Raw genomic sequence first — 72089 nt, 5'->3', positions numbered from 1 at the left:
TTGCTAAGTAATAAGACTCAAAGTTTATTAAGAATTTTCAAAGCAGCTGACAAGGTAACTAGATTTAAGTTACAAGTTCAACAATATTTTCTTTAAAAGCAAATTAATTTCAAAATCAAATGCGTGCAATATAAGCTATCAACATTTACTAAAAATACTTATAAATACCTCAAATAGTATTGTTATTTATTATTGAAATTAATCTTTTATTAAACACAAAGAAATCCTAGGATCTAATACATGCTCTGAATATGTAACTAACTAAAAAGATTGAGTCATTCTTTATGAATTAACCATTTGACTGTTTAAAAATGCATCACAAAAATATATTTCATATTATTTATATTCGATATTATGAAAAGTTTGAACTATTTTATATAAATTAATCACTTATTTGATTATTTAAGACTGCACCATAAAAATATATAATATAATATTATATTTTATTTATATTTCTTTCATCAAGCTAAATCAAATACTCAGTTCAAGCGCAACAATTGCCCAAGAGAACAAGCCAAAGAAAAGATTATGTGCGTCAATCGAAAATCTCAACATCTGAGCAGCTGCAGAGGCTCAAAGGACAGCTGATTGAAGTGGCATAACTCGCTAACAATTCAAGATTTTGCATAGCCAAGAACAAACAATGATGAAGTATTTATTGAGGAGGTAGCAAAGTCTAAAGATTTGACCCTGAAGTCTGACTAAATCATAAGATGCAAATTTCCTTAAAAAATAAAGAAGTAAAACTGAAATGCACAGAAGCCCGCAGCCCACATAAATATTTTTTAATGGCAGCGTCTGAAAATGAGACACAGACTGATAATGATAATGAGGCAGCAACAGCCGAAGCCGAAGCCGAAGTTGAAGCAACAGCGGTTGAGCAGATGAGATGAAGCAGCTCAAGTGACAACTGATTGAAGCAATTCATTGCCCCATCATGTGAGACAGACAGATTTATTGTTTGCTCATTCAACAGCAGTCCTTTGTCAGCTTGGCAGCCTTTGCAATGAATAACAAGCGAAAAATCCCAAACAATATGAATATAAATATGTATGCGAGTACTCGCTATTATAAAATGCAAAAAGAAGAAAAAGAAAAAAAAAGAAAACTGCAAGCTCATATTGTAATTTAGATCATGGTTGATAAATTTTATGACACGAGCGCGCCCTATAAATTTATTTCGTTGCCGCCGTGGAAACAAAACTTACAAAAAAAAAAGAAAACACAGCAAAAAGTTCGTGTCTTAAGTCTTTCGTTTGCGAAACCCATGAGAAACTTCGCTGTGTATGTGTTTGTGTGTATGTGTGCTAGTGTCTCTCTGTGTCGCATTGTCGTTGGCAGCTCGTTAAACAACTCGACTCTTGACTCTAGCTGGAGGCTTCACAACTACTTCGTGGCATCCGCGGCTTTGCTCTGGACTCTTGGGAGCTTCGGCAGCTTCGGCAGCTTGTGAGCTTGGCAGCAATAAAGCACCGCGCATCTTCAATAAATTGAATGCAGCTGCCGACAGACAGATAAAGCTGTAGAAATTATACAACAAAATCAATTGCATTTTGTTGCTGCCGCCGTTTTTTTTTTTATTCGGCTTTCGCTGAAGATGCCGACGGACTGACAGACAGACAGAAAGACAGAAAGACGGACAGGCAATCGAATGGATGAAAACTTGTCTTATATAATAATTGACATGAGTAATCAACGTGCTCATCATCATCGTTGTCATCATCATCATCATCGTTCATTACAATTATTATGATCGTCATTAGCGATTGCAAACAATGAACATTAACACTTTGTCGTCGCCTTTGAAGAATGTCTTTTTCTTTGTCTTTTTTTTGCAACATACGCCCAATGTCGAGTCGAACGTAGCTAAACAACTAAAAGAGACACAATTACCATATACTAAATTAGCAAATGTTTGCAGACCTTTACTGCCCGATGCACTTTATTTATTTATAGACTAAGTGAGTGAGATCGAACGTGGGAGGTTTTGAATTGAATACGTTCGTAAATGCAGTTGAATTGGCAATTATTTTATTGCTCATTAATGCGGACATTTATGGCAGAAAATTGTTATTTGCATAAATTAGCCAAATAATTCAATTACTGTAATTAATTGTACTTCTATTGGAAGTATTATTGTTATTAAATGCTTCATTACTATGTAAATATTTCAAGCGGGTAAGTGAATTGTATTACAAATTATGAAATTGTAATTATACGTTATTAAAGAAACAAACGTAGCCTTACAAATTGTTATATTACATATATTAAAATATATATTTACATATATAAAAATATTGAATTTATATGTATGTTAATCATATGGGTAATTCCATAACGGAATTTGTCCCGTGCGAGACTTTTTACATTCAAAATAACATAAACTGAAACAATTTTGAAAATAAGAAAATTTTATATTTATAGCTCTAGATAAGTACTTTAATTAGAGCTAAGAATGGTTTTGGAATTTTCTTTCTGTTTTGTTTACTGTTGTGATATATATTAATGTTTTCTTGTTCTACTTTTGGGAAATTTAAGTTTATAGTTCAATATCATTCACCAATAATGTAATTAAGATTTTTTAAGTACTTTTTGGACTAAAATTATGTATTACTTATGTGTTAATTATTTGTTTAAAGCTATATTGAAAGCAATTTAATGAAATTTTTCAAATTGTTCAAATAAAATGTATTATAAAATATAATAGAAAAGAGTTGTATATCGTAAATAAATTAATAAATTGAATTTCTTGTTCTTTAATTTAATCGAATGCGAGACTATATTTGGCGTAATTATATTGAACCTCATTCAAAATATACCATATAGTGCAAAATATACCAGATTGTCAGCCAAAGAAATTAAGTTCCGTAGTAAATAGGTTTTTTTTCTTTCTTATTCTTACTTTTACAATTTTTATCCGATTACAACGAAATTTTCAGGTATCATAGAGTCTATAGTTATTATTGTTTCTATATAAAATCGAACTTAAATATTACGTTTTTGGTTGGATATGGCTGTATTGTCTCGGCTGTTAATAAATAATTTATATATATGTTATACGGTCGAAGTTGCCTTCTTTTCTTTGTTACATAGGCACAAAGTTATAATACCCTTTTACCCAATAGTTAGAGGGTAAAGATAGGGTAGCTGCTAGTCAAGTCTTTTGAAGTCTCTTTGATTAAGCTCCCTCGAGTGCTGTACAAACATATTGACAGATTGAAAGGATGCGCAGCAATTGGAGAGTGCAGCAGGCAACATTTGTATTCTGGCATGCCACACACACAAAAGCACACACACTCAATCAATGGAAGAGCTGTGAAACTGCAGCCATTGAACTGTTGTTGGTCAGGTGTCAGCGATGCGGGCGGTAAAAGAGCGCAAATGATTCGCACTTGAATTCACAGTCACAGTCAGAGTCACAATCACAAATCGCAATCGCAAATCGCAATCGCAATTCACATTCGCATTCACATTGATATTGATTTGATGGGCACAAGTTCCTGTGCGGCATGATGGGGCAGAAAAGCGAGCGATGAAGCGATGCGTGTGGCACACATGTGGCACTCAACGGAGTCGAGTCGCACTTTTCCATTTTATGCAGTTGCATAATTAACAGAGCGGCAGAAGCCGAAAAAGAAACAAAGATCGCTAAGCACTTTCAATCAAAAACAAAAAAAAGAAACGAAAGACTTAGGCAACGAACTTGTGGCAGGCGACGCGTGCGCAACTTGAACTGCAGCTGATGACTCTGACTGACTGACTGATTGATCGAGTGAATGACTGACAGTTTATCAATACTAGGCCTGAATGCCACTCGCTGATCGCTGATCGCTGCTCTCTTCTTGCCGCTTCCCTTTGCGCTAATTGCACGACAGCAACCAAAGCGAACATCTGCTGCTGTTGCTGTTGCTGCTGTTGCTGTTGCATCTGCAATCGACAGGCCATCAAATTTACAATTCCAATCGCAACTAAAGCAAACAACAAGCGAGCGACAACAACAAAAGGCGGCCATTGCCTTTGTAAAAATAACAAAAGAATGTGTTGCAATTGAAAATAATTGTTTATGCTTGGCATTAAAATCATTATACACAAAAAGCAAAACAACGACGACAGCAAGAGCAGCAGCAGCAGCAACAACATTAACTCTGCCAATAGCATCGACAACAGCAACAACAACAACAACAGCGACTGTGTTTAAAATTTTCAAGTTTCCAGCTTAACATTGACAGTTGCAAAAGAGGAAACATGCAAAAGTTAAACGAGAACGGCAGCAACAACAACACCAAATAACAACAGCAACAGCAACAGCTTACGGTAGCACAACAGCAACAGCAGCAAATAGACAACATCAGACAACAACTTCAACAACAGCAACAACAACAACAACTTTTAACAGCTTTTAATACCCTAAAGCGTGCTTTCAATTGAGTTACACTCGATGCGACGAACTTTTAAGCAAACACTTGCAACAAAATACACTGCAATAATTCTATGCACTCTTGATGAACTAACAAAGGTATCCTCACATTTCTTAAAAGCATAGATGATCAACAAACCAAATAAAGTCAGTAAAGTTAGGCACAATGATCGCCAAAATATCTTTTTATAAAGACGTCGAAGAGAGTTGCAAAATTTTTCTTTGTTTGGCGATTTTGTAAATTTCCTTTTCTGTTATTAAGCGCTTTAAACAAATATTCCACACATTTTTCAATTACAGATTATTACATTTATTACAAAAAAATTAAAAAAACTTAGAGAACTTTTCACACTTACACTGACATTATCTAAAGTTCTGTCATTACAGCAAGCAATTCAATCTCATTTTATAGCCGATGGCAACTCTGTAAAAACTTAAGCACTTATACATATTTTAACAAACTCCACAAGCACACCTCAATAAAAGCACATAAACCACATTGAGCTTTCCTCTATCATAAATATGTAAAATGCAATTTCAAAATTGAACACTAAGTATACCATATATAAGAAAAAAATCTTCAAAGAAAAACAAAAATCAAAATACTCAATTTTAAAATAAAAGCTAACATAATTTATAATAAGAATTGATAGATCCGAGTACTTACTTTTCTGTCAAATTAAATGTAGTATTTAAAACTAGATGTAATATACTAAATAAATAATAAAGGAAATTACTTGAATATATCAATCAATCATAGTCAAATGAATATAATACCGATTCAAATATCATTTTCTACCAGAATGCACATTTACAAACTTTTTCTTTTATTTTTTAGCTCTCTTACTTCATCTTCCACAAAATGAAGCTGCTTTGCAATCGATGTTTATTGCAGGGTATTGAAGCGTTTGCCAATTGTTTGTGCAAGCTGTGATGTCGCTATTGTTGTTGGGCAATAATGTCACAGCAATCATTTGTTAAGAGTTGTTCAAACGCATCGCACAAATCTCGATGAATCGAATCGCTGAGGATGACAATTGGGGATTGCGGATTGGGGATTGCGGATTGGGGATTGCAGATTGGGGATTGACGATGTTCGATTTACCCATTTGCCGACTCTCGACTCTCGATTGTCGATTGTCGATCGTCGACTGTTGATGACTAAGACGCAAAGCAAGCAAAGACAATGACTAGAAAACATCGGCAAACTAGACAGAATTTACGATATCGACTTTGAGTCAGCTGCGGATGCTGTGATGATGAGCGTGCTGATGACAATTCGGTTGCATGTTGCTCGGTTGCTCTGTTGCAAGTGACTGTACACAATTTATTTGCATTAGTTGGCAACATTAGACGTGTTCGCTGCCAGGGTAGCCATCACGATCCGTCTCTTGTCTGCCGTCTCACTGTGAAAGGCATGTAAAAAACCAAACAGAAAACAGAAAAAAAAAACAAAAATGAAATGTTTTGGAAGCGCCTAAACAAACAGAAGCCGATGCCAACAAAGTCGCCTTGAGCTTCGCACATTCAGACATTTCAATATTTACTCGCAAGTCGCAGCAACACGCTTTGGCGCTTCTATTTGCATTTCAGCTTGTTGCTATCAGCTTGTAACTTTGACTGCCGCCAGCTGAATCACAACAAATGCAATCAGTTGACTCTGGCGGCTCTTTAGATAAGTTTTCTATCGCGTTAGCTTAAAGATCAGTTAAATAGAAGTATACCTTTTAAAAAGAAAGAGTCAATTGCATTTGCAAAAAGATTATTTATATTCATTATTGGTCATTAATTATTCTATACAAAATTAATGTTTCATTTTGCTAATTAAAGAAGCTGCACTAATTTCATATTCAAATTCCCAAGTTTTAACTCTAACTTTATTTTTAAACTTATATTTTGTGTATTTTAAATTTTTCAACTTTATTTGCAATTTACATTTCTATATTTTAAATGAAATTAACTTGATTGTAATTCCTATATGTAATGAAACATTTACTTCAAGCTAATACAATTGCAATTTGTTATATATTCGAGGCACAAAGTTAACGCTTAAAGCACAAATATTTATAGTCAGTATTTCAAATAGAAATAAAATGATAATATTACATCACATTACAATTATACAATATACAAAGTTACTTTTAACTTATAATCTTTTTAAATTACTGCAACTAAATTTGCCTTTTGAATGTTTTATATTTTAAGCTTTTCCTTAGTAATTCTAAATGAAATTGAAATAAGAATATTATGTAATACTATATTTTAAGATGCTGTTATATTTTCATTTATAAATTTCTTTAACTTAATTCTTCTCTTTTATAAAAATACAAATACAAATACATATTTCTATAGTTTATATAATTTTTCTCTAACTACTTAACTATAATTTGCCACACTTAGTTAGCGCCCAAAACACTTCGACTAGTTGCGCTTTCTCTTTCTCTCTCTGTTCATAAATTAGTAATTCTAATTCGAATATTATTCATAAATTATCATTTATAAATTTCTTTAACTTAATTCTTCTCTTTAACACAAATAACATACAACTACAAATAAATATTTCTTTATTTTATATAATTTACCTCAAGCTACTTCAACTATAATTTGACACACTTTGTTAGCACTAAGTTAGCGCCTAAAACACATCGACTAGTTGCACTAATTAGGCAGTTCTTGCAAATAAAAAACAAAATATTACAAACAACAAAATGACTCTTAATGCAGTTGCGACTGTCGACGAATTTAGTAAGTTCTTTAGGCGCATAAAAAGTGGATTTATGCGATATTATTGCAGAGTACGATGTGATATTTGTCCAGTTAGATATCCACCCACAGATTCTGTCACTCACTTCTGTCCAGGCCTGTCGCCTTAATGAGCTTAAATGCCAAATTAATGCCAAAGCGTTTTTCTTTCTTGTTTATTTTTTTTTTCTTTTTTTTTTTTGCGAAGCCCTTGGCCGAAGACCGTGACTCGTGAATGCCGAACCGTTTACTCTCAACTTCTGCTCCAATGGTAACACTCTCGTTTCACTCTTATTTTTTATTTGAGTGCAAAGTCTGCTGCTGTTGCATTCGCAGTTTAAATCACTGTCGCATTCAGCGTGATTTCGCTTTGCTTTTATTCTGCTTCGTGTGGGCGACAAAATCTGCACTATTAGCGCTTTTTATACCCTCGCCGAAGGTGTTTTTGCATATTGTAAGCCAGCAGAATGCCATTGAAAAAGGTATTTTGAGTACGTTTAAGAAAAATGATCCACATTAAAAATAGCCTCACTGCTGGTACTCGTTAATTAGTTGCTCGTTTTTATATGTGTTATATATTAAACATAATTTCATAAATTAAATAAGCCAAAAACAAATTAGAGTTGACTTAGCTGTGACATTCATTTTATCTACCAACTGATTGATTCATTCTATACATTTATCTACTATAATTGCAACTAAGCTTTAAATTGCATTATAAAGAATTTACATATTTAAATCGATGCTTTTTGTAACTTGATTGGAATACGTTGAAAATAAATAACATTTTATACCATTAAAAATTACATAACTTTTATTGAAGTAATATTTACTACCAGATTTTGATATTTGAAACTACAAATTTAATAAGAGTTAATTGAAAAAGTGTCATATGAAAAGAATAACATTTTATACCAAGAACTGCAAATAATAATTAGTTAACATAAAAATAATCAATCCCCAAAACAGAATAAATTTATTAACCTTTATAGATAATTCAGAAATTCATTAACGCTAAAAAATTATATTCAAATACTTTATTTCATTTAAATGAATAATATTTAATATGTTACTTTTTTGTATAAAAATCTAAAAAAAAAATATTACCCTTGTCTTTTATTTGATTCTTACGGATTCTTTACGTAATAAAAAAGAAACAAAAAATTATTACATTATTAAAATGAACGATATTTGTATTTGTGATTTTTTATATTATTTTATGATGCAAAAATTAAACAAAAAGATTATAAATGAATACATAATTTTTTTTTATTATGTTATGGTAATGTATTTTGAATTATTTCTATGAATTCTTCACATACTAAAATAAAAGCAAGAAGCTCAAGCAATAAATATATAATTATTATATATTACTATTATTATATATTACATATTTAAGTATAGTTTATATTTAATTATTTTTATGAATTCTTCACTTATTAAAAATCAAAAAGATTAAAAAATTTCTATTAAAACTTCACTTTTTATAATTAAAAATGAAGATAGATGAATAATTAACTATTATACTTTACTTTTTATTATTCAGATTTACAATAAATTAAAATATTGGTTTTTATTTAATTTTACTTTGAATTATTTGTACTAACTTGTTACTTAATAAGAAATTAAAAAAAGATTCACTATTATACTCGAAATTTTTCTGATTTTTCTTCTGTGATGTAATACAATTAAAATTTACAAACAAAAATCTTGAACAAGTAAAACAAAAACGAAATTTCAGCAATTGAATAAAATTTGAAGCAGCTTCGCTAGAACTGTAATTAAATTCGTTGGCCACTCAAAGGGTAACTTGACTTCGTGCACTCTCAGTTAAATCAATTTGTTCTTTGTTTGTTTTTGTTTGCTTTGCTTTGTCCGTTTGTTGTTGTTGTTGCTGTTGCTTTGTCGGGGTCATTGGAATTGAAATTGGAATTGAATTTGAAATTGGAATTGAAATCCAAATCCAAATCGAAACCGAAACTGAAACCGAAATCGAAATTGAAATTGAATTTGTAACTGTTTTTGGATTTGTGTTTTCTTTGGGCCGAACTTGGTTCTTGGTTCGTGTCAAGTGGCCATAGTTCGCTTGCCATAATTTTGTTTTCATTAACAATAAATTTCAATTAAGCGCACGATTTGGATATTAATAAAGTTTTCAGCAGCACGAAAGGCAAATAACCGGGTACTGAATGTGTGTGAGTGTGAGTGTTGTGTGAATGTGAGTGTGAGTATATTTCAGCTTGAAGTGTGTAAAACCTTTTTTGGTGTTGTTCCTCTAAATGCTGCTCATTTGTTTCTGTTTCTGTAATCGCAACTAGGCCTGATTATACCTATGCTAAGGCCACTTTAGTAGTCAGCTGAGTGTGTTTGTGTGTGTGTGTGTGTGTGTGTGTGTATGTCTTGTAGTGTGTGTGTTTGTGTTTGGCCAAAAAATTGAGAGTTTTTGTTCTGTCGCAAGTTTATTAGCAAAACTCCAAGCTGCAAGTTGAATGTTGTGTGGGTGTTCGGGTTTCTTATTTCTAATTGGGTTTACTCTGATTCTGAGTAACAAACTGCATAGTAAAAACAGCAACAACAACAACAGTAAACATAGCAACAACTGTTGCCAGACAATTTAAAGCCACAAAGTATTTGGCTTTTATTTTTGCAGGGCGCGTTGACAAATGCTTGCCAGAAGGCAACATGTAAAATGCTTTTCAAGAGCTGCCAAAATAACAACCGCACACTAAGTATGTCACAGAGGTGTGCCAGACACACACACTCACACACACACACACACATACAGAGAGGGGAAAACGAATAATTAAGTGCTTCGATTGCAACTGCAAAGATCGGCGACAAAGAGAACTCAAGACATTTCAAATTTATAGTCAAGTTTGTTGAACTGCGACGCAAACAGCAAGGAAAAATACTTCAAGAGGTGATTTTTTCTCTTTTATTTTGTAATTGAAGAAGCGCTTAAAATATGATTCTCGATTAATGTATAAATTTAAGCTTTATACATCATAATAATAAGAAACGCTTGAGATTGGACTTTAGACTAGAATATAAATAGAGTCTAGAATATAACAGAGTTTTGTGAACTTTTGTCTAGAGCACAAATTTACTCTAACTAAAACAACTTGAGCCACAATAATAAAACAAAAATTAGCCTTTAAAGAGAGTTTTTGGCTTGGAATATAAATTGAGTCTAGCTACAACAAATTATGACACAAAAATATAATAATAAAAGGCGCTTAAAGTAAACTTTTCACTTGAGTATAAATCGAGTATAAATTAAAATAAATTATTTTATTTAAAATTAATTAAAATTTATAAATTAGTTAATGTTAATTATTTTATATTAATATTTTAAATAAAATTTATTTTAATATTTATAAAAATTTAATATTATTACAATTATATAATATTAAGAAGCGCTTGAAATTAACGTTTGATTAGAGTATAAATCGAGTCTAACAACATTCCATGGCACAAAAACATAATAAAAGGGGCTTACAATTAACTTCTCTCAAGAGTACAAATTGAGTTTATTTTACAAAACTTCTGCTACAGTAATATAATTAAAATAAGCTTATAAAGTAAACTTGAGCTTAAAAAGTATAAATCAATTCAAGCTACAGCAATTTGTTACACATTAATATAATAAAATAAAGTACTTAAAATGGACTTGAAACTAGCTAATAAATTGAGACTAGCTGCAACACTTTATGGCCCATAAATACTATATAATAATAAAAGGCGTTTAAAATTAACCTTTCTCTAAAGTACAAATCAAGTCTAGTTACAACACTGTGTGGCACAATAATATAATAAAATACGCTTAGAATGCTTGGAACTTCTCTTTAGAATACAAATCGAGTCTAACTACAACACTTTGTGGCACAATAAACATTGCTTGAAGCAACAGAACTATATTTTTTAAATAGTTTATTCAAATGCTATAAACAATTATTACACCATTAGATTTGATGGCAAAGCGAATCACTAAATGCTAAATATAGTGATTGACTATTGTTAATTCTCGTTAATGCGATAATAATAAATGCCAAGTGAGGACACTAAAAACGCGGCAAATTTATTGCATTTTAATTGGGAATTAATCCCAAGCCAAATACTTCCGCAACTTGTCTAATTTGCCATCGATTTGTTTACAATTCCAACTGCTAATGAGTGTTGCACGTTCGATCGATAGCTGCGGCCATGTTTACAATCAGCTGCCACAAATTGTGGCGAATAGTATTGTACACAATACAATAAAAAAAAGTGGCCCGCCAATCACTTAAATGGCAGCAATCAAAATGTCATTAAAAAACACACACAAAACAAGCGCAATTAAAAACGAAAACGAAAACGAAAATAAAAACAAAACACAAAACACAAAACGGAAGCGTTCTCTGAATTGTTTGTCAATCGCATTGAATTGTACATTGATAACTGGCCTAATTGCTGGCTAAATCACACATCGAAATTCATTTGGCGTTGCCCGCGCTGCGTATACGCGATAAATGGATTAGCATGTTAAGTATACGCACGGTCAGCCAGCAAAATGAACTGGGTTTGGTTAAATATTTTGTTTTTTGGGTTAGCTGCTCTCATTTTCCATTTGTGTGGAACAAGTTTTATGTTTTCCCACGCCCACGATGGGCGTGTCATGGTTGGGGAGGGGAGGAAGGGGAGCATAGCGAGTACTCGTAATTGAATTTCTGTACGACTGCAAAGACTTTTAATTAGTTTCTAACTGGCAGTTGGTTAATTAAACTTACGGTGTGAGTGTGTGTGTGAATGTGTGTGTGTGTAATCTCAGCACAAAAGCTCACACACGCAGCGCCCCCTCCCCTTCTTTTGTCTTGCATATTGTTAGTACTTTGCAGTGCAGTGGAAAATAAGGTGAGGCCGTAAATTAAGTGCCAGCCTCCAAATGTCAAAACATATGCCAAAGTCGGACACACGAGTCGGGAATTCAGCTACGAAAACGGCAAAACCAGAAAGAACCGCACCGAATTGCGCCCAAGGGGCAAGCGACAACTCAATAAGCTCAAACAGTAGCTCGCTTGTCGCTTGTTCAATGGAAATCTATAAACAAGTATTTAAATATTTCAAATAGTTAACTTTGCTTTGCTTTTTTCCACACTACGTTTACCAATCACTTGTCTCTGCTAAGCTACCCTTAGTAAGGGTATTTGCCACGCAGCCCACATGACATACAAAAATAGTAAAATAAAAATAGTAAAGAAAAAAACAATAAAAAAAGAAAAACAACCGCTAGCGGACAATGACCATGACTGCGAGAGAGCTGCAATCACAGTTCCAGTTTCTTGTTTCTTGTTTCAGTTTGAGTTTGAGTTCCAGTTGCAATTGCATTTCGACAAGTCGTTGTTGATAGCAAAAAGAAACCGTTAATACTGAACTCTCTGATTGATCGATTGACGAATCTGGCAATCGAGCACAGTGCTCACATATTCACATAGAACTAACCATAAAACAACTAAAAACAAAAACTAAATCAAACTATGAACAATTGAAACGTTGTCATTACAAATTGTTTTCTTCAACCGGTTTACTAAATATTATTTCCGCGCTAGCTTCGAGTCATAAATCAACAATTAGTTGAACTTCGCGTAAGCTGCACAAATTTAATAGCATTTTAAATAAAACATTATTAATTGCAGAATTTACATACACGTATTTGTCGACATCAAATTTGAACATAAATATGGAGTTATTCTTAAATTAAAATATAATGTAAAGGTTTGGAACTTCTAATAATTTACATCTTTGAATATTGTAATTATATTTTCAAAATATAAAAAAAGGAACTTATTATTTTAATTTTTTAATAATATTAAAAGTGTATCGGACAACTTTAAAATTGTATTTACATTGCTACGCTAAATCAACACTAACACATAATTTAATTACTTTAATTTTGACAAGGAATGGACTAGAATAAAAAAAAAATATATATATATAAATACATTTCTTAGTACTCTAGAATCTTTTTTTTTATTACGTGTTTGTGTGGAATTCTCTAGAGAAAATGTTTTGAAATTAATTCATTTCAAATATTTTATGATTTTTTAGACCTAGAGAACTATCCGTATTAAAATGAACATTCCCCTACTGACTATATAACTGAAATATACAATTTTCGAAGCAAGCCCATCTCAACCATAAATAATAATTGAAAATCAAATTTAAATATTTTAAATGAAGATCATAAAAAGATTGAGTTGAAGGCTTAATGCATTGCTAGCACTGCAAATAGTCCTAAAAATAAAATAAATACAAATTTATTGCCAATATTTTCAAGTCCTAATTGATAGTAAAAATAATTATTAATAATAATAAAATATTTTAGATTTTATACTCGCCATTACCTTTAAGTTAATAAATATAAAAATGAACTTAAAATTAGTATGTTACTTATTTTTAATGATACATAACTTATTCAGCAAAGTGCTAAAACTTCCCTTTGGTTTATTCAAATTTCTTAGAAACCTAGAGAAAAGTTAATAAAATTCAAATTTGTTTTTCACTTGCATTTTTTTGTAAAATTTTATCTGAATAACTTGTTCAACAAAGTGTCAAACTTACTTTGAATATGATTTCATAATTTATCACACTTAATAAATTTCAATAGACTTGTCACACTGTGCCAAACAGGTGCCGCATTAACCTGGCCTGGCTTGTGTTGTGTTGCCTGTGCTGCGTTTTACTGCGTTGTGTGCTGTGTGTTGTGTGTTGTGTTGTAGGTGTGGACTTGGATTCAGGCCCCGGGGCGTATAATTAAGTCATTTTCAAGTTTCAGAGTTAGCCAAGTTTTCCAGTTTTCAAACATTTTATTAGTGCGCCTAATGAAGACAAAAACAAATTAAGTTTGCTATTAATAAGGCCAATTAACAATTTAGTGCAGCACACTTACACACACGTGTGTGTGTGTTTTTTGTCACCAACAAAACAATACGACGCAGTCCTCAGCCACCAGTTTCTTTCAACATGTCTAAGCTTCTGGATGCCTTGCTCATTGACCTGAGGTCACAACGCTTCACCTTTCGCCTGATGGGTTTGGAACTGAAACCTTCGAAGCCTGGCGAACGACGTCAAGTGCTGCGATCGCCGCTCACGTTTGCAATCATGGTGATCGCCACCAGCTTTGAGTTCTGCACCGTTTGCGCCTTCATCGTGCAACACTCCAGCGAAATTGTCCTCTGCTCCGAGGCTTTGATGCACGGCGTTCAGATGATCTCCTCGCTGCTCAAAATGTGGATTTTCCTTTGGAAGTGCGAAGAACTCGTCGCTCTCATTGCCGCCATTCAACAGCCATTCGAACAGACAAACATCGATCCAGCTGAGTTGCTGATCTTTCAGCAGCAAAGTCGCATTGGCCAATCTCTGTCTAGCATTTATACGCTGATGTGCACCGGCACCTCGATCTCCTTTCTCCTCATGCCGCTCGCTCTCACGCTGCTCCGATTCAATTCAACAGGCCTCTTTGCCCCCGTCAGCTCCTTTCGAGTCGTGTGAGTAGCAGCAGCAGCAAATAAATTAACTTTATTTTCAACTTATTTTATTTGGTTTACATCTTTTTTGCTGCTCTTTTTCTCAATTACTATTAATGTTCTTTACTTAATATCTTTTTAATTTTAAATCGTTAGGCTTTTCACTTTTTTTGTACATATTCTTTATCTATTTTTTTCGTATTTATTTATTATTTTTATTTTTATGTATCTAATAAAAATTAACCATTTAATACCTCATCGTATAATTCGAATTATCTGAAAAATAGTTGGCAATAATCATTAAAAAAAAACAATATATTTATGGTCAACTGAAAATATATATAATGAATGAATAATTATATTTATACAATGAAAACCCTTTCGTTTTTTAGAATGCCTCAAAGAAACTCTAAAAACTCCCACGATTAGAGGTTTTAAACACTTTGTAAATGCTGAATTTTCTTTTATTTTTCTTCGAGTTTTATCCATGCTTTACATTTATGTTGAAGAGGACAAATTTGTTTAACATTTTCTTCGCAGTTTCATCTTTAATTCTTTTCGTGTTCTTCTATCCACTCCATCTATCTATTATTTAAATGTATTTTGCTACATTTTCCTAATTTGGTCTTACTCTACATTTTTCTATTTATTTTACAATATGTGCACCTTTTAAAATCACTTCAATTTATCCTTTATTACCTTGTTTCTGCAAAGAAAATTTATATTTACATATCTTTTTACGTTTTTTTTATAATTTACATAAACATTTAATATTTTTACCTTAACATTTGTAATTTCTTTTCTCTTCATTATTTCCTCTGAATTTTACTCTTTTGTTTTATTTTATATGTTATCATTATATTGATTCTCTTTATTATTCAAACATTTCTATTTCTACATTTAACTTATTTTCTAGTTGTCTGAATTTTTAAATTACTTGTTTCGCTTAACAGAGTTAAAATTATGCTTTGCTTTCACTATTTATTACTATTATTCTTTACTTTTTGCAGTATTGCTTTTCTTAAATTTAGTTTTCTTTACTTTTATTTACAATCTATCTATAATAACAACAAGTAAATTCAACAATTACTATTAAAATTCACAGAAATAGCAGTTATCCAATGAGTTCTTCTATTATATGTCACAAATTTTCTGTTGCTTGAACTTATCTCTCGGGGAGATCTTGTATGTGGAATCTTTTCAGACTTCTTAGTATTAAATTATTGTCTACTAGACTTATTCTTAAATTAACTTAAATTTGTTTTAATGTACCTTTACCTCCCATTGAATTCTACACTTTATTTAATAATATATTCTTTTCTTTTTAATATATATCTCTTCTTTCCCCGGTGACAGTCTGCCCTACGATGTAACCCAACCGGAGATTTATTTCCTGGACTGCTGTCTCATGGTCTTCGTGTTGACCTTCTTCTGCTGCTCAACGAGTGGCGTGGACACGCTCTACGGCTGGTTCGTCTTCGGACTGACGGCACACTATCGCTGCCTCGTACTGCGGCTGCAACGCATCAGCTGCAACAAAGGCTTGAGCGAGTGGCAACTGGAGCAGCAACTGGATCAACTGTTCGGGGAGCATGCGAAGCTGCTGAGGCTGGTGGATCGCTTTGAGTTGGCGTTCAGAGAGATCGCCTGCGTTGAGGTGCTGTTGATCTGTGTGCTCTATTGCTCAGTGATCTGTCAGTACATCATGCCACACACCAATCAGAACTTTGCCTTCCTCGGCTTCTTCTCGATGGTCGTCAGCACACAGCTGTGCATCTATGCCGTTGGCGCCGAGCGAGTGCGACACGAGGGTCAAGAGTTCGCCCAGCAGCTGTACATGCAACTGCCGTGGCATCAACTATCCGCCCGCCTGCGGCGTCTCCTGTTGCTGCCCCTGCAACGTGCCACGAAGGAGACGCACTTGGGCGCCTACTTCTTTGTTCTCGGCCATCCTCTGCTCGTCTGGGTGAGTTTATCCAGCTAACATTAGTGGCAAAGACAGCTGCACTTTAAGCAGAAATTGTATTCTAACGTGGCACAGAGAACTGCAAGTTTAGCACGTCAAAAAATATGTAGAAATATATAGAATATGACTTAATGAATTTCTAATTTTAGATTCTAATAATGCAAAGACAGCTGCAACTTCAGCAAAGTAAAGAATTTTGCCGAAATCTAGTTATTTATTTACCAATCCAAATATATTTCAGTGTGACAAAGTTAGCAGACTTTAAACCTAGAAATGCATTTGATAAATTCCCATTGTCGCAAAGGTAGCAACAATTTATGTCATTAAAAATATATAGAAATGTAGAAAATGATTTCTTAAATTCAAAAGAAACTAATTTTCTGGACTGACAAACAGAACAGCAATGCGCTAGCACATTAAAAAATATATAGCAATCTGGAAAATGATTTACTTAAATTCAAACAAATTTATATTCTAGCGCGGCAAATTGTTGACTGAAATATTATAATAGCATCTTCAATTCGATTATTTTCCAAATACTATAAAATGACTTTCCAGAAATGGTTACCAAAAATGAAATCTAAATAAACAAACGTAGTAGCAAGTTCAGGGCACATGAAGAATGTTTAATATATCCAGAAATTCATTTGCTGCTCAATTACAAAAAAAATTATATACTAATCTGACAAAAAGAACAGCATTTAAAAATATATAAGATATATATTTTAGTGTGGCAAAGTGTTGACTGCAATATACGAATACCAAAACACAGCAGCAAGTTTACCAGAATGAAAAAAACCGCAACCATCTAGAAATTCATATTCCAAATTACAAAACAAAAAAGTCCAAGCTGTAACTTCGATTTACTTTTTTCCAAACTACAAATAAACTTTTGTTAAACAAACAATACATTTTTCAAACTGAAGATTCAATTAAAAAATTTTGTTCACCAAACTCTAGCTTATTCATCTTTCCAGGTAATACAAATATTATTCAAAAGTATAACATTTTACTCCAAAGAAAAGATTAATTATATAGTTTGACAATATTAATCAAAACAACAATATTAAACAAATCATTAATGACAACAAAAATCAATATATAGAAGCAAAATTAAAGATAACAACAGCATTTTTTGTTAAATATATAGTTTAGTTAGCCCTTTTCAATTTGGATCTTAAATTTTGTTTTTGCGTACATTTTTTAAAAGTTGGAAGCAGCTTTGCAATAAATCTGATAAAGATAACAACAGCATTTTTTGTTAAATATATAGTTTAGTTAGCCCTTTTCAATTTGGATCTTAAATTTTGTTTTTGCGTACATTTTTTAAAAGTTGGAAGCAGCTTTGCAATAAATCTGATAAAATTGAACTTATAATATCAACGTTTGGTGAATATAATATAGAAGTCAATTTTAATACAATTAAATTATATCATATTTGCAGTGCTGTAATATTTCTCCTTTACATCCCGATCTCCAATTGATTGAAGCTGACTGATGTCTATTAAGTAATGCTCAAAGTTAGCTTCGAAATAAAAAGCCACTCTAAATAATAAGCACAATGTTTATATGATTAATTATTTCCCCTTTCTGAATTTATTGCAGACCTTTCGCACTGCGGGTTCGTTCACCACGCTGTTAAATGCGCTGCGAGCCAAATACGAGCACTAGAGAATTGTTACTAACTGCAAAAAGAGGTAAAAAGAAAAAAAAGAGAGTTGAATGAACCCAAGTGAACAAGTGAGAGAGAGACGGATGTGGTTGATTATTGTTTATTTACGTTTATTATTAAAATTACAATTACGAGCTGTTTCTCATTTTATGTACACACACAATACAAAATTATGTTTGATTTCTTTCCTGTTTTTTTTGCTTTTTCATTTTCATTTTTTGTTTGTGGAATTAAAACAACAAAATACACGAAATATGTGGAAATTAAAATAATAAAATACAAATAGTACAAATAAAACTAAAAGCTACAATTACACACAAAAGAGACACGAGAAATAAAACAAAGAAATAAAACAAAAAAAAATATTACATTACATTAATAATAATAATCATAATAATAATAATAATAATTAGTACACACAACTAACGGAACTATTGCAAAAGAGAAGGGTGGAGGGGGAGTGGAAGAGGGTTGTCTTGGAATAAATACGAAACGAAGTAACCAAAAAAAGGTGTGAAAAGTTCTGTGTTTTGAAAGTGGGGTGGGGGGGGGGGAGGAATGTAACGAGGGGAAGGGGAAGGTGAAGTGATAGATAGATGGACAGTTGCTTCATCGCTTAGCTTAGCTTAGCTTAGCTTAGGGCCAACAGCGGCTCCACATCGAGCGACTCCTTGGCGATCGCCTTCTTCTTGTACTTCTTTTGCAGCTTCGTCTTGGAGAGCTTCGATTTGGATTTGCTTGGCTGCTGCTTCTTCAGCGCCGCCTCCTCGAGCGCCTTCTCCCGATCGAGCAGCTCCAGCTGCTCAAAGATGTTCTTCGGATGCGGATGACTTGTGTGCGGCTTTGTCGCATTCTTCGCAGCATAGACGACGACAAACTGCGAGAATGCCGAATCCGTTGGCGTATTGATGTCCGCAAAGTCACGGAAATTAGCGAATTGCTCCTCAGGATACGTATACTTCTGAACGAATCCCTCGCTTGGCCTGCCATGCCCGTTGTTCGCATCGCCGTAGATGTAATCGCTGTTGTCATCCGGATGATAGGGCATCTCCTCTTCGGGATAGAAAGTTCCGCCTCGCAACACTCCAAAATCACCGCTACCCAAAATCGAGGCATCAAATCCGCGTTGCTGTTGCTGCTGCTGTGCTTGTTGTTGTTGCTGCTGCTGTTGTTGATGTTGCTGCTGTTGCTGATGTTGCAGCTGCTGTTGCTGCGGTGTCAGCAGCGGCAATTGCAGCGGTGAATTGTCACCCAAAGGTGAGACGGGACCAGCGAAATAGGGACGCGAGTGACCCAATGGAGGCGCCTCGTGGTAGAAGGGAGGATAAAAGTTCTGCGCCGCCTGACTGTGAGAATCTCCTCCTGAGTTTGCCAACGGCGTCACATCGGAGCGCGAGATGAGCTGCGTATTTGGATTCGCAATGGGACGAAACTGTTCCTGCGACAGCGATTCCGATTGGAAGTGGCGACTCTGCGCTGACACACGATGCTGCAACTGTTGTGGCTGCTGCTGTAGCTGCAGCTGTTGTGATTGCTGCTGCTGCTGCTGGGGATTGTGCTGCAGCTGTGTGGTTGGTGGCATGTGGAAGTGCTGCTGCTCGTGGGAACGCAACACTGTGATGGGCGTAAAGTCGTTGGGCTCCATCAGCATATCGCTGTCTTCCTCGGGGAACTCAGCTGCAAAGAAAGAGGAGAAAAATGGAAAAGGGAAGAATATTAATAAGCTGACTGAGCAATAAAAAACAGTATAGTAAGACAAATAAAAGATTAAACAAAATTAACAAAATTAAATAAAATAAATAGAGATAAATATGCATGTAATCTTGGTTATAAAGATAACCTTTGAGTATAAAATACATATGTGGATTATTTAATTAAACTTATACAATACTACTTCCTTCTTCTGACTTCGTTTAAACTGACTGCTGCTGTTCTACTTTGACGAATGATGATCTACTACTGACTACTACTAATGATACCGATAGCTTCGTGCCTATCGACTTGATAATACCGATACCGATAGGGTCTATCAACTAGCCTCCACCTCTGTTACATACATCTACATATATAGTGTTAAGCAAATCAAAATATATAGTATATAGTGTTATTTATTGTGAAATTTACGATTCCAAGCAATCAACCTTTGAATTGATAGATATTCTTCATATTTATACCCGCTACCCATAGGGTAAAAGGGTATTATAACTTTGTGCCAGCAGGAAATGTATGTAACAGGTAGAAGGAGGCATCTCCAACCCTATAAAGTATATATACGAGGGTTGCTATTTATATTTCTGGCCTAATAATGAAAATGTGAATATTTATAAAAAAAAATGGATTTATGGTTTGTCACAGTATTCTCCAGCAAGATTTATATACTTTTGAATGCCCTCAAATCAATTGTCGAAGCACTTTTTCCACTCTGATTGAGGCACCTCCAAAACATGGTTTTTGAACACTTTAACAGCATCTTCTGACATAGAAAATCAATGACCACGCCTTTTTTCGATGATGTGCGGGTATAAAAAGAAGTCATTGGGTGCCAAGTCAGGGCTGTACGGCGGATGACCCATGAATTCCACGTTTTGACCGCAAAAAAAGGCGCGGGTTTGAGCTGGTGTGTGGGAGTTCGCGTTGTCATGGTGCGGAATGATCCATCTTTTCTTGTTCGTTTTTCGAATTTCTACAAGGAGTTCAGGCTTACAAATTATGGTGTACCACTCAGAATTGACCGTCCTACATTGCTCAAGCGAAACAGTCGCCACATGACCAGTTTTACCGAAGAAACAGGCGACCATTTGCTGAATAGTGCTTCCTCCACGAACAAGGTTCGTTGGATTTGGCTCGTCTTCAAAGACCCACACGGTCGATTGCTGTTTTGTTTTGGGCTCATAACCATAGATCCATGATTCGTCACCTGTGACCATCTTATAAATGTCTTTTGAAGCACAGGGAATGTATTTTTTCAAAATTTCTTTGAACCAATCCACACAAGCCTTTTTTTGAGCAATCGTCAAATTGTGCGGGATCCAATGAGAACAATCCTTTTTTACGACCAGGTGTTTATGCAATATCGAATGTATTCTGGTGGAAGAAATGTCAAAGGATGCCTCTATCTCACGATATGTCACATGTCGATCTAGCATTATCAGTTCACGCACGGCATCAATGTTTTCTGGCCCAACGTCCGTTTTTGGACGACCTTCACAACCTTCGTCTTCTAGCGAGCATCGGCCACGATAGAATCCATTAAACCAGTATTTCACAGGGCTATAGGATGGCACTTCATCGCCTTATAAAGATTTAAGTTCATCGGTGCACTCGTGTCGTAATAATCCAAGTCGAAAGTTGTGAAAAATTTTTGCTCAAAAGTGTTCACGAGTTAATTCGATTTTTCTGCCGAGGTAAGTTTTTGATTAATCGTTTATCGATATCAAACGTGCTCGTACATGAACAAGTTGTATGGAGCTTTTATTGATAAAAGTCCAAACTTTTTTTGGGAAATAGCCAATTGGTCCTAATATGGCTAGAAGTGACCTAGGCCAGAAACTTAAATAGCAACCCTCGTATTCTTGATCAGCATCAACAGCCGAGACAATCTGTCTGTCTGTCCGTCTGTCCGTATGAACACCTAGATCTCAGAGACTATAAAAGATAGAGCTATATATTTTTTTCAACAGCATTTGTTATGCTTGCACGCAGATCAAGTTTGTTTCAAATTTTTGCCACGCCCACTTCCGCCCACGCAAATCAAAAAAATCGAATAATATATTCTTTTCTTTTTAATATATATCTCTTCTTTCCCCGGTGACAGTCTGCCCTACGATGTAACCCAACCGGAGATTTATTTCCTGGACTGCTGTCTCATGGTCTTCGTGTTGACCTTCTTCTGCTGCTCAACGAGTGGCGTGGACACGCTCTACGGCTGGTTCGTCTTCGGACTGACGGCACACTATCGCTGCCTCGTACTGCGGCTGCAACGCATCAGCTGCAACAAAGGCTTGAGCGAGTGGCAACTGGAGCAGCAACTGGATCAACTGTTCGGGGAGCATGCGAAGCTGCTGAGGCTGGTGGATCGCTTTGAGTTGGCGTTCAGAGAGATCGCCTGCGTTGAGGTGCTGTTGATCTGTGTGCTCTATTGCTCAGTGATCTGTCAGTACATCATGCCACACACCAATCAGAACTTTGCCTTCCTCGGCTTCTTCTCGATGGTCGTCAGCACACAGCTGTGCATCTATGCCGTTGGCGCCGAGCGAGTGCGACACGAGGGTCAAGAGTTCGCCCAGCAGCTGTACATGCAACTGCCGTGGCATCAACTATCCGCCCGCCTGCGGCGTCTCCTGTTGCTGCCCCTGCAACGTGCCACGAAGGAGACGCACTTGGGCGCCTACTTCTTTGTTCTCGGCCATCCTCTGCTCGTCTGGGTGAGTTTATCCAGCTAACATTAGTGGCAAAGACAGCTGCACTTTAAGCAGAAATTGTATTCTAACGTGGCACAGAGAACTGCAAGTTTAGCACGTCAAAAAATATGTAGAAATATATAGAATATGACTTAATGAATTTCTAATTTTAGATTCTAATAATGCAAAGACAGCTGCAACTTCAGCAAAGTAAAGAATTTTGCCGAAATCTAGTTATTTATTTACCAATCCAAATATATTTCAGTGTGACAAAGTTAGCAGACTTTAAACCTAGAAATGCATTTGATAAATTCCCATTGTCGCAAAGGTAGCAACAATTTATGTCATTAAAAATATATAGAAATGTAGAAAATGATTTCTTAAATTCAAAAGAAACTAATTTTCTGGACTGACAAACAGAACAGCAATGAGCTAGCACATTAAAAAATATATAGCAATCTGGAAAATGATTTACTTAAATTCAAACAAATTTATATTCTAGCGCGGCAAATTGTTGACTGAAATATTATAATAGCATCTTCAATTCGATTATTTTCCAAATACTATAAAATGACTTTCCAGAAATGGTTACCAAAAATGAAATCTAAATAAACAAACGTAGTAGCAAGTTCAGGGCACATGAAGAATGTTTAATATATCCAGAAATTCATTTGCTGCTCAATTACAAAAAAAATTATATACTAATCTGACAAAAAGAACAGCATTTAAAAATATATAAGATATATATTTTAGTGTGGCAAAGTGTTGACTGCAATATACGAATACCAAAACACAGCAGCAAGTTTACCAGAATGAAAAAAACCGCAACCATCTAGAAATTCATATTCCAAATTACAAAACAAAAAAGTCCAAGCTGTAACTTCGATTTACTTTTTTCCAAACTACAAATAAACTTTTGTTAAACAAACAATACATTTTTCAAACTGAAGATTCAATTAAAAAATTTTGTTCACCAAACTCTAGCTTATTCATCTTTCCAGGTAATACAAATATTATTCAAAAGTATAACATTTTACTCCAAAGAAAAGATTAATTATATAGTTTGACAATATTAATCAAAACAACAATATTAAACAAATCATTAATGACAACAAAAATCAATATATAGAAGCAAAATTAAAGATAACAACAGCATTTTTTGTTAAATATATAGTTTAGTTAGCCCTTTTCAATTTGGATCTTAAATTTTGTTTTTGCGTACATTTTTTAAAAGTTGGAAGCAGCTTTGCAATAAATCTGATAAAATTGAACTTATAATATCAACGTTTGGTGAATATAATATAGAAGTCAATTTTAATACAATTAAATTATATCATATTTGCAGTGCTGTAATATTTCTCCTTTACATCCCGATCTCCAATTGATTGAAGCTGACTGATGTCTATTAAGTAATGCTCAAAGTTAGCTTCGAAATAAAAAGCCACTCTAAATAATAAGCACAATGTTTATATGATTAATTATTTCCCCTTTCTGAATTTATTGCAGACCTTTCGCACTGCGGGTTCGTTCACCACGCTGTTAAATGCGCTGCGAGCCAAATACGAGCACTAGAGAATTGTTACTAACTGCAAAAAGAGGTAAAAAGAAAAAAAAGAGAGTTGAATGAACCCAAGTGAACAAGTGAGAGAGAGACGGATGTGGTTGATTATTGTTTATTTACGTTTATTATTAAAATTACAATTACGAGCTGTTTCTCATTTTATGTACACACACAATACAAAATTATGTTTGATTTCTTTCCTGTTTTTTTTGCTTTTTCATTTTCATTTTTTGTTTGTGGAATTAAAACAACAAAATACACGAAATATGTGGAAATTAAAATAATAAAATACAAATAGTACAAATAAAACTAAAAGCTACAATTACACACAAAAGAGACACGAGAAATAAAACAAAGAAATAAAACAAAAAAAATATTACATTACATTAATAATAATAATCATAATAATAATAATAATAATTAGTACACACAACTAACGGAACTATTGCAAAAGAGAAGGGTGGAGGGGGAGTGGAAGAGGGTTGTCTTGGAATAAATACGAAACGAAGTAACCAAAAAAAGGTGTGAAAAGTTCTGTGTTTTGAAAGTGGGGTGGGGGAGGGGGAGGAATGTAACGAGGGGAAGGGGAAGGTGAAGTGATAGATAGATGGACAGTTGCTTCATCGCTTAGCTTAGCTTAGCTTAGGGCCAACAGCGGCTCCACATCGAGCGACTCCTTGGCGATCGCCTTCTTCTTGTACTTCTTTTGCAGCTTCGTCTTGGAGAGCTTCGATTTGGATTTGCTTGGCTGCTGCTTCTTCAGCGCCGCCTCCTCGAGCGCCTTCTCCCGATCGAGCAGCTCCAGCTGCTCAAAGATGTTCTTCGGATGCGGATGACTTGTGTGCGGCTTTGTCGCATTCTTCGCAGCATAGACGACGACAAACTGCGAGAATGCCGAATCCGTTGGCGTATTGATGTCCGCAAAGTCACGGAAATTAGCGAATTGCTCCTCAGGATACGTATACTTCTGAACGAATCCCTCGCTTGGCCTGCCATGCCCGTTGTTCGCATCGCCGTAGATGTAATCGCTGTTGTCATCCGGATGATAGGGCATCTCCTCTTCGGGATAGAAAGTTCCGCCTCGCAACACTCCAAAATCACCGCTACCCAAAATCGAGGCATCAAATCCGCGTTGCTGTTGCTGCTGCTGTGCTTGTTGTTGTTGCTGCTGCTGTTGTTGATGTTGCTGCTGTTGCTGATGTTGCAGCTGCTGTTGCTGCGGTGTCAGCAGCGGCAATTGCAGCGGTGAATTGTCACCCAAAGGTGAGACGGGACCAGCGAAATAGGGACGCGAGTGACCCAATGGAGGCGCCTCGTGGTAGAAGGGAGGATAAAAGTTCTGCGCCGCCTGACTGTGAGAATCTCCTCCTGAGTTTGCCAACGGCGTCACATCGGAGCGCGAGATGAGCTGCGTATTTGGATTCGCAATGGGACGAAACTGTTCCTGCGACAGCGATTCCGATTGGAAGTGGCGACTCTGCGCTGACACACGATGCTGCAACTGTTGTGGCTGCTGCTGTAGCTGCAGCTGTTGTGATTGCTGCTGCTGCTGCTGGGGATTGTGCTGCAGCTGTGTGGTTGGTGGCATGTGGAAGTGCTGCTGCTCGTGGGAACGCAACACTGTGATGGGCGTAAAGTCGTTGGGCTCCATCAGCATATCGCTGTCTTCCTCGGGGAACTCAGCTGCAAAGAAAGAGGAGAAAAATGGAAAAGGGAAGAATATTAATAAGCTGACTGAGCAATAAAAAACAGTATAGTAAGACAAATAAAAGATTAAACAAAATTAACAAAATTAAATAAAATAAATAGAGATAAATATGCATGTAATCTTGGTTATAAAGATAACCTTTGAGTATAAAATACATATGTGGATTATTTAATTAAACTTATACAATACTACTTCCTTCTTCTGACTTCGTTTAAACTGACTGCTGCTGTTCTACTTTGACGAATGATGATCTACTACTGACTACTACTAATGATACCGATAGCTTCGTGCCTATCGACTTGATAATACCGATACCGATAGGGTCTATCAACTAGCCTCCACCTCTGTTACATACATCTACATATATAGTGTTAAGCAAATCAAAATATATAGTATATAGTGTTATTTATTGTGAAATTTACGATTCCAAGCAATCAACCTTTGAATTGATAGATATTCTTCATATTTATACCCGCTACCCATAGGGTAAAAGGGTATTATAACTTTGTGCCAGCAGGAAATGTATGTAACAGGTAGAAGGAGGCATCTCCAACCCTATAAAGTATATATACGAGGGTTGCTATTTATATTTCTGGCCTAATAATGAAAATGTGAATATTTATAAAAAAAAATGGATTTATGGTTTGTCACAGTATTCTCCAGCAAGATTTATATACTTTTGAATGCCCTCAAATCAATTGTCGAAGCACTTTTTCCACTCTGATTGAGGCACCTCCAAAACATGGTTTTTGAACACTTTAACAGCATCTTCTGACATAGAAAATCAATGACCACGCCTTTTTTCGATGATGTGCGGGTATAAAAAGAAGTCATTGGGTGCCAAGTCAGGGCTGTACGGCGGATGACCCATGAATTCCACGTTTTGACCGCAAAAAAAGGCGCGGGTTTGAGCTGGTGTGTGGGAGTTCGCGTTGTCATGGTGCGGAATGATCCATCTTTTCTTGTTCGTTTTTCGAATTTCTACAAGGAGTTCAGGCTTACAAATTATGGTGTACCACTCAGAATTGACCGTCCTACATTGCTCAAGCGAAACAGTCGCCACATGACCAGTTTTACCGAAGAAACAGGCGACCATTTGCTGAATAGTGCTTCCTCCACGAACAAGGTTCGTTGGATTTGGCTCGTCTTCAAAGACCCACACGGTCGATTGCTGTTTTGTTTTGGGCTCATAACCATAGATCCATGATTCGTCACCTGTGACCATCTTATAAATGTCTTTTGAAGCACAGGGAATGTATTTTTTCAAAATTTCTTTGAACCAATCCACACAAGCCTTTTTTTGAGCAATCGTCAAATTGTGCGGGATCCAATGAGAACAATCCTTTTTTACGACCAGGTGTTTATGCAATATCGAATGTATTCTGGTGGAAGAAATGTCAAAGGATGCCTCTATCTCACGATATGTCACATGTCGATCTAGCATTATCAGTTCACGCACGGCATCAATGTTTTCTGGCCCAACGTCCGTTTTTGGACGACCTTCACAACCTTCGTCTTCTAGCGAGCATCGGCCACGATAGAATCCATTAAACCAGTATTTCACAGGGCTATAGGATGGCACTTCATCGCCTTATAAAGATTTAAGTTCATCGGTGCACTCGTGTCGTAATAATCCAAGTCGAAAGTTGTGAAAAATTTTTGCTCAAAAGTGTTCACGAGTTAATTCGATTTTTCTGCCGAGGTAAGTTTTTGATTAATCGTTTATCGATATCAAACGTGCTCGTACATGAACAAGTTGTATGGAGCTTTTATTGATAAAAGTCCAAACTTTTTTTGGGAAATAGCCAATTGGTCCTAATATGGCTAGAAGTGACCTAGGCCAGAAACTTAAATAGCAACCCTCGTATTCTTGATCAGCATCAACAGCCGAGACAATCTGTCTGTCTGTCCGTCTGTCCGTATGAACACCTAGATCTCAGAGACTATAAAAGATAGAGCTATATATTTTTTTCAACAGCATTTGTTATGCTTGCACGCAGATCAAGTTTGTTTCAAATTTTTGCCACGCCCACTTCCGCCCACGCAAATCAAAAAAATCGAATAACAAGCGTAATTTTCAAGCTACAGCTGCGAATTTCGGTGTGTACAATAATAACTATAGTATTTATGATTTCTGAAAATTTGATTGCGATCAGATAAAAGTTATTAAGGAAATACTTTTAAATGGGCAAACCGCCAACTTACTAGGTGTCTTAGTTGCTTTGGCTGACAATCTGGTATATTGTGCTGTCTATGGTATATTTTGAATGTGGTATTATATTGATATACCAAATATAACATTTGGTATATTTTTAGTATATTTGTGGGTTTGGTATATTATGATAAAATACCGCAATATTTTGCTTTTATTCTAAATGGGTAGCGGGTATCTGACAGTCGAGCACACTCGACTATAGCTTTCTTACTTGTTTTATTCTTCTATTCTTATCAAATTTGTTTAAAAGAATTTTGAGTTTATTCGATTGAACATATTTGTTTATATTTACTTGTAATCTTACTTAAAAATATATTTTGAATTTGAAATATGTTTATTTATGGAAATACAGCATAATGTTTGAGAAGTTTAAGGGGATCTACAGTCCACCGAAGTAGATCAATATTTGGAGGAATTTCCGATGAAATTAAGTCAAAGGAGGAGCCAAAACAAAATAAACAGAGTGACGAGAGTCCAAAGCTAAATACTCTGCTCAATGGCATAAGCTGCAAGATTTGACTCGGTCACATCCTTGGAAAACCCAAATAGATCAATAAATCATTAAAAGAAATATCGTATTCAATAAAAAAGTATTGAATTGTAACGAACAAAGAAACAAATAATTTAAAATAAAACTTAATTCTATTGCTGATTAATAAACGCGACTTTGTCTGAAATTTCTTGCGTTCTCTGCATATAATTATCAAAAGTTCAACAACATTGTGGCCTAACAAACAAATAATAAATTGCCATAAGAATGTGACAATCCTTTCGGTTAACGAACAGTTGAAGTTGCAATTACCATAATATAAAACAACAAGTGTTATTAGGCTTTCATAAATTTGCAAGTCTTAAACAATATTCAATACTAAACCCTCACTACAAAGGTAAAAAAGAATTCACGCTGATTGCGATTTTCCAATTAAAAACGGGTAAAAAAAACAGACTTGAAAGAAGTGAATGACAGACAGATAGAGAAACATACAAAAAGACAGCAGGAGAGGCAGTCAGTAAAATGGCATCGCATCTTTTTCCGGCAGGCAACAAACAATAACAACAAAAAGAGAGAAACAGAAGACGTCGCGACGTCTTGACTGAGCTTCGATGGGCACAGCACTTGAGATTTGCTTCGACTTCGTCTTCGACTTCGACTTCGACTTCGACGACGACTTGAAGAGTCTTCTTCGATCTTCAGCTTGGAGTGGAGTGGACCGCTTTTTGCCTCCCCCTCAGCTGCTCATTTGCGAGTCGAGTGGTGAAATGATGACGCTGATGGGGCAGTCACAACGAACAAACAACAATACAACAAAAAACAATCTGAAGAAGGAAGCGAAAGTTGCAAGTTGTTATTGTCAGCGCAGGCCACAAGTGGCACAAACACACAAATTTTTATTACATTTTTTGTATGCGCCGCGGCCAGGAAATGCAGACAACGCCAAAGTGTTGTCCATCTTCAAAGTACCCAACGCAAAAAAATGAAGATATTTAAGTCTTCTACATAATTTGCACGTTGCTGAAAACGTAATGACAACTAATGCATGACTGAAGTCTTGCCCCATTTTGAGTTGTTGCCACTTGACAATAAAAACAAAAACTAAAAACAGTTTACTAATTGAAATGGGCACGTAAAGGTTGCAAATTAACTATGCTCGAACAGTAGATACCCTATAAGCTGAATTCTTAAAATTGAATTTAATAAGCTGCAAGTATCATCGATGTCTTCAGTATTTTTATTGAATATTTCCGACCTTATTCACATCTTAAAGATATCAATGAATAAATAATGAATATATATTAAATAAATAATATAATAATTAATTCCAGAATTCTGGACTTCCGTTTAAAATATAATCTACACTTTACCAGGTTAAAGAAATTATAAAAATCTTAAAAATTATATTATATTAAATCTATACTTTATCCACATAATAAAACTCTTTCAATGAGAACATTAAACTCCAGTTCTCTTCTATAAGTTCTTTATTTCTGTTTAATATATTATATTCGCTTTATTGACAAAATAAAGCACTTTCAAACACAATTTCATCTCTTAAATAAATTCAGCATTTCCATTTAAAATGTAATCCACACTTTATATAAATTCTCGCTTTTCCAGTTCATAATTAAATCTGCACTTTATTTGCAAATCACTTTCCATAGCAAAATTAAACTACAGTTTAAGCGAATAGTACAAATTTTAAATAAATTCCACATTTTTTTTTTTTTTTTTTTTAATTTTTATTTAATATATAATATATATAATATAAAATCTGAACTTTTTCTCTTGATTTAATACTTGATTTAATAATAATAAATAAATAACAAAACTCTTAAATAAATTCTGCATTTCTTTTGAATATTTTATCAACAGTTTTCAATTGCAATCTCATTTCATAAATATATTCTGAATTTCTATTTCATATAAAATCTTCAATTTATCCACAAAAAAAAACACTTTTAATAGCAATTTCATCTTTTAAATACATTATACTTTTTTATTGAATATTTAATATACAATTTTCAATCGCAAGATCATCTCTTGAATTATTTCTGCATTTCTATTTAATATTTCGTCTACACTTAAGCACTTTCAATGGCAACAATAAACTCTCGAGTATTTCTGTTTGAACACAACAGCAGCAACAAATTCGTTTCGTTCGTTCGCTTGTCAATTGTGTAGCCTCAATTTATGGCCGCTTGCAGGGTATCTGCGTGTGTCAATCTGCGTTGCATGCAACACATCAAATGCCACATTCTTTATGCAGCACAACCACAACCACAACAACAACAACAGGCTCAAAGCAATACAAAATACTCGCAGTTTGTCATACAATCAGCTGTCCGGATCGTTGCCTTAAATTCTTTTCGCGTTGTTGCACCACCCCGTGCTGCAGTTGCATGCCCCGCCTCCCCTGCGACAATACAAAACGGCAGTGGCTCGATTCAAATTTGTTGTCGATGTTGTCGTTGTTGTGGTTGTTGTTGCTAGCTGCCGTTGAGCAGTCAAATGTCGTCTCGATAAAAGTAAAGTCGATAATAATGTGAGCAGCTGGCAGCTGGCATAAATTTTGTTCTAGCCATGTTCGCCTGTCAGCTAGTCCGAGTCGGAGATCAAGACCCACCAGACACCCACCCATCCACCCGTTCTCTCTCTCCCACACTCTGCCACCATTCTTGCACTCCCTTCCCCCTCCTCTCTTCTTGGATTGCCACCTGACAAGCAGCAAAGCAGCAAAACACGAGCACGAGCCGCCTTTTCATATGGGGCAGTTGCATGGAGTTGACTCTTGTGCCGCTTGTGTCGCTCCATCGGCATTATTTCAACATGAATTTCGATTTTCACCTTACTGCCTTACAGCCTAACGGTTCTTGCTTCGACTTCTTATACACTTCTTTTCAGCCCGCATCAATTGACTTTTTAATCTAGTTGGGTTAATATTGATTTCTACACATTTTAAATGCAGCTTAGAATTTAGCTTATTTTCTCAATTTAAGCTTAGAAAAGTGAAGTTGAAATTTCTAAATTTTGAAATGAAAATGTCTGATATCAAAAGTAAAGTTAAATTTAATTTAAAATAATAGAAAAGAAGAGTTTCATAATCAAACACAAAAAACTAATAATGCTATACAAAAATGTAAACTTTACAATATGCAACATTTAAAGAATATTATTATAAAGCTTTAAGGAAACATCACTTTTTCATTTTGTCTTCTGGCAATTCAATAAATATCAATCAGAAATAATTTTGAATATATTCTCAATTGTTGTCTCTCTTTTATTTGTGAGTGATTTATACGTTAAAAAACATGTTCGGGAAGGTCAATCAAAATTGTGCAAAACCATTTAATCTCTTGACTCCTGCTTAATAGCAATTTCATTTGATTTTTTACTTATTAGAATTACACCATCATGTCGTATACTTAATAATGTTTTGGAAGGTCAATAAAAATAATGCAATAACAGTTCTAATTCCTCAAAATTATGCAAATTATTCTATTTTCAACTAACTTTTGAACAATTATTTTATTGTATATCTTGCTTGGAAGAAATATTCCCACATGACGTATACTTAATATTTACGTGCGCGCTCAGGAAATATATCTTCTTAAATTACTTAAATGTTTCCAAATTATGTAAATTAGAGTTTTTCAATTACGCTTTGTACAATAACTGTTATAATTTTGAATATTCAAGAAGAAGAATTATTACCGCATGGCGTATACTTAATATTTGCTTTGCAAGCTCAGCAAAAAATCTAAATACAATTTTTGTAATTTCCGATTGTTTAAATGTTTCAAAATTATGTGAATTTGTCTTCTAACAATTATTTTGTTTATTTTATCAAAATGTAGAATAATTTCCACATGGCGTATACTAAATATTTTTTTGCAAGCTCAATAATAAGTACCCAACAAAAAGTTTAAGTATCTCCAAATTATGTTAACTAATCATTTTCAATTGCGCTTTAAGAAATTCTATTTTATTTCTTACCTAGAAGAACTTTTCCCTCATTGCGTATACGTAATATTTGCTTTTGCAAGCTAAATAATAATGAGTCAACAATAAATGGAATATATTCAAAATTATGTAAATTAAACCTTTTCAATTGTGTTTTGACAATTATATTTTTTTATATTTTTAAGTAGAATTATTCCCACGTGGCGTCTACTTAATAGTTGGTTTGTAAGCTTAATAAAGAGAAGTCAAATATTTTAAATGAAATGAAATTATGTAAATTAGTTTTCTCAAATTATGCTTTAAGCAATTATTCTATTAAAATATTCACTTGAAAGAATTATTCCCACCTGGCGAATACTTAATATTGCTGTGCAAGCTCAATAAAAAGAAGTTAAAGAAAAATTTAAATACTTCCAAATTATGTATATTAATCTTTATCAATTGTGACTTGAACAATTATCTTGTTGTTTACTCTTTAGTAGAATTATTCCCACCTTGGCGTATACTTAATATTGCTGTGCAAGCTCAGTAAGTACGATACATTGAAAAGTTGAAATATTTCAAGCATGTCTTGCAAAAGATCGTGTTTAATAACCATAACAAATTGCTGTCAGACCAAAGAAAAAAAGGGTATCTAAAATGCTTGAGAGACAGTTGCCATTGTTGTGGAGGTTGCTGCTGCTGTTGCTCTGGGTATTGTTGTTGGTTGTTGAGGTTGTTGTTGCTGTTGCTGTTTGCCAGCCTGGATTGCATATTGACACCCGCTGGTTGTGTTTTTTATTTCTTTTCTTTTCGAGCAAAACGGAACATAATGAGTTTGTTAAGTGTAATTGGCAATCGCCTGGCTACGTTTCGTTTGTTGGGCTTGTCTCGAGCTCACTTGTGGGGGAGCTGTGACTGTGGCGCTGTATGCTGCGGTTTGATGATTTTCACTTCGATATTCGTAGATAGCGCAAAAATGGGTCAAACAGATTTTCGGCTTTTGTGGCAGCGATATGTCGTGTATTAAGTATAAATTACTTTATTATTTATTTGGCTTGCGCGCTACAGGCCAACACTGCACCTCACGTTTTCCAACTATTTCTTTCTTTCGCTCGATTATCAACTGAGCCTGAGCCTGAGCCTGAGCTCAGCTCAGCTAATTTGCAAAATTGTGCTCCCCCTCAAGACAGTAACGAACTCAACTATGCGACCATATCAAACGAATCAACAAACATAAGTTACACCAGCAACCAGATTGACTCCGTCGCAACACAATTCTGCTCTCTGACTAAGCACGATCTAATTTGCAATACAATTCACAGCTACCGCAATGAGATTGACTCGCGATTAATATCAGCAATATCTATAATAAGTTTCTACTTTAATTTCAAACAGCACATATCACAAATAACTTATCAATATAAGTTGTTGTTTAATATATAAGTAAAATTGGATATCGATTGAGGGCAACTGAATGTTATACAAAAAGAACGCATTACAACAAAATAAATTTATGATGTCAATCCGAAGTTCTCAGTTGATCTAACTTGCTCCTAAATTTTAAATAAATAATGTTTCACATAATAAATATCGTTCAATATGATATCCTTAATAAAATGTGTTCGTATTGGGATTAAATTCTTGCATCTTAACTCTCTTATTGGTTTCAGTCAAGGCAAGAGTTTGGTAATCTGCTGTTAATCGATGGTGTAAAAAAGTCATTGCCTAAATGTGTGCTAAATATACGTAAATGTGTTTGACTAAAAGTGAAGTCGGATGTGTTCAGTGGGCGTGGTTAGACAGAAGGCCTTCACGAAGTTTGCCCAGCTTGCTAGAGATGTTTCTGCTCAACTGTTACTCAACAGTTTGGTAGAAATGCAATTAGATGGCGACTTAAGCAGATTTGCTTCAGTGGGCATGGTTTGGCAGTAGGACTTCAAAAATATTTCCCAGTTTACATTCATATGGATGTGTGTATATATGTGTGTGTGTGCTTCTGATCAGTTACTGCTGCTGCTGTGATAATCAAATGTGACCTCAGCTTTATGTTAGAATATTCTGACCACATTTGTCATTGGCCTTTGAATATTAAAAAAGTCGAACAAGCATGCGAATTGTGTGCATGAATTTCATTAAAAATAACGAGAAATCTTTATTATAATAATAAAATGAAATAAATACACAACAATAATATTCTATAATATGATGAAAAATTACTTCTCAGTTTGTACTTGAAATAATTCAAAGGTAATCAACCCGCAAATGCTCTAATAGCAAGTCAAGAACAGAAATATTTATATATTATGAGGTACTAATTGAGTAAATTGCAAAAAAGTGAACTGAATAAGCATTTGGGGAAGGAATTATGTGTTCGATTAAGGAAGTAAATGCAATAAAGTAAAAGTGTTTAAACAATGCGAAATTGGGCGATTAAAGTACATGAATGCGTATATGATTATTAATTACGATCGAAATTGCACATAAATTATTCATTATGCGAATGAATGAACGTCTGAATGGATAATAGCAACAGTTATAAGACTCTAATAAAGAAACCCAACAAGCAAAAATAAAAAAGACCGATAGCGAAAACGAAAACGAAAGCAAAAGCAAAAACAAAACAAAATAGAATAATTATAAATTATGATCGTTACAATTTTTGTTGTTGTGCAAAAAAATAATAAAGACAGCCAAAAAAAAACAAAAAACAAAAGACACAAGCGCTCGCGGCGCCAAAAAGTGGCAGCAACAACGACGACGACAACAGCAAGACATGAAAACACAAAACAAAAAAAAAACAAACAAAAATAAACAAGTCTGATACCGAAATTTAACTCTATTCGGCAGACGAACACAAATCGCGCAACACTTTCATCAAGTGAGTGTGTGTGCTCATCAATCATTCATTCATTCACTCATTCATTCAAGCTAGGGAAAAAAAACGAAAGCAAACCGCGAAAAACTTCAGAAAGTCACGAAACGAACGCTAACGGCATTTCATTTGAATGATGTTGATGGATGAGAGATGCCCCAAAGGGAACCGCATATCAATTGTCTCTACACACGTAAAAAAAAGGCAGCAAAAGAGAATTCAGATCTACATATGCACGATATATAGAGAGATGATATAATAACTACTAGATTGCAATCAAAAGAGACAAATAATCAACATAGTTATTCTATTTGAAAGATCAACTTTAAAATAAATAAAATATGAATAAAAAATAATAATATTTTGCTTATACTATAGTTCATCTTTCAAAGAGAATCATGATGCTGACTTTATTCTAATAACGAATACAATTTATCTATTGAAATGAAAATGATTCTAAAACGCTTCTGACTTTCAAAATAAAACAATCAAATTATTGTTGTCTATAACTATCGATAGTTCGAAATCTTTTTAAAGTTAGTTTGTTTTTTAATGCAACTACTTTATATACATAGTTTGAAATTATCACTTAAAACTTTGTTATAATCAAATTGCATCAATTAACAATGCAGCAAAAATAAATAAAAAAAAAAAATAATTAAATTATAAATGCAACATTTTCTTGTTTCAATCAGTTGCGCTTTCACGCTGAAGAGAAAGTTTTAGAAAATATTAAAGTTTCAAGAAACAGCGACCCAGACCTTGAAAATAAAGCGGTAGCAGACAGAAATAGAAATATTAAGGCAGAGACTGACTTTATGCTAATGTAGAGTTGATTATTTACATAATAATGAAAGTGACAGCAAAAATAGATTGACAATAGTTGAAATATTTATTTTTAAATTTGAATTAAAATGAATAAATTTTTATATAAAATATAGATAAAGAAAGCGAACGCAAACTTAAATAGTTCTTTATATATTATTTTGAACTTGTTCGTAAAGTTATAAAAGTAAGAGAAAAAAGAAAATGTCTTTATTAATATTTGCACATGTTATAAAAGTAGATAAAGAATTTAAAATAATTCAATATCAATTCTGAAAAATATAAGCGAAATAAGAAAAGCCTTAAATTAGAATAAAAAATGCCATTATACAAAACAAAAAATTACAAAATTAAAATCCAAAGAGAAAAAGAAATGTAAACAAAGAAATAATTAATCATAAAGTAGAGAAAAACTTTAAAAATTTAATAACATAAAATATAAATTCTCGAACAAAATTAGAGAAATAAGAAATACGCTAAAGAAAAATAAATGCAATCATATATAACAAATATAAATTATTAAAAAATTTAAAACAAGTGAAAGAAATAGAAAACGTAGATAAAGAAATAGTTGGTTATAAATAACGAAATTAACACAAAGTATGAAATCTCAAATAAATTAGCGAAATAAGAAAAGCTTTAAAGAAAAGTTCAAAAAAGAAATGCAATTACATATAAAAAAATATAAAACAATTTAATAGACAACTCAAACAATAGCTATAAAAACAAATGAAGCAAAATTAGCGGAAGGGATTGAAGAAAAAACAAAATGAAAAAAAGCGAGCACAATGTGAGTGAGGTCTTAATTGAAATGAGTGTCGAAATGCGAGCGACTATTGTAGCGCAACAGCAATAATAATATCAAATCTGGAAATTAAATTAATAAACGTGCGACGTAAGTGATAAATACCGACGAATCGTTGTTGGATCTTTGTTGGTTGGTTATTATTACAACGTCTGTCCAACGTTATTATAGACGTTGCATGAATTATGAAAGTGTTAAACAATAAAAGGCGAAAGAAGAAAAGAAAAGAAATGAAAAGTCAAACAAAGCAAAGCTATTTCATAACTGAAAACAAACTGAGCTTGGGGAGAAAGAGCAAAAAGCAGAGACTAAAGTGAGGCAAGTCAAATAATTATAGTCATAATGAGAGAGGGGTGAGGGAAGAGGGGTGCGAGGTGTGTGTGCGTGTGTAGTTGCGCTGGGTTGAGTACTCGTAACATGATGACCCTGATGACGGTGACGATGACGATGACGACTCTGGCGGTACAACGGGGCGTATGCGTTAAATTGAGCGCGTCGTGCCCACAGAAAAAAGGGGCCAAAAGTGTGTGTGCAAGTGTGTGTGCAGACAGCATGACACTGGCATAAGTGTGTGTTTAGTCATCGCAAGAAAGATTGCACACTGCGATTGTTGTTGAAGCACGAGTATTTTTATACATGTCACTTCTTCCATTTGAATTCACAATTCGCTGATTATCGGTCTTTGTTCAACAGCCAACAGCCAACATCACAGCAATTGCAGTGCGGTGGCTGCGTGGGCGTCAGCAGTGTAATTAACACATTGTTCACAACAACGACATCAGCTCAGCTCAGCTCTGTTGCAACACACACGCAACGCACACGCGGCGTATTAGTAATGCGACCGCAACGCATCTAAGTGGGCGTTAAATGGGCGTTCATTACGTTGATGTTCATGTTCATGTTGTTCATGTCTGCGCCCTCCCATTGAACGTTGACGTTGACGTTGACGATGATGATACTTAGCCCAGCACTTAACCGGGCTAACAGTTGGTCCCATAAATATGCCGACACTTGAGCGCCTATTGATTACGAGATTACGATTTAAATGTTGCACATTTCACAGCTCGATCTCTGTGCACAGCTTTCGTTGCAAGCCAATGCAATTGAGATTTTAAATCAATATACATTTATGTTGAATGTATATTACAGTGTATAATAAATAAACATATGTAAACCTCAACACACACACCTTAATTATCACGCTATGAAAATTATGATGTCTGACATAGAACTTGCCTTAATCAGCAGCTGAAACTCAAGAGCAATTTTTGCTTACTAAGCCTTTTTTCTAGTGGCAGAAAACTATGATAATGAGTCATTAGTAATGACTAAGATTCAATAAACCGATAGGTATATACCTAAATAATAACATGAAGAATATAATTTATGAAGAATAATGCAAAAGTAAAGTAAAAAGAATTTACAAAATAAATCTGTTTATAATTCATAAGTAATCTTCAGTCAGAAATATTCTCAAATAAGTAAATAAACAAATACATGAATAATTCATAAGCTACATATTGCCCAGAACAGATTAACGAATAAATAAAAATATAAATAAACAAAATAAATAAAAAAAAATGGGCTTAATAGTTTTAATGATGCTAATCCTTAAAATAATTTCATTAAGAATGTAACTATTAGTCAGTTAAGCTTTAGACATTACTACAAACTTATTAGCATTGTTTTCATCTACAAGAATTTTGTAGAATAATTTCATAAGGAATATTGGCCAGAATATATAAATACAAAAGTCTAAAAATACGTTAATAATTCTTAAAGGTTCTTCGCTTGAGATAGTAAATAAAATAAATCAAAGCAATTTGCTGGTGAGAAACTTAGAGACTTGCCTCATGTTGTTGCTGTTGTCAATGCTGAGAGCAATGTTGCAGCCACACACACACACACAAAAAGTGCATTGACAACGACAAGCACAATGACAACTCTGACTGCGACTCCACAAGTTGCGAGTCGATAATAAGTTAAGAGAAATGTATGCAACAAGTTGCAAGTTGCAACCTACACACACATTCGTTGTGCGATAAATAGCGACGATAAATCGGCGCATGACTTGATTATGATGCATGCCACATGTATTGCCGATTGTCGATTGCCGGTGGCAGCAGTAAAAAAAAAACAAAACAAAAACGGCCACAGGCGACGCCCAAAAAGCAACAACTTGCAACCAACCCATCAGCAACTTGCCGCAATTTTCCGGCACTTTGTTGGCACTTACAGCAAACGCATGCGTGTTCAACTTTACTTTATGTCTGTGTGTATGTGTGTGTGTGTGTGTGTGTGGTAAGTTTAGCTCATAAATTTCAAAATTCACAATAAATGCAACCACAATTATCAACAGACGGCACTTTCACCAGCCGCAACAGGTTTGTGAACGAGCCTGCAACATAAATTATTGAAATCAATTTGCGAATCTCGCTTTTGCATCATTGCATCGATTGCAGTTGCTTTGTCGTTGTTGTTGTTGTTGTCGTTGTTGTTGTTGTCGTTGTTGTTGTTGTTACTTCAAGTTGCAATTGCAATTGGTAATTACGGTTTGACCTTTGAAGTGGAGCAAGTTATGCGTAAGTTTTGAGGCAACAACTTTTAATTAAATGCAGCAAATTATATAAATCATAATTCAAGAAATCAACAAATTTGAATTTTTCCTTAATGAATCAAGAGTGCCATTAAATATAGTATTTAATATTATAACTATATAAATTAAAGTAAAAAATAAACAAAAAAATTAACTGGAGATTGGATATATTATATTACTAGACAATCGAATTTGTTACCCAAAACAAATATGAAAACAGTCAACAAAAAAAAGAGACATTCAATTATCATTAAAAAAATAAAGAATGTCATCATAAAGGACTATATATTATTATTTCATATGCTATCAAAACTATCAAGTAAATAATAATCAAACAAGTAAAACTACTAAGAGTAGAGGGTGTTTGAAATACCCGCTTAATATACCGCAAAAATACTAAAATATACATAAGTCTATACTCTATAGTATATTTTGAATGTAGTTCTATATCAATATACCAAATATAGATTATAGTATAATATAGATTTATAGATGATGATGATTATAGATGATGTATTAATATGGTATATTTTAAAATTCATACAGCAAAAATACTAAAATATACATAAGTCTATACTCTATAGTATATTTTGAATGTAGTTCTATATCAATATACCAAATATAGATTATAGTATAATATAGATTTATAGATGATGATGATTATAGATGATGTATTAATATGATATATTTTAAAATTCATACAGCAAAAATACTAAAATATACCTACGTCTATATTCTATAGTATATTTTGAATGTAGTTCTATATCAATATACCAAATATAGATTATAGTATAATATACTATAGATTTATAGTATTTCCTGGTGTATTAATTTGATATATTTTAAAATTCATACCGCAAAAATACTGAAGTATACCTAAGCCTATGCCTTACATTCTATAGTATATTTTGAGTATAGTACTATAACAATATACCAAATATAGTCATTGGTATATTTTAAGTATTTTTTGCGGTATATTAATTTGATCTAATTTAACATTAATGCCGTACTGTTTTGCTTTTTTTCTATGTTACATGGATAACAGTGTGAAATAATCAACAATATAACAAATTTCGTATATATTAAATTAATTTCCGATTAAAATTGAACCTTTAATATCAAAGATCAAAACGATAACAATTGTTAGATCAAGCGTTCTATTCGGCTTGGTCAGGAGTTGAAATTGTTTTTTAAATTCATAGTTATAGTATAATTATGCAATTTGCATTGTGACCTCAAAAGTGTGTAATCAACTACACACTTGTTAAACAATTACAACTCAAATTGAAATTGGAATAGTCGAAATGAATACAGTTTAGAGATCAATCAAGAATTTATTAGGCAGCCGCTTAAATCATTTTATTGCTCAGACCAAGCAAGCGATTAAAAGTGACAAATTGAATGCAATAAAATTATTTATTTCTGTATTGAAATATGTAATGGAAAGTTTAGCATTAAATTTCTTTAATTTGATAAATTTTAAAAATAATTTTATATAGCTATGAAGTTCAGAATTAAAAAATTTAATTCAATGAAATGATTAAGTTTTGTTTTATAAAAATTTTATTTCATTTTTTGTAAATTTGTAAGATAACAATTGGAAACATAATATTTTACTTTATTTTATAAACATTTTACAATACAATTATATAAATTTGAAAAATTCTTCAAAGTGCAATAAACATTTATGAGCTGTGAGATGTCAAGAAAAAATTGTTATTTATTTAACACAACCACTGGCAATGAATTGAGAGTAGATCTAAGTATAGTAATTTTGATTTGATTTGGTCAATGCATAAAATGAGCATTTCAATTTGACTTGCAATTGAGTATTGAGAATTGAGAATTGCGGGTGTGTGTTTTTGGAATGCAATAAATACATTCGATATAGCTGACTTTATTTATGATCTCGTTATTAATGTGCGCTCATGTTTATAAACATAAGTTGTGTGATCCAGCGACTGATTGTGTGTGTGTGTGTGAGTGTGTATAAACATTTTGCAATTAGCGGCTTTTTATGTTACAATTTAATGACAGTTTTGTTAGCCTTTTTTTTTGCTGTTGTTGTCGTTGTTGTTGTACTTCTATATTTATTGTATGTGTATTTTTACTTCTGCAGTTTGTGGCTTGTCATGTTTTCCGCATTGAGGCGCCCAACCTTGAAGTCAACGCTTTGACTCCGCTGCTGCTGCTGCAACTAACTAGCCAACTAACCAAGCAACCAACTAACAACACGACATTTATTTAACTTCATTTGCAATTCGATTGAAAAAAAGCGCAGCAAAAAAACACACACACACACTCAAAATCAACAAGTGTGATTGAAATAGAGTTGAAGATGATGAACACTTAAATACCCTGCGAAATTTGTTGAAGCTTTAGTAGAAAGATATATAAAATCTGATTTTTCTTTATTGAAGTTTCTTCTTATCAATATGGAATACAAAATGTCAAAATAGATAGGCACTAAAATTGCCGAATTTTTAATATGAATTTTAAAAGTAATTATAAAAAAAATTTCTTATTATATGTATATCACATATTATACACAACAAGGTTAACTTTTATTTAATTCAGTTTAAAGATGTTTGCACTCTAGAAATTGAGTTAACAAATAATCAACATTTGCATCAAACATATTTGACTTGTTTTATATTAATTTCCGTTTAACACAAATTGATTTCCAGTTAAATAATTTTTATAGTTTTTTTTTTCTGAGCTGCGAAACTTGTTAAAGTTGTAGAAGTAAAAATTCGGTAAAATTGAAATACACTTTTTCTTTTTTTTTTAGTTTCTTTACGATGCAAAACTTGTTGAAGAAAATTCAGTACAATAAATATCAGATTTTTCCTGTTTCTCTTGGTTTTATTACACAATGAAACTTGTCGAAGTTTAAGAAGTAAAAAATCACAAGAGTTTTTGTAATATAATTTATTACTTCATTTGCGATCAAAACTGCTGGACAAAAAACAATAATGCGATGATGTTAAGTTCAGTTCTTTAACTAATTTACTCCAAATGTTAATTTACATTGTAATACTCACTTAACGAAAGCTTCTCGCTTCGCCCTAATTCTAATAATTTCTCCAACAAGAAATAAAAATTCAGTAAAATAAATGTCAGATTTATATTGTTTTTTCTAAGTACATCACACGCTGCGAATCTTGCTGAATTAAATCGACGATAAGATTTATTTTTTTACTACTCAAAGGAGTTCTAAAATACAATACAAAGCATGAATAAATGTATATTTTAAGCCATAAAATATTTTTATAAATTCTGAAATTCTAAATATAGAAAGCAACTTGTATTGCTTTTTTATTATATAATATAAATTTCCCAGTTTAGAATATTATATATGTGAATAAAATGTTATTGTGAAAATACAAAATTAATTATAATTTGCAATTAAATTGTGTTCAATATTACAAAATCTAGTAAATGAGACAACTCTATTAAAAAGTATTAAGTCATTTTTGCATATACCCCACAGCAGCATAAAGATTCTCAATGAGTTGCATGATGCTGATGCTGACACTGACGATGACTCAGCTTATACGCTGATCTATCCGACAAGTCCGTCTGTCTGTCTGTCTGTCCGCTGGTCAGCCGGCCGGCGATGCATGCGGTCAATGTCATTGAGTACTTATGAGCTGTGCCATGTGTGTGTTGTATATAGTATAAATTGCACGAATCTCATTTCAAGATAAACCACTTGGCAAGCACATGCTGCACATTACTCGTAATTGTAAATAATAATTGCTGAAAAGATGCTTAAAGATGTCAGAACAGACGCGGCCAAGTGACTAAATAACATTAACAAAACAAAAATAAACAAACACATCATAAAGTACTTAGGTTTTTTTCTCAACACAATTAGTAAAATTCAGCATATTCTTTGCTTTGCTTGTTGTGTGCCAAATCATAAATGTTTTAATGTTTTTATATTTGATTTGAGATTTGAATATAAATAGTTAGACAAATATTGATTTTATATTAACCCAAAAAAGAAACATGGGTTCAGAAATCAATTGCAAGTGCGAAAAATGCAATTTGCTTCACTGTGTTTGGCTTATGCGGCGTATGAGTGATGCTATAAATTAACTACGCCACGTTCTATGCTTAGCTGTGCCATTGAGCTGCATATTGATGACTGTGCAGCGCATGCAAATGCTCAGCACACACAAAACACACACACACACAACAACTAACAAAACTAACAAATAACAATAACAAGTGGGGTCATTATGTTACATCTGATTTTCTATGCCATGGTCTGGGACGAGAAGCGAGCAACCAAATGACACACAAAAATCTAAATAAACTAAACAAACACACACAAAAGCGGCAATGGAAAATAATGTTCAAAGTGTTCACATAATTAAAATTGCATTTTCTTGTGAGAAAATCGTTGTTGTTAGGCACAAATCTCACGACTCTGAAAAAAACTAAAACTGAAACTGAAACTGACTCCCAGCACACATAACATAACATAACTTATATACCATATAACATAGTATTATGTTATGTGCTTCGACTCATCAGCAAAAAAAAACGAGTAAGTACATTTTTCATGTTTTGTTTTGGGTGCGCGCTCCATTTGTCAATTATTTTATGTTGTGGAGAGAAAACCTTGGAAGCCGCTGCGGGCTGCCAATTCTTCTTCTTCTTCTTCTACTACTTCGGCACAATTCTTCCGCATTTGCCATGGCAATTTACAGTTGCCTTCGTTCAAATGAAATCAAATCAAATCTAGGCTTTGAATAAAGTGCAATTAGTCTGATCTGTGGGTGCGGCAAAGTCATCTCATTTACAGTGGAAGCAAGCTAAAGCAAAACGCGCTGAATTAATTAACGTCAAGGAAACGTAACTGAGATTTCTTTTTCTAAGTAAAAAATCGATTACTTCTACAAATATTACTTCTTTAGGTAATTTCTTAATTATGTATTTATAAAAACAGACTCACTAACAAAGCTTAACTGTATTTACACCACAATTATCACTTGTCATATTTAAGCCATTAATAAAGCTTCTCTTTGAGGCTTTATTAGTGAACAAAGCAGACTGAGGATCAGTCAAGAAAACGCCTTTTAAATGCGCTATTATTAATAGCAATTAATATACATTTTATATGCCAAGTTCTAAGAAATATAATCTACTATGCTTATGTAAATGATATTGAAAATGATGAAACATATTTCAATACAATTCGAATTACACAATAGAAAGAAAGAAACTGGGTTAAATATTTGAATTCATATATACCATAATACATAATATTCAATTCTATAAATATAAAAGGCAATTAAATCGTGTTTAATATTCCAAGAAAAGTTTTAGATACAATTCAATAAAATTGGAATACAATTTTAGAAAGACAAACAAATTTTGAATATAAATTGTAATTCATAAACATTTTGTAATATAAAATATTTTTGAAAATCTTAATTTTATTAATATATAGAACGAATCTAGAACACATAATTGATTGCATCAATTCCATAATAAAAAATATTTCAATAAAATTGAATTTAACAAATATAGAACCCAATATACAAAATTAATCGTTATTCTTTATTCACTCCAAATAATATAAACACTCGACTCTACACTTCTATCGCTACTCCATTAAGTGAAAATGATATGCATCTGTTTTGTGCATGCGCGCTGTCACCAACACATTTGGTTGTTTAAGTTGTGGTGAGCGGGGAGGAGAAGCCCAACCCAAAAAGAGCCAAGCAGAGATATTGTTCAACAGTTTTAGACTTGAACTTTAAAGTTCAAAGCGAATAAATGGTATTTAACTTGACCAACAGACGTTCGCGCTGAGCAGCAGCAGAAAAAAACGACGAAGCCGAAAGATGATTCTTTATTTTTTGCTTGCAAAATGTCAAGCTGCCAGAACAAAAGACTTAAGACACGAACTTTCAGCAAGGACAGCACTTAAGAGTATTCTACACACAAAATCGTAAATCGCCAGATGCTATACATATTATTTGCAGTCGCATTGTGTGCTATTTGTATATTGTATGTGTAGTATATAGCTATAGTTATAGTCTCGAGTATCTGTATCTGTATCTGATGTGGCATTCATTTGGAATGCAGGCAGCAAACAACGCAGCGCTGCAGTTCAGCGCGTCTCAAGAATTCTGAGTAGACGTTGAAATGGACGCGATGCCAAAGTCGGAGCCAGCAATCATTGCCTAATTTGTCGCCTGCAGGTGACGGGCGATGTCTCATATGTCTCTCAAGTGCTCGACAGCAGCATACACGACTGCCGAATACCTTGTACATTTGACTTGGGGAACTTTAAAAGCAAACGCATTTGCATTAAAGTCTTGTGCTTGCTTGCTTCGGAATATGAACCAATTAACAAGCGATGCAGCTGAAATTTTCAGAATATCAAGCAAATATAATAAGCTAAAATTATATAAATTCAGAACTGAGTTGTGGATCAAAGAATTGTCATTCCTTATTCCTTATAAAATTAGATTCTTCATCCAAGTTTGTAAATTGATATAAAGCATAAGTTCCTTGATCATGTTCTTTGATATTTAATAAAGTGATGTACTTGTGTGTTTCAGACTATTAACTAATTAATGGTGATGGAGCCGAAATTTTCAGAATATAAGGTAGATATAATAAAGTATGTATGTGGAAAAAATCAAAGTTAAATTATACAAATTAAGACCTGAGCAAAGAAGTAGAAATTTCATTTTTTTATTATATAATATATTAATAAGATTTTCAACAGAGTTGACCAAGTTATATAAAACATAAATTCCTGAACTAAGTTTAGTTGTCGTTGTTATTATGCGACTTGAAAAAAATGATATATGTTAAAGCATAAATTCCTTTATTAACTATGAAATTTTCTTTGTCATTTAGATTTTTTTATGTAAAGAATATTTGCTCTGCAGCCTCAGCTTGCAGCTACCCAACAAACTCAAAGAATTTCATGGCTACAACATATGGAATTGTGAGATCGATAGCTTGAATAAATGCTTGGATGATCGATGCTTTGATAGATGGCTATCTTTCAGCGATCAGAGCTCAGCTAACAGCTCGCAGCCCGAAGCGCAAATGCTCGAAGCGCTCTCAAACGATCGACGATCAACGATCGACAAGTAAATTAAATAATTTTTGCTCAATGACAGGCATAATTTAGAACGTTTTCTTTTTATGGATCCACAGCAAGAAACTGCTATGGAAACGAAAACATAGATACTCTAGCTATGAGTATTTGCTTTAGTTACGATGAAGTTTTCGTTTTTGCTATTGTAATATGTAGCCTGACCTTTGGCAGAGAGTTATAGAGTTATGCTTTAGGTTTTTGTTCCATCTTCACAGAAAAATATCTAATGTATTTGACGTTTGAAATTGTTGTGCTTGGTGATAAATGAGTTTGCTCCGATTTCAATAACATGCGATCGCTATAGCATTGGAGTTAATTTTCAAAAACACATGTGCTCGCAATTAGCCAATCTTAGCCATGAGACGACGACGACAGCGACGACGACGACGACTTCTGCTCGTCTCTCACCTCGCATTCAGTTTCAATTTCAATTTCAATTTTAATTTCTGTCTCTGTTTTTTTGTTTCTGTGTCTGTTTCAGTTTCGGCTCGTTCCGTGCTTGGCATTCCAATATGCTTACTGGCAGCATTATTAGTATGTTTGTGATTTTTTTGCATAAACAATTCGATTTTATGTACACCTTGTACATGCCCGCACTAAACAATCCAGACAGCGCCCATAAATCTTGACGCCTCGCCTGACTCAATTAAATGCAAAAACACACACTCGAACACACATGCAGTGGAAACATGAAACTCAGCAGCTTTTGCATCGCCGCCTCGATTGATTTATCGATTTATCGAAGTGGGAGTTAGTTGCTTTAGCCCCTAATGAATGCCATAAGCAAACTTATATCCGTAAACTGTCATGCGCCTCTTTTTTTTTGCACCTTTTATGGCATCCACACGTTTTGCATTTGCATGCAAGTATCGCTGACTTCTTTTTTTTTTTTTTCTTTCATAACCAACAATGTCCATTATTAGCATTAATTTTAATTGAATCGCGGGTATGTCTCTCTCTTTCTCGCCCGCTCGCTGTCTTTACATTTTTATGCCCTGACAGAAACCTCATAAATAGCTGTATAAAATGCAGATCTGTTTAGTTATTGCCGCGACAATTTGTATTTCCTTATGATCTAATCTCAACGAGATTTCATATGCCGAGCCCATATATCATTCTATCAGTTCGCTGTTCGCTTGGAAAGTGTTATCGGTCCATCATCGGGTCCACACAACATATATTTTAATCGCAACACACATTTAAATATGTTAGTTACGATCGCAGCACTCATAAAATTGAGTTACAATCAAGCGGTCGTAAATACAATCTGCATTCGTTTTGTCTTATCTTTAAGCGATAAACGAATATCGATAATTTCCTAATAAATTATCATTTTAAATTGGTCGATTATAGCAAAGAGGTGAATATATTTTGTGAGCTTTCTAGTGCGCGATGTTTTATCGATTTTTACGTATTATACTTATCGATAAATTGTCCAATTTAGATATATTTTCAACACAGCTACAAATTGTGTCTAACGATTGCTTAATGTTTAAAATTCATCTCAAACAATTGTTATCGACTATGTATCAATAAATAAAAACATGTTTGTTGCCAATATAAATTCCGATAAATATATTCAGTATCTCTACATATTGTTATCGACAATGAATCGATAACGATTGCAGTTAATTATCTACCAATAAGAATTCCTATAATTATATTAACGAAATCGTAAACGATAAAATTTGTTATCGATCACTAAGCGATATCGATTTCAGTTGTTAATCGATTTTTTAAAATATAAATACAATCACATAAATATCTGAGCAATAATGTTTATAGTTCACAACCGATATACATTATTATCGATTACTAACATATCCATAGCAGTTGGTAATCGGTAAGTATGAATGATACAGTTAGTAATCGATAAGTTGAACTATATATACTCAAATATTTAAGCGATAACATTTAGAAAACATAATCGATAAACAACGATAACGGTTATCGTTTATCGATAAGTGCACATATCGTTTTCTTTCTGCATTCACATAAATATCCAGTCTAGAGTTAGAGTTACGCTTACAAATCATAATCGTTCTGCATTGTTATCGTTTATCGATAAATGGACAAATCATTTTCTTTCTGCATTCACATAAATATCCAGTCTAGAGTTACGATTGCGATAACGATGACTAAACCGATTACGATAATGGTGATAGTAATAGTAATAGCTTTGCTTACGCTTACGCTTGTTACCATTACCATTGCCATTAGCCGTGCTACCTGCTTGCTCACCGACTCGGTCGGTGTCATTGAAAGAAACCATTAGGCGGCCGCATAGACTCAGCTAAATGGCCGCCAGTTTAAAGTTGAGTTAAATAGTTGAGCTTGGTAATTAGATGAGCCTCGGGATGCGATGCGATGCGATGCGATATATAGCAACAACTATTTCCATTTCCATTTCCGTCACTTGAGATCATCTCGATGCTTAATAGTATTAATGTTAATTTTAATGTTATTGTTAATGTGAATGTTAATGTTGAATGTTTAATGTTTTGATGGCTTACAGCCTTTTGAGATTGGCCATGGCTTAATTGTTGTGCGCTGACTTTGAGTGGAAGCAACGCACGCTGCACCTGTTGCACGATGCCAACGATGCCAACGATGATGATGATGATGATGATCGTGTTGGTGTTGGTGTTGCATGATGATACAATAAGTGATATTAACAAAGTTTTGTACACAAATGCGCCATCATCCATAACTGGAGCCACATAACCATAACTCAATTTGTTAACATAATTCGCATTGACAGCGACGCGTTGCATGCCACGTTGCTGCACTGACATTGGCCGCCGTTTTGCCACAACCTGCCACTTGCCACTTGCCACTTGCAGCATGCAGCTTGGCGACTAATTGAACATGACATTTGCCAATAAACAACAATCGTTTAATCTGCAATATTCTGACCTTAAAGTTGCGCTCTTGCTGCTGATTCCAAATCCGATTTCGATTAAAATTTGAATTTTTCGTGCTCATGAGTTTTGTGAGTTCTACCTTAAGCGCCCCTATCGCAAAATGTTATAAATTGCCCGCGCATTATTTGCAACAGTTGCCGGTTGCAACTTGCCACAAACAAGGTCAAGTTGCAACTGCCGCAGTCGCAGTCGTAATCGCAGTCGAAGACGCAGTGTTCTCCGAGTATAGCCAAGACATCTGCGCTTAAACTTTGGCAACCATTTATCATGGGGTTGGGCATCGAAGGCTTCCACAGATGAGTTCAACTGAGGCGCGGCTTGCGACATTTGATATCTGAATTCTGTTTAAAGCAATCTTAAGGTCGCCTCATCATCCCACGCTTTAACGTCCCAAGCAATTCAATTCGTCGAGCTAATTATATAAATAAAACTATTAAAGACAATTCACTATACACTATATTTCTATATGTGTGTCTGTCATTCAATAAATCTATGTATCTGTGTAAGATTGTTAATAATTTTTAATTAATAAGTGAAATAGGGAAAACTATTTCAAAATTTAATTGTCTAAAAATCAGTAGTTATAGATAAGCAGAAATAATTTTGAAAACACAAATTCTTTAAAATTTTTGTAGCGAATTTCATTCAATAAATCTATGCAAAACCCCAAATTCAAATATGTGTTAATTGTGGAAATTTCTGAAGTCGTCCTAATATGAGAAAAAAACTTTTTAAAACTAAACAATTTTAGTGGCGAATTTTATTCAATAAATCTATCCAAATAATAAATATCATAAATTGCATTATAAAATTCAAATCGTAGCAAAATTCATTCAATAAAATTATGCAAATCATTTAAGTAGAGAGAAACAAACTACAAATTAAATTGTTTAAATTTCTGCAGTTATCATAATAAAGAAATGATTAATTAAAGTATTAATAAAATCAAATTTCAAATGCTTTAAAAACAGTGTTTTACAAGCTCTACAAATCGTAGATAAATGAGTAGAATAAACTTTAGCGAAAATCATAAAAGAACCATGGAACTTAATTGTTTAACGAGACTTTCGCTTAATAGATTCGCAAAGAACACAATTCGTGCTTGGCTTAATTATATAAACATTGCTTAAATGAAGCATTATTTGTGCTAAGAAGGTTCTCAGCTAATTGGAGCATTGCATTGAGTCGCTTTTCGAGGGCCAAGAACGTGGCAGAGACTGAACAACTGTACCTAAGTATTATAATTTATATATACAGCTTAATAAATGACAGACAATCGCTGCCATGCCGATTGTGTCTCACTTAGTTGCTTTATTTATTGTACAATATTAGTATTCTATCTTTTTTTGTTGCGCTTTTTTCTTTGCAATAATAGCATTTAAATGGCTCTTTTAAAGATTATTTATGAGTGCTCTAACTGTTGCATGACATAAATGTGTGGCTGTCGTCGCCGTTGTTGTTTCTGTGTGCTGTTGACTTGGCTTTGCACGCATATGACCCTCAGGTCTCTTCCATGAGTAAAGTCATGAACATGACTTGTCAGGAGACAGAGCGACAGAGCGACAGACGCAGACATCGACGTAGACACAGACAGACTTCGAGTTGTGCTCGTAATATTGAGGCACATCGTTAGAGAACAACAAGAGATTGCATATGACACTTTGCAGCTACCCTATAAAGAATTAGAACTATACTATTGAGCTGAAATTTTGAGGAACACAACCAAAGATCTCAAATTACAAACATACCAAAAATCAATGCTGTAACTTATAATTACAAAATAATAGGTAGAGAAAAGAAAAAATGATCAAGATTCAGCCAACATATGACACTTTGCAGGTACCCTAAAAAAAGTTACAACTATGCTCCAAATATTTTAAAAACTAATTTGGTAGACAAAAGAAGAGTTGATTATCTCTTCAACCAATTTATATCATTTTACTTTCTATGAAGAGTAGAACTAGAATTTTAAGGAACTCATCTAAAGAGTTTCAACTACAAACATGCCAAAAATCAAAATTGTAGCGTTTATATTGGTGAACAAAAGAAAAACTGATCAACATTCAGCCAACATATTCTACTTAACAGCTACCTAAAGAGAAGTTACAACTGTGATATAAAGCTGAAACTTGAAGGAACTTAAATAAAGTGTTAAATCTACACATTAGCCAAAAATCAATTTTATATTTTGCAGCGTTTTAATTTGGTGGACAAAAAAAAAGTGATCAGCATGCAGCTAACATATATCATCTTTCAGCTTCCCTATGAAGAGTTAAATCTGTGCTATTAAACTGAAATTTTGAGGAAATCAACTAAGAAGCTAAAGCTATGAACATGTCAAAAATCAAATCTGTATCTTCAAGTTTTTAAGTTTGAAAGACAAAAGAAAAAGAGATCAGCAATCACCACATGAAATATAGGGTATTTCGAACGTTTTTTTAGTTGCTCATAATAATAATAATAATAATAAGTTTTCATATCGTAATAATTCTTGAGAATTATTTTTTTTATTATATTACATTTTTTTTTGTTTTTGTGTAGTGTTGTTATTTTCTCATCGTTATGTCTAATTAAAGTTGCGCCTTTGTCTTTGTTTTTGCCTTTGTCTTCGAATCTTTGGAGTGTAGTTTGTGTGTGGCGTGTGGCAAAGCGGCGGTGGGGGGAGGGGGTAAAGTGGGTGGTGGACGTCGTCGTGTATGCTCTTTAGCACCCCCTAACAACCACTCAGAGTAGTTTCTTTATACACTTTGTTGCTGTCGTATTTATATCGTCATCGTTTGGCAGCAACAGCGCAAAAATTAAAAGAAATAATTATATATAATGTTGACTGGCCAAGGACGCGCTAGTTAGTTGCGTTGCGTTTTGTTATTGAGGTTTGCTTTTTTTCTATTTTGCTTCTTTGTTTGTGTTCTTTATGCAACGACTGACTGACTAACTATCTGACTGAGTGAATGACTATCTCAATCTTCATTCGTCTCTCTAGTGTAGCATGCCTCAATGATCATTGTGCAGTCATCGATTCGCGCTTCGCTGGGCTCCACAAATCGTGTCTAGATGCTTTTGCTTGCAAGCAGTTCTAATGCCTTGTGAAATGCAGCGTGCTACGATTGAGTAGTTGCTGTCATTCACCCACTCACTCACTCACTCACTCACTACTCATTCAGACAGTCACTCATTCAGCCAGTCAATCAATAGCTGTACATTAATTACAAAGATCGCAAATATATTATACTTAAACAAGTGCAGGAACTTGCAAAAGAACAACGAGAAATCATAAAAAATAGATCATAAAAGTTATAGAAAAAAATTGTTTAAATTTGTATTCATATTCAGCAACAAAGTAAAGTATATCATTTTATATTACATTTATAAATATTTATTTTTCACTATTACAAAATTGGCATCATTTTCAATACTTGAACTATTTAAATTTGTACATTTTTTGTAGCTTTTTAATTCATTGCAAGAATAATAATAATTTGCACATTTTTAGTAATTTCTTTTTAGTCACAAAGTACAGCATTTTAATTAACAAAATTTCAAGTATAAGTTTTTATTTTATACCATTAATAAATCTTCCTAACATTCGATATTTTAATTATTTGAAACTTATACATTTTTGTTAATTTCTTTTCATCATCAAAGTAAAGCATTAAAATTCCTAAAACTGCATGAAAAATATTGCATGTAAAACTTTTATTAGAAGTTTTTGCTCTCTGAAATCTTATATTATGTGCCTTGGATTAATTTCCTTGAAATTAATGTGCTTAAGAAAAAAATAAGGTCAGTAATACACTTTATTTCCTACTATTCTAAAATATTATGAAATGTTTTCTCATTATTATAATCAACAAATTATTTAGCAAACAATCATAAAATTACCAAAAGTTCTCATTATCAATTTATTATTTTGAGCAAAAGAGTTAACCTCTATATTCACAAATTCTCATATGTATAAACACAACATTATTCTCGAATAGAATATCGAAAGTTGAGCAAAATCCACAAACAATCTTAATGTGATTTCGTTGTGTTTGCTATTGCCAAAATGTGGCTTGAAATTGAAAGCAAAATAACAATTCGTTGGCTCCAACAATTGTGTATAATTATCAAAATTAAAGAAATTGAAGTAAAACGAATCAAAAATTCAACATAATACCCGTACTTAAGTTCCAAATAATTGCATTCAAACAAATACAATATGCAAAAAGCCAAAAAAATACGAAACGAAACAAAACAAAAACGATGAAAAATGAGAAGCCGAAAATAGCAAAAAAAAAAAAAAAAAAAAAAAAAAAGTAATTTTTCGATTTGATTAACGATGCGGCTTTTGTTTTGGGGCGTTTATAGATCGCCAATCATTGATCATAGATCATGGATAAACTTTTATTGCGTTCATAGATAGGATCGTATAAATAGGCGATATTCGATCGTCGATCGTCGATCGATCGTCGAACGTTGATTGTTGATCGTCGATCGTCGATCGTCGGCGACCCTTTCAAAATATTTACACAAGGGCGTGCGTGCAAAATTGTGCTTGGGGGCATTTTGGCAAAGTGAAATGTGTTGGGGCGAGATACAATAATTGGCTAATAAGTCGACTGTTTGCCACTTTGACGTATGCGTGATATTTGCGTTTTTTTTTTTTCAGTCTGCAATTAAATTTGTCGCCTGCAAGCAAACGCAACGCAACGCGAAGCGAAGCGACGCCTTCTGCTCCACTTAGCACTGATATTTTGCTGAGTCAGCTGTCGGCCCCCAAACACGTTTCCACAACAGAGGGGCGAGGGCGGAGAGGAAGGGGAAGGGAGTGTAAGCCTGGAACTGGGGCCATGGCACGTTCGAGTATTTTCATTTTTTTATTACGAGTATAGCCAAAAAACTTTGGCTGTCTGTATTTTTTATGTTTATGTTTGGCCAACAAGGTGAAGGTTAGCGAACTGTCGCCAAAATGCAACACACGACCAGCCGCCAGCTATGGAGCTATGGAGCTATGGAGCTGGGGAGACTTGGGCCACATTTGGGGCACGTTTTTCGCGCGGCGACTCCATAAAAAATGCAAATCACATTTCGAACTTGGCGCTGTGAGAAGTTCACACAGCAGCGTTTGCCTAAATACCAAAAACATATTATCGACATGCGCAGACTTACAACCAACTCAACTTTTATTTATATGTTAGATGTGTGTTTTTTATTTTCCTTCTTCATTTTTTTGTTGATCGTGTTCCGCTTTGTTGTGGCATGTTGCAGCAACTGCTGCAATTTGTTGCAATGCACTCAACACCAAAATGGATGCTTTGAAATTTTTTAAAGGAAAACCATTTTGATTGACAGCATTCAATTCACTTTTAAATTTAAAACACATTATTGGTAACAAAGTAATAATAATTTATGAATTCTAAATAATAATAATGAATTATGAGTTTATCAAAATTTTGTTGTCAGTTATAAAAAAAAATTCTATTCAAATGTGTTTTTAATATTTTTTACAACTGACAACAAAGTTTTCGGCATAATAAAACTAATTTGTTTGTATCTGTGATTTATATTGAATACTTTTTATTACTTTCATAACTAACAACAAAGTTATCTTCATAATAAATATAATTACATGATACATTGAAATTTTTTATGAGTAATCATTTTATATGATCAAAAAATTGCTATAAATAAAAGCAACTTTTTGAGTATTGAATATAATACGGAAATACATTTTCAATTCATAAAATTTAAAATATATTGCATTATATAGTATTTATATTTCTTTAGAGTGAATGTAAAACTGAAAAAAATGCAAAATGTTCAATTTATTAATTGAACTATAAAAATTTTAGACACTTTATCAAATCGAAAATTTACTTTCATAAAAAAGATGCATATAAACTAAATTGAGAGCATTAAATAAATTAAAATGTAAGCAAAATCACAAAATAAAAAGATTGCATTTGATATGGAATTAAAATACAATTTATTAAGTGAACTATAAAAATTGTAGATCAAATTGATCAGTTTCATTCATAAAAATGAACTGCATTGAGAGCTTTAAATAAATTATATTGCAAGCCAATTCAAAGAACAAAAGAAATTCATTTGATATTGAATTAAGAGGAATTAAGAATAAATTATATTGCAAGCCAATTCACAGAATAAAAGAATTTCATTTTATGTTGAATTAAGATATAATTGATTAAGTCAACTATAAAGATTTTAGACACTTTATGAAATCGATCAATTTCTTTCATAAAAAAGCTGCATATAAACTTAATTGAGAGCATTACATAAATAGTATTGCAAGCCCATTCAAAGAATAAAAGGAATTCAGTTGATATGGAATAAAGATGTAATTTATTAAGTGAAAAAATAACTTAATTGAGAGCTACATATATAAAAATGATATTGCAAGCGAACTCTTAATCACAGAATTGATCAATCAAAAAGTGCGTTGCAATTTTAATGGAGGCACAAACCAATGAATCATGCGTAATGATGATGTTATATGGGAGGCAGTCACAACGTTAGCTGCTTACAGTTTAATCAGAGTGGAGCACACTTGATGCCACTGAGGAGAGGCACAAAGGGCAGCCAGGCAGCGAGGCAGCCAGGCAGGGGCAAACCTAAATTGCTTGTCAAAAAAAGAAGAGAAAACCCAAAATAAACTGTAGTTGGCAGCTGCCGCCGTTTTGTAAAGTGGCAAAACCCCAATCACATTTATGCCTGACAGAGTCAAGCGGCAAATGCAAACACAACACGAGTTGTTTTTGGTTGTTTTGGTTGTTTTGGTTGTCGGTGTGTTTTAGTTGTGCGTTGTTTGATTTTCGGTTTGCTCGTCTTGCTCAACTCGCAATGTGTTTTTCTGTTTTCTGTCGAACTTTTTTTTTCTGTAGCTCATCTTTTCGTCAGCTTTAAGCGATTGACTGACTGATTGATTTTCGTGGGGGGGAGATTACAACATGACCTAACTGATCATTATGATCGTAACGCAATTTGCATATGTCCATCTCACTTGCACCTTGCTTCCTCTCTCTCTCTGTCTTGCACTCTGATTGATGGCGATGTTCAACGATGCGTGGCCAAATGGCCAACGAAGCCCTGCACACGATGCGCAATTACAACCCAAAAACGAGCCCCAAAAACGTATCCAAAAACAAAAGCAACGCAATACAACGCAAGACGTTATTTTCACTGCGAGAGCGCAAAATGAAGACATCATTAAGCATTAATTTGGCTATTGCCACACTTCGATTTGTATAACAAATTGCACACGCACAAACACACACTTACACACACACACACACAAATAGTATTCCACGATCGTAAATCTTAATCCAACTGCTTAAGCAATTAATCAAAGTTCAGCGCAAGAGAAATGACAAATATTGCAATCGATGCTCTGTTTTGTATACTCTTCACTATTCGCACTTCCTTAAAACGAAGAACAAAATATACATACATTACTCTCATACAACAAACTTAGCGTTGTATAACAGTTTTAGTGTAAAACCATAGCTAAGATCGTTTTAAATTAGTATAGAACGCTAAGTGTGTTGTTTGAAAGTAATATCTATTTTTACACTTTTATACTGTATAACAGTTTAAAAGGTGTTATACCATAAACTGTTATAGAAAATAAAAGTATAAAAGTATATAAGTATTTTGTTGTTTCACATCATATTTGTACAGCAAATACCAAATTCTTAATAATAAAAGCACCGAATATACTGAATTCTAACATCTATATTATTGTATAACATTTTATGGTATAACAGACAATTTTTTAGTAATACAAACAATCGTTTGCTACAATAATAAATAACAAAAGTACAAAAAATACAGAATACTACATGAATGGAAATGTATAACAGTTTATGATATAACACTTTTAAGTAAGAACAACTCATATTTCACTTACAAATCATTGAACAACGACAACAATGACAAATTAAGAACATAAATGCAGAAAGTCATAAAGTGTATAACAGTTTCACGTATAATACTTCAAGTAAGCGGCAGACATTTAAAAAGATTGCTAAGAAAATTCAACTTTCTATAAATACAAAATACATTCAACAGTAATACTACTTTCATTTCTATTACAGTTTGTTGTGTTTATTTAATTAAACTGTATAACAGTTACAAGTTGGAAAATATGACAATTAAAGGCGTATGACCCCTAGAATTGAGTAGTTATAACAAAGAATTGACCTGCTGTCGTAAGTAGAAAGTAAAAACAATGCTGCAAGTAATGCAAGCTTAATTAAAGCATTGTATAACAGTTTGTCACACTTTGAGGACACTGCGTATAACACTTGGATTTAACTAACTGTCTTACGCTGACAGCCATAAATTGCAATCGCAATCGCTCTCACAATCAGGTCAATTAACTAAACCAACTAAGCTAACCTTTTGTGTAGAGTATATACACATATGTACATATATATTTATAACAGTTTGACTTCAGATTAGCCAACACTCTGCACAGCATGTCGCACATTTACGTTAATTTATTTGATGTTCAAAGTAGAGGGGGGAAATCAAATCAAAAACTAAAATTAATTTCATTATGTGCCAGAAAATTTCAAATGTGCCGCGTTCAGGTCATGATTTTGATTAATTTACCAATTGGCACTTTCGCCCAATGTGGATCAAAATCAATTTGCCGATTTTAATTAGCTAATTATGCATTGGTTCGTCTCTCGTTCAGTCGTTCAGTCGATTATGTAAGCAGAAAGCTCTGTCTCGATATCTGCGGCTTTTATATCATTTCCACAACTCTATCATTTTAATTATCTGTGCAACGATGCGTTTTATAGATCACATACATTTGCATGTGCTAGAGATGGCAACGTGATTCAAGTTGATTATATTTCTCTATTTCAATATTTTTATCTTTTTATCTAAAAGTAAATCTATAATTAGCGTAACCTTGCTGCCAGCTGCATAACACTTTACTTTTAAGTTTTCTGTTTTTTGGTTTTTGAGGTTATTCAACTGAAGGTTTATTACCCCAATTTTACCGGAACAAATTGATTAGTCATTTGAACTAGTTTCGTCAAATTTGTTACAGTTTTTTTTTCTTATTGTTATTAGTTAAGCTGCTCTAATCCATATTGAGTGCACTTAACGAAATTTAAAAATATTATCCTTGAACCTCTTTCCATCGTGCTACTTTTTACTATCACATAATTAAGCACGACACGCGCTCATCTCTAGGCCACACATTGATCGCTCTGGTCTCACTGTTCCATTAGCTGTTTATTACCCCAATTTTACCGGAACAAATTGATTAGTCATTTGAACTAGTTTCGTCAAATTTGTTAAAGTTTTATTGTTTAATAATTTCTGTAAAGTTGTATTAATCCACATTGAGTGCATTCAATGAAATATTATCCTTGAGCCTCTTTCTATCGTGCTATTTTTTACTATCACATAATTAAGCACGACACGCGCTCATCTCTAGGCCACACATTGATCGCTCTGGTCTAACTTTTCCATTAGCTGTTTATTACCCCAATTTTACCGGAACAAATTGATTAGTCATTTGAACTAGTTTCGTCAAATTTGTTACAGTTTTATTGTTTTATAATTTCTGTAAAGTTGTATTAATCCACATTGAGTGCATTCAATGAAATATTATCCTTGAGCCTCTTTCTATCGTGCTACTTTTTACTATCACATAATTAAGCACGACACGCGCTCATCTCTAGGCCACACATTGATCGCTCTGGTCTCACTTTTCCATTAGCTGTGTAACTGTATCTCTTATCGTATCTCTATCTCGAAGCGAAATTAAATAAAATGAAATGAAATGAATGATTGTGCGTTGTCGCTACCGTTTGGCGACGCTATTTGTCTCTAGTCGATTGCCCAATTCCAATTGCTTTAGATCAATGATTGATGGTCAAATGCTTCAAGCACGGCGGCATTTCTTTTTTAATTTCGTTTTCGATTGCAATTTCAAGTTACCTTTTTTGTGTGTGTATTTTTAATTTCCCAATCGAGCTCAAATAACGAAACCTTTAATAAAATCAACTTGCACATAAACTGTGTGTAATTACAGTCTCAGTTTGTCAGTCAAGTGGCCACAGTTCGTTGCTTTTAAAGGTTAAAACTCAGCATTTAAATTTTAAGAGCCGTTAAACAATAATAACAGAAACAGCCACGTACATTGACAACAATAACAATAACAACAATTAACCAAATTGCGCTTTGTTACAATTTTAAGCTCCGTTGTTTTTTTTTTTCGTTTTTTCTCTTTATCTTTTTGCTGGCCTGTTTTATTTTCGGCCCAAGTCACACTCACACACTACCTGCCTTTTAGCCTTTAGCCCGTTTCAATCGCTTTTGGCCAAAGTTCAAATCGTTTACAATCACCAACAACAACAACAACAACTAAAGAAATAACAACGATAATAATGACGATGATTTCACGGCATTGCACACAAAACTCGCCGCAGGTAAATAGTTCAACTATTGCAAATACAATCAACTTACATACACTTTTATCGTCGACATTCAATTCTCTCTCTATAAATAATTTATGCTTTTACACCACAAAGTCACAGTCTTGAAACAAGCTTAAAATCTTGGCTATCAGTTACTCCATAAATTAAGATAAAATGATATAAAGAAAAATAAAGTCAAATGTTGAAAGATTAGATTAAAAAGAAAAGGTAATTATAAAAAGAAAAATAAATTAAAGTTTCAAAAGGCATTTAAAATTATAAAATGGAAAATTAAATAAAAATTTCAAAAGACATTTTTTAAAAGTAAAGGTAAATATACATATTAAAATGCAATACAATTTCAAAAGCTATTTAATATCTTTGAAATATAAAAAAGCATACTACAATTAAATGAATTTAAAAATTAAGCAATATTTTCTATTAATATCTATTTCTATTAATAGATATTAATAGAAAATATTAGAAATATATATGAATGAAAAGCGTGGAGCTAAACATATTGTTCATTCATTTTTCATTTAACCAAAAACAAAACGAAGAAAAAGAAAACTCATTAAAGCAGCCAAGGTATCTTAAGTAATTTTCATAGATTAAATTAAGCATATATGAAGAACAAATTTTAGATAAAATTTATAATTATTCATTATAGAAATACCGAGTATGATAGAAAAATACCTCATCAGGCTAAAAAGTTTGTAAATGTTATAATTACTTTAATAGAAAATATTTAATGTTTAGGTTGGAAAAATATAAATGAACAATATAGTTAATGCTGAGTCACTGATAGTTCAATAAAAGTAAGGTAAATTATTGAAAACATTTTCCAGCTAAATAACAGAAAACTAGTATAAAAAGACAACGCATGAAAGCAGCTAAAAATTAAATTAATCATTTATAATACAACGGGAGAATTAAATTGAAATCTATAGTGAGGCATAATCCAGAAAAAATTTCATAAAATAAGCAAAATGAATTCAAAAATAAATGGAAATTAAAATAAAGAAAAAAAGTAGCAAATGTACGAGTATCTTAAGTACTTTTGATATAGTTAAATTATAAATTGTTGTTATAAGAAAATATTTAAAATACATCTAATCTTATCTTTGAAAATATTCTTTTAAAAATATAGTAAAACTGTTCAAATTGGAAATTGTTGTTATTACAAAACATTAAAAAACAGTGTAAAGTAGGAGACAGATATATCTGAAAAGGTCAATAGATATTTTCTAAATAAATAAATCAAAAACTGAACTAACAAACTATCCTAAGTACACTTTAAAGATATATAGTATTGTATAGTATGTAAATACATTAATCCATTAAATTGATTATGACATTGTCGCGACTTGCGATCACTCGACACAATTGCATGGCAAAGCTCACAGAGGCAATAGTTAAAGATAGAGATGTGAATATGAATATGAGCATGAGCAATGAATGTGGGTATGAATATAATGAATATCATAATGAATAAGACGGGTAGCCGCACGTCTAACGGTAATGAAGCCCAAAGCAGATCTCCCGCAATGCGATGCAACGCCTTTTGTGGCTTTTGCGATTGCGTTATGGATTTTTTTATTTATTTGCGTTTTTTTTCTTTTTAGTTTTCGGTTTTCAGTTGTTATATACATCTTCTTCTTCTTTGAGGTGTATTTGTATTATTTTCATGCGCTCATTACATTTCATTCATTGTGCAAATGAATGGCAATTGTTTGCTTACAATTTTACGGCTCGTTTCTTAGTTTTGCGATTCGAGTCTTTCGAATCTTGAATCTCGACTCTCGAATTGGGGGCGTCACTTGACAATAATATCATCGGGCTTGAGGCACAGTTAATAGGTCAGTTTAACAGTTATGTATGAGAAATATGCACAACGGTTAGTTTCATTCATTCAAATGGTTATTCATGTGATTATTCACTTAGTGCCTAATGAGGTCTTCAAGTCGCTGTACGAGTAATTGCGAGCGAGTTGCAACAGACCTCAATTTGATACCCTATAAAAATATAATGCTAGCTCAAGAGCTCGGTAAAGCTTTTCAAAAAAAAATTAATTGAGCGTAGACAAAGTGTTTTGCAATGAAAAGCAATGCGCTGGAAAAGCCAAAGAAAATAGACAACAAAAGCAGCGAAAATGGTAGAAAAGAAGAGAAAGAAAAAGTGGCAAGAAAAGTGAAAGAAATAGAGAAAGAAAAGTGCAAGTGAAAGTAAAGAAGTGGGGAAAAATCTTGAAAAATGCATATACCCTCATATTACAGAAGTTAAAGTTAGAGAATGAATTGAACATAGGATTTCAAAAAGAAGTGGAACAAATAGTTGGAAGACAATTTAAAGATATAGCAAGAAAAAAAAAGAAGAAAAATACAACCAAAAGCAAAGATGAGGCAAAAAATTTGGTAAAATTCAGAAATACAAACTATCCAAACAATAGATACCCTAGTTTCATACACAAAGTGAGGGAATGAACTTAAGACAGAACTACAAAAAGTAGAAAAGAAGTGAAAAAAGCGTAGAAAGAAAGTTTAAAGAAATAGCCACAAAAAATAGAAAAAGAAAACTGCAAGTAAAAATAAAACAAAAACGGAAAAACAGCGTGAAATTTGGAAACAAAAAAATAACAAAAAATATAACTAATCGAATAATGGATACCCTAATTTAATAGACATAAAAATATATTTATTTATATTTATATTTAGTTAAATAATAGCAAAGAAATCTGTTCAATTTCCGGCTACAACTTTTTGAGAAGTGCAGCAAAATGTCAATGCGAAACAGCATGCCTGCAGCTGAGATCCGTCCAGGGTATTCGGCTGTGTCATCCGCGTTAAGGGGCCAACTGGGCAATGGGCCAAATGGGTCTGAGGATTGCGACTCCAATTGCGATTGCGACTGGAACTGAAACTGAAACTGTGACTGTGACTGCATGACATAATGACACAGAGGCAGCTGAGGAGCTGGAGACAATTGAGGGTGGCATGTGGCAGGTAGAAGCTTGGGAGAAAACTCTGATGCCACAAACGAAATGAAACAACAACAATACGGAAGACAGTCTATTACTTTGTTGTTGTTGTTGTTGTTGTTGTTGCAGATGTCGTAAGTGGCAGCCGCATCTTCAAGCTGGGAAAATGTGAACGTTTCGCTTGTAACGCTTTTGTTTTTCTCCCCTCTCACTCTCTCTCTCTCTCTGATTAATTAGTTGGCAGTTTTCATCATCTGCTTTCTTCCGTCTTACAAATTGGCAACTCTGGCAAACACGTCTTCTGCTTGTAGCTTGGTAATTGGATGCGATGCGATGCGAGACTCTCTTGGTATACATCTCTGTCTCAGTCTCAGTTTCAGTCTCTGACTTTGCACCTATTTAATGGCATCCTCACCTCACCACCGCGGAAATTATATAAGCTGTGCGCTAATTAGGGGCGTGGGAATGCTAATCACATGTGATTTGATACCACAAACAAGAGAAGATCTTCATAAGACAAGCCAAGTTTTAGTATCGCATTTCATCTCAATAGCACTTAAGTTGTTGATCGAATGTAATGCGATCTCAAATAATAATAATATTTGCTGCTATTTTAATGATTTTTAATTTAAATTCAAATTCAGACTGAAATCTATACTAAACCAAATTAATTTTTTACAGTTTAAAAGTAACAAAACTCAGTTCAATTTCAATTTCTTTTGTGGTACAAAATTAAATTAAATTATACTAAAGTCATTGATTATTATTTAAACATGAGATCAAATATTATGTTTAAAAAATCTTTAAAAGATATTTCCTATTTAAATATACTAAAATCATTGATAAACATGCACAGCTTTTATTAAAACATGATATCAATTATTATGTTTAATAAATCTTTAAAAGATATTTCTTATTTACTCCAATGCTTTAAATATTAGTATATTTTATAAGTATACTATTATGCATAGAATATACCAAACTTTCTTAGTTTATTACTAAGCATAGTACAATATATACTCTACTTATTATATTAATAGATAATTTATTGGTTAAATTTCTATTTTTAAATCGTATTCTTTATCAAGTTTTGCTCTTCAAGCACATTTCAGTCTCGCGTATCTTTAAGATACTTTTTCTTTATCTGGACTCAGTTTGGCTTTCATTTGCTCCCGTTTATTGTTGTTGTTGTTGTGTTTTGTTGGTCGTGGTCACTTCGAGTAGTTTACAATGAACTTGTAAGCATCGAATTAACATAAAAGGCTAAACGATACGTAATCCAATTATGGCCAAAAGGTTGAACGCTGCTGCTCACTCTGTCTGCTCTTGGCCGACATCATTATTATGCGGTGAGACTTGACACGCCCACCAGCCCACCACCGCCACCAATCTGACAACAACATTGCAAGCTTTGGCAAAGTGAAAGCGATGCCACAAATCAAAAGCTATCAGCAGCAGCAACACCAACTTAGCTCAGCTGCCCCAGCGACCGGTTGCTGTTGTTGACGCTAATGTTGCTGCTAAGCTGTTGCTGTTTCTGTTACTGTTGTCGTACCCGTAAGCCATAAACTAACAGGGTATAGACACTTAGTAACCATCAAAAATAACGTATGTAAAAAAGGATCAGAAAGAAGTTTGAAGTTATTCTTCATGCTCCATCCGTCTGTCTGTCTGTCAGTCTGTGCTTATAAACAGAGCGATCTCAATATCCATAAATACTAGAGATATCAAATTTGGCCATAATACTGAACTTACTAGAACTTATTATATGCCATAGTCTTTCTTTTAGTGTCTACCAAAATATTTCAGATTTATATGTAATTTTGACTAAGTCATTGTCCAGACATATTTTGAAAGAAAGAAATAAAAAGAATGCAACTAGTTCAATTCCATTGCTCACATTTTATTTTGTAAATTTCTTTCTTTTTGAAATTTTTGAAATATGCTAAAGTATTTCAGATTTATAGTTTTAGGTAACACAATTTCTAGATGTATTTTGAAAGCATAAGAAAAAGGTGCAACTAGATTGTTGGAAGATTGTTGGTCATACTTTAATTTCTAAGTTTCTTTCTGTTGGTCAAACTAAAATTTTTGAAATATGCTAAAGTAGATCAGATTTATAGTTTCAAACATATTTTGAAAGCATAGGAAAAAGTCCCAACAAGATTGTTTATAGCTGATTGGACAAAGTTTTTTTTTTTTTGTAAAATTTCTTTCTTTTGGTCATTCTTAAATTTTTCAGAATGAATAAATCACAAGTTAAAAACAAACTATTTCAAAAGCCTTGGTTTTGGTTTTTTTTTTTATTATTTAACAGAAAAGGGTAAAGCAAGGGTATTCTATTGCTTTGGTCACACTTAATTGCTTATTTTTGGTCACACTTAATTGCTTATTTTTGTGTAAAGTCGCAGGCGTTTATAGTCACAAAGTGATTTATTGATAGACTGCTTTGGTTTTGAATTTTGAATTTTATTTTTTTAATTAGTAGTGGGTATCTTCACGCCTAGTAAGAGCACAAAAATAGCAAGATTTTTTTAACTGCTTTGGTCACACTTAATTGCAGTTATTTCAGTGTAAAGTAATGGGTATGTCGCAGTCGTTTATAGTCATGAAGTGACTTATTGATTGACTGTGTTGTTGGAGGAGTGTGAGGCGCACAAAGTTGTCACTTTCGCTGCCCGGATGCATTAAGCACTTACCGTTAGTTGGAGCCGCTTCCTGTTTAACAGCCGCTGGCGGTTTGGCCGCACTCAGCTGACAGGCGGAGACGAGCAGCGAGAGCAGCAGCAGGATGCTGGCTGTGCCCAGCAACTGCATCCGTTGTTGTCCTGTTGTCATCGCGAAGAAGAAGAAGAAGATGTTGCTGCTGATGTTGTTATTGTTGTTGGGGTTGTTGCTGAACGTTGCTTGCAACTGTTGCCAATTTGAGTTGCGCTTTCTTTTCGATTATTTAGTTGCTGTTGTTATTTTTGGGGGTATTTTTTTTTTATATACTGCTGTTGTTATTGTTGTTGCGGCGGCTGCAGCTGCATTTCACTTTCATATCGAACAGAAAAACAACAAACAAACAAAAAACAAAAAAAAAAAAATAAGTTGATAAACAAGCAAAAATGTTGAGCGACAACAACAGCGACAGCGACAAAGACGAGATGAACGCAAGTGAAATTTCACTTTCGTGCATTCAAGTGGACTCGCCAGTTATTGCAACACCAACAACAACAGCAACAACAACAACGGTTGCTGTGGCAAGTGAATTGTGTGTTGGGGTCACGCACTCCTGTTGTGGCCAGTTATTGTTGTTGTTGTTGTTGTTGCTGTTGCTGTTGAGGCCATAAAAATAAAATGCATTTTCTTAAGCAGCAGCAGCAGCAACAACAACAACTACTACTTCCACAGCAGCAACAGTTGTTGTTGCCAGTTGCAGCAGCTGCTGATTTGCCAGGCTATTGCTGCCACATGCCACAAAACATGCAAAGCGCAAACATATATTATTTTTTGCATTTTTGCTAGATTTTCATGTTTTTTTTTTTTTTTTTGAGCAGGAAACTCTTGTAAATTATGCTACGATTTTTGGCCGTTTATTGCTGTTCAAGTGCCATGATTGTTCTTTAAGTAGAGTCATTAATTTTTTAAGTTTATTTCGGCAGTTTTTTTACAGTTTCTTTTTTTTCTACAAGAGTTGCGCTGCGATTTTTTTTTTTTGGGTTTTTTCTTTTATTGCTGCTCAGCTCAAGTGCTGTTGTTATTGTTTTTCAAGTATTGTAATTAATTTGCATTTTGTTATAATTATTATTAACACTCGTTGTTGTTGCTGTTGTTGTTGTTGCTCGTTTTTCTTTTGTTTTAGATTTGAAGCACTTTTCGTTTCATAATGCGGAAATGCCGCCCAATCAACTAAGAAAAACACTTGAAAATAATTCAACAAAAAAAAATAATACAGTTTTCAACGCGTTTGTGTGTGTGTGTGTGGAGTGTCCAGCGAAATTGTTTTGTGTTTTTGTTGTGCGAGGCGAAAACGAAACGCGGCGAAAAACGCGCTTAATTGCAGGATGTGCTTGGACTTCCGCACGCACACGCACACACACATGCACGCACTCACAATACAAACGAACACACATGCACACAGCTTTATTTGCTTACAGAGTTTGTTGGTCGCGTGTTGTTTTTGTGGAAGGGAGGACGGGGAATTTGCCGCAAGCAAAAGAGAGAGATGCAAGAGATTTGTATGTGTGTCTGTTGAACCCACGGAATTTTCGCTTTAGTCGCCAAACGCAAAACGTAACGCGTCCGGGAATCGAATCGAATTCAGCCAAGCGCTCGCTGCGAACGCCGTCAACTGTCTGAGCTGCGCGCAGGCGCCGTCGAAAGCTTTTAAAGCGCCGCTGTAATTGCGCAGCGCAAAGAGAGCGCGCACAAACGCACACAGAGAGTAAGCTCATAAAAGAGAGCAGACACTGAGAGCGAGAGCGAGAGTGAGAGAGAGACGGTTCATGAATGAAGCCGCGATTGCATTGGATCAGCTGGCGCTTAAACCGGTAAATGTTGTAAATGTTGCGCACAAATTGTATCGTTGTTGTTGTTATTGTTGTTTTTACTACTTTTGTTGTTCTTGTGGTCAGCACGTGACGCATGCTATTGCCCTTTGGATCAACCGATTTGGTAATGCTTTTTTTCTTTACTTTATTTTGATATATCATTTATTTTTCTGTGTCTGCATTTTATAATCCTTGACAAGCCCAAGTAATTAATAGTGTGTGTATTTATTGATTAATTGCGCTTATTTTGCTCATTGATATTCTCGAGTTCTATTTTTATGGTACTAACATAAAATATATGAGTTCGCCTGCAGCAGTTTTAATTATTTTTACTTGATTTATGATTCACACATCTGAAGTACTTCGCTCAACTGCACAGCTATAAATATTTTTTAATCAAGTATTAACATTGATTTCGAAATTCATGCTCAACATATTCCCAATTTCTTTTTGAAATTTATCGTTTATTAAAAGTGCCCCCATAATTAACACATAAGTGATTCTAGCTGTTGCCAAGATAACATTTAGTTCACATTTGAAACGTTCATAAATCTCACGCTACACAAAGGCAAAAACAGAGAGCAAAGAGAAAAAAAAAACAATAAATGTCATATTTAATCGCCGATTGGCTGAGATAATTTGTCAGAGGCGAATTAATGAAATGACAAACGCGTTTTTAAATGCGATTTCACATCATATTTGGCTTTTTGGATTATGCAAATCTAGTTTTAGGCACGAATCGAACTCAGATTAGTTAATTTTTTTTCCCCTCCCCACCATCTTTTCTTCAGCTTTGAACAACGCGTTAATTTGCCAAATAAATTAAGTATATGCAAGAGGTCGACCAATTTCGAGCTAGTTAGCAATTCCAATTGCCCATCATGTTCCGCTGTCAAAATATAACAAACCAAAAAAAAACATATATAAAATTGGGGGAAAAAATTTTACACAAAAATATTATACGTAATATCTATCAATTATCTTGTAGGGCCCGCAGAGCGATAGGCAAACTCGAACGCAAACAGCAAGCCAAATTAATTACATGCCACATTGGTTGGGTTCAGCCGCGGGCCCAAACATTGTACACACACACAATTTGGCAATACACTCTTTCGAATTGGCCAACAACCAGAGCCAAGAGCCAAGAGCATGCGAATGTGAATGCGAATCAGCGAATGCGAGATGTGGAAAGCTCTCGCGCTTTAGGATATCCTAAAGCCAGAGTCAAAGGGCATAACACATTTGCGGTTACATATCTATAGCAATTAGCTTTCATGCTTGCTGTTTCATTCGCACTCGCATAGCCTGACACCTTTCGCTATAGCAATCAGCTTACTGGCAGTCCTTTTGCATATGTGTAAATGTCATATCAATGAGCTTTGTACCTTTACTTTTACTTAGCAGTTAATGTCACAGCAAACAGCTTGCTTGAACTGCAAATAGCTGTCATACCATTGAGCTTACAAAAGCGACATTTCTCTGACTGAAAGTGTCTTAGAACTGAGCATTTTACGTCTCAGTTTGCCTATCAGGAAGTGCCATATCAATGAGCTTTGTACCTTTACATTTAGTTAGCAGTTTATGTCATAGCAAACAGCTTGCTTGAACTGCCAATAGCTGTCATACCATTGAGCTTACAAAAACGGCATTTCTCTGACTGAAAGTGTCTTAGAACTGAGCATTTTACGTCTCAGTTCGCCTATCAGGAAGTGCCACAGCAATGAGCTTGATAGCGCTACTATTCCCTGACAGTTAATATCATAGCAAGCAGCTTGCTTGAACTGATTTTATCTGCCATTAAGTGTCATCGCAATGAGCTTGCTAGAACACCTTTCTCTGGCTGCAAGTGTCATAGCAATGAGCATGTTAGCTTTACATTTTGCCCATCCGTAAGTATCACAGCAATAAGCTTTATAGCTCTACGATTACCTGAAAGTTAATGTCATAGCAAAAACTTTACTTAACTTCTTTTGTCTGTCAGTTAATGACACAGCATGGTACTTGATAGAACTTATCTCAAGTGACATAGCAATGAACATGTTAGCTCACCGTTTGGCCATCAGTAAGTCCCATAACATTGAGCTTTGCCCATCAGTAAGTGGCATAGCGTTAAGCTTGCTATAACTAAAATATCTGTCAGCAAGTTTCATAGCAGTAAGCATGCTAGCTCTCCATGTGCACATAGCAATGAGCTTTCTGCAGTCCAAACTGTTCATCGCCATAGCAATGAGCAAAGGTGCTGCTTTTCTATGTAGCCTGTAAATACTGAAAGATCTTGCATGCTGATAGTGACAATGTTGCAGACTCGAAGTTGTCGTCGCTGAACAGTTGCCACACATCCACACCGTTGGCCAACCCTTGCCTCAACTTCAACAACTCAACGGTTCCGATGTCAGCTTTGGGATCGTCTTTGTGGCTGCGGTGTAAATAAATCAAAGCGAATCACTCTATGAACAATTTGATTATAAAACTGAGCCATGTAGTTGTTGCAAGCAAGCCAAGAGAAGAAGAAGAAGAAGGCGAAGCCAAAGCTAAGCAAATTGAACACTGTCAAACAATAAGCTGAACAAATGGGGTCGATGGTTGCTCCAAAAGTTTGCTGTATTTGGATTGTTAAGAACTTTAAATACAGTATTCAGTATTAGCTTAACAACAACTAGTATTACATTTTCTTTTATTTCTTTCCAAGTGTTCGACAACTATATAAACCACCCTTGCTAACTATGACTATGCGCTTTAACAATGTCAAATTTCACAATTGCAGTAGTCAACTATAAAAACAAGGACACCGAATAGTAGCATATTGCTTTCAAGGCGTCGCGATGATATCTCAAGAAAACAAAGCGCAAATGAAAACACTCGAAATAAATGGGAGATGAATTTCAGATAAATCAGCGAAGAAGAACAGAAACAACCGATGAAGCTTAAACTATGATATAGAAAATTTAAAAGAGATGGATTATAATTAGCAATCGATCAATAAAGCTTTAACTATATATAATATATAGTAACTAGAACACAAAATAAAAATCACTTTTATTTATAATTTATGCTCTTTAATTCATCTTATGACTTTTGTGATATTATAATTTTTATATTTAAAATAAAAGTTTAAAATTTAATATAAATACATCTTTTTCTATTCATATCTTTTTGTATTCGTATCTCCATCTATCTATCTGAATTGTATTTCATTATGTTAATTTCAATCTGAATTCACTTGTGCATAGCTACCTAAATACTTACACATGTAGTATCTGCATCTCAATAAAATTGTATCTGTATCTATATCTCGCTGCATCGTTTGCTCTTGCGGCATTTATGTTGACCGCATCTAATGTGATATTGACCAAGTGACTTGCTTTTCTTAGTATGTAGTACACGTTCAAGTATCTGTATCTGTATCTGCAACTGCAACTGCAGCTGTATCTGTATCTGTGAATGACATGGCAAGCTTGACACTATTTAGCTCAAGTCTGTAATTTGGCCAATGTAATCGATTATTTTAATTGTTACTTTGTTTGCTCAATTGCTCGACTTCTTTACGTGTGCACATCTGAAATACTTGGCCAAGATTTCAGATTTTGTTTGGCCACGTTTGCGATTTCGCTTCGTATCCGGAACTCTTGTTGTTTTTTTTTTTTTTTTTCTTTTTGGGTTTTCACACTTTTGGGCCAGAGTGCATTGAACTGACTTGCAACACCCACTGACAAGCTCTAAGAGTCTGCGAGCTGAGATGTTTTGTAGTGCTCTCTTTGTATCTCTGCATCTGTAGCTGTCTCTGTATCTGTATCTCGGTCTCGCTTTGTAATAATTGTGTATCTGCAGCTGTATGTGTGGGCTTGACGATGCTTCCGCCAAGTGAAATGCGTAGCTTTTAGCGCTAATAGCAAACGTCTTTTTGGCTAGGAGGAGAGGAGAAGGAGGAGAAGGAGGCGTGTCTCCTCAACTCAAATCAGGCTTTAAAAGCAATTACGCACTTGGCAAAGTTGTCACCGTCTCAATCTTTTGCCTTCGTCTACTACTACTTCCTGCTCCAAAAGCGACTCTCGCACTCTTGCCTCGGCATCCCAAATGTCATTAAAATAGATACATTTCGCTAGCGTTGCCGACTGTTTGCATTAGGCCAGGCCCAGATATGCCACAATCTTTGACAACGATGGGGCGGGGCAACTGCGTCTTATATGGGGAAGCTTTTGCGGAAAGGATTCGTGAATGCGAAACACGTTCAATTGGTTTTTAATAACCTCATTATGAACACATTCAATAAAAGACCTGTTTATTAGTTGCACATTAAAAATTTAACTGATTATTTCAACGTTTCAAATTCAAATTCGTTTTTCTTTATTTTATA

The 72089-nt window shown here is 33.9% G+C and overlaps 2 protein-coding genes across 4 annotated transcripts; one reads left to right on the top strand and one right to left on the bottom strand.

Moving 5' to 3' along the window:
• Nucleotides 1–14158: 14158 nt before the first annotated feature.
• Nucleotides 14159–18483, top strand: LOC117577554 (odorant receptor 1a). The gene is made up of 3 exons (XM_034262386.2): nucleotides 14159–14682; nucleotides 16018–16627; nucleotides 18233–18483. The coding sequence occupies exons 1-3, from the start codon at nucleotides 14159–14161 to the stop codon at nucleotides 18296–18298; spliced, it is 1200 nt and encodes a 399-aa protein (XP_034118277.1). The 3' UTR covers nucleotides 18299–18483.
• A 441-nt stretch (nucleotides 18484–18924) lies between these two features.
• On the bottom strand, nucleotides 18925–67543 carry LOC117577787 (myb-like protein I). Of its 3 annotated transcripts, none has more exons than XM_052004200.1 (3): nucleotides 67341–67531; nucleotides 65900–66236; nucleotides 18925–19976 (listed from the first exon to the last, which is right to left on the bottom strand). In XM_052004200.1, the coding sequence occupies exons 2-3, from the start codon at nucleotides 66036–66038 to the stop codon at nucleotides 18931–18933; spliced, it is 1185 nt and encodes a 394-aa protein (XP_051860160.1). In that variant the 5' UTR covers nucleotides 66039–66236; nucleotides 67341–67531; the 3' UTR covers nucleotides 18925–18930. The 3 variants fall into 3 exon arrangements, with proteins under 3 accessions (XP_051860160.1, XP_034118604.2, XP_034118603.2); XM_034262713.2 differs by lacking the exon at nucleotides 18925–19976 and adding an exon at nucleotides 24456–25943 and having other exon boundaries at nucleotides 67447–67543; XM_034262712.2 differs by lacking the exon at nucleotides 18925–19976 and adding an exon at nucleotides 24456–25943.
• Between the last annotated feature and the right edge of the window lie 4546 nt (nucleotides 67544–72089).

This window comes from Drosophila albomicans, chromosome X (genome assembly GCF_009650485.2).
Source record: "Drosophila albomicans strain 15112-1751.03 chromosome X, ASM965048v2, whole genome shotgun sequence".
NCBI lineage: Eukaryota > Metazoa > Arthropoda > Insecta > Diptera > Drosophilidae > Drosophila > Drosophila albomicans.
This window is presented reverse-complemented; position numbering and strand designations above follow the sequence as displayed.

Coding starts and splice junctions, on each gene's coding strand:
- LOC117577554 (XM_034262386.2), top strand. CDS start 14,159: ATGTCTAAGCTTCTGGATGCCTTGCTCATTGACCTGAGGTCACAACGC. Junction 14,683..16,017: donor GTCAGCTCCTTTCGAGTCGT/GTGAGTAGCAGC, acceptor CCCCGGTGACAG/TCTGCCCTACGATGTAACCC. Junction 16,628..18,232: donor GCCATCCTCTGCTCGTCTGG/GTGAGTTTATCC, acceptor AATTTATTGCAG/ACCTTTCGCACTGCGGGTTC.
- LOC117577787 (XM_034262713.2), bottom strand. CDS start 66,038: ATGACAACAGGACAACAACGGATGCAGTTGCTGGGCACAGCCAGCATC. Junction 25,944..65,899: donor GGAAGCGGCTCCAACTAACG/GTAAGTGCTTAA, acceptor CTTTCTTTGCAG/CTGAGTTCCCCGAGGAAGAC.